General features: G+C 34.6%; 3 protein-coding genes and 1 long non-coding RNA gene across 4 annotated transcripts in view; 3 read left to right on the top strand and 1 right to left on the bottom strand.

Annotated features, from left to right (window-relative positions):
• Positions 1–24,813: 24,813 nt before the first annotated feature.
• Positions 24,814–27,345, top strand: LOC132641382 (transcription factor LHW-like). Its single transcript, XM_060358355.1, has 7 exons — positions 24,814–25,169; positions 25,481–25,534; positions 25,649–25,819; positions 25,904–26,009; positions 26,127–26,168; positions 26,270–26,326; positions 26,649–27,345. Exons 1-7 carry the CDS (start codon positions 25,033–25,035, stop codon positions 27,237–27,239), a joined length of 1,158 nt encoding a protein of 385 aa, XP_060214338.1. The 5' UTR covers positions 24,814–25,032; the 3' UTR covers positions 27,240–27,345.
• Positions 27,346–28,381: 1,036 nt separating this feature from the next.
• On the bottom strand, positions 28,382–43,618 carry LOC132641381 (threonine--tRNA ligase, mitochondrial 1-like). The gene is made up of 20 exons (XM_060358353.1): positions 43,273–43,618; positions 39,450–39,687; positions 39,260–39,319; positions 38,457–38,546; positions 37,619–37,693; positions 37,385–37,513; positions 37,207–37,296; positions 36,274–36,362; positions 36,098–36,194; positions 34,753–34,839; positions 33,370–33,454; positions 32,784–32,878; positions 32,549–32,581; positions 32,387–32,473; positions 31,999–32,091; positions 31,228–31,320; positions 30,868–31,089; positions 30,685–30,756; positions 29,792–29,863; positions 28,382–28,796 (listed from the first exon to the last, which is right to left on the bottom strand). Exons 1-20 carry the CDS (start codon positions 43,527–43,529, stop codon positions 28,701–28,703), a joined length of 2,160 nt encoding a protein of 719 aa, XP_060214336.1. The 5' UTR covers positions 43,530–43,618; the 3' UTR covers positions 28,382–28,700.
• A 20,743-nt stretch (positions 43,619–64,361) lies between these two features.
• On the top strand, positions 64,362–67,090 carry LOC132642688 (uncharacterized). Its single transcript, XR_009583302.1, has 3 exons — positions 64,362–64,489; positions 65,096–65,258; positions 66,633–67,090. It is a non-coding gene; the product is annotated as an uncharacterized LOC132642688 (long non-coding RNA).
• A 4,300-nt stretch (positions 67,091–71,390) lies between these two features.
• LOC132641380 (RING-H2 finger protein ATL46) overlaps positions 71,391–72,089 on the top strand; it is a 1,469-nt gene continuing 770 nt past the window's right edge. The window contains exon 1 of the mRNA XM_060358352.1: positions 71,391–72,089. This exon is cut by the window's right edge and continues 770 nt beyond it. Coding sequence (XP_060214335.1) covers positions 71,726–72,089 — 364 coding nt within the window. The 5' untranslated portion in view covers positions 71,391–71,725.

Genomic DNA, 72,089 nt, shown 5'->3' with positions numbered 1-72,089 from the left:
TGTAACAAACCCTATATATGTATAAGATATTATGAATGTTTTCCCCTATGAGAGATGCTTAGTGATGATGGTTAATTGTTGGTATTGATGATTCTACAAAGGAACTATGACAAAGTAATCTTGTTTAAAGAAGTGGAAATGTTACATGATTATCTATGAAATGTTACTTGTTGTTGCTGCTGATTTGGTGAGCCCACACATTCATTCGTGGGATACTCTATTTATTTAATTCCATTTATTTATTTTAGTTTCCGAGCTGCGTCCCGATGGGTTAGACATTTACTCCTTATTCTTAGAAGCTCCTTAGTATACATTCGAATGTGGGTAGAAGAAGAGTTGTCGTTTAAATCTTTCGGGCACACTATTATGTTTTAGGTGAATTATTTAAATTATAAAGACTTCTGCTGATTTAATTCATATATTCATGATTTGTTACATTTATTTTATAAACTGTTGGAGGCGAATATTGAACCTGGTGGGTTCAAGTGTTATTATTGTGTCATTGAGGTTCTTCCGATGTTGTTCATGACGCCAGATGCCGGTCACGTCTAGGGTGGGTTTTGGGGCGTGACAACAAAAAACATGGAAAAAATATAAAAAATGATGAGCTTTGAATTTTTTTTAGAAACAATTGTAAAAACTCTATAAACTAGGAACTTATATGAAATAAATCGTTAAATTTAAAATAAAAAAAAAAAAAAAAAAAAAAAAAAAGGATAAGAATCAATGTACCCGTTAATGGAAGTTATCTTATGTGACCAACTCTCTCCCTTTTCAATTTCAAAACTCCACCGTGAAAAGCGAGCATGAACAAATGTGGCAAAGTGAAAAACAACAATGAGAACCTATTTATGTTAGTTGGACCATGGTAGAAGCGCTTAATTGGACTATAGTATACCAACTTAGGAGGGGGGCATGGCGGGTAATTATTTTAAAATGGGCTAGCAATCCGCGAAATTATTTTCAGAAGGGGTATGGGCTCGTAATAAGATTGGGCTGGAGGGGAACTTCATGATGTTTTCCCTTTTATTTACCCTTTCTCTCATGAAAGACCTGCACCTTTAATTTCTATCTATATTTGCCTCTCCCTCTAAAGGTTGTGCAACTTGGCTTTGATGACTAGCCACCGTAGAGCCGCATAAACAAAATAAAGATTCAAATGTACTCCTGAATTATCAAATCAATTTATATAAATAAGCTGGAATAATTTAAAGTATGTCCCTGAATAACTGAAACAAGTCCAAATATACCTGAACTATTAAAAAGATCGGAATATACCTCTACAAGTTTTGACCTATTATTTCACATTGAAAATCTTTTGTATCAGGAGGGATATGTTTGAGATTAAAGATAATGACAACACTCCGATGAGAGAAAGATAAACAGATGGCATATATAAGACAATCACAAACACAAAAGGTATGTTTATAGCTATACCCTCATAAAAATAGCTGTCATATGAAGTAAGGAGAAAATGTATCACCTTTCATTTCAGACCTCAAAAAAAAAAAAAAAAGGAAAAAGAGCTACACCAGAAGAGAAAAAGAAAGGAAAAGACACACACATATATATACAACAACTATTGATAAATTTCTGGCCAAAGGTTAGGCTCATCAGTTGTAGCCCAAAAGAATAACAATGGATACCAAATTATTTTTTTCTTTTAGTAATATTGTACAGTACTATTTATGCACTCACCACCAACTGGACTTATTTCTTTAATCTTGTAACGATCCGCTTGTTTGTTATAGTCTTTTCGGCACTTTTTGACCTTTTCCCGAGCTTGTTAGCTCACTTTTGACTCGAGGAGATTGTTGACACGCTTCTCGAAGTGTTCGGGGTTGATTTGGGTATTTTTTGGGAAAATTGGGCTTTAAGCGAAAAAGAATTGACTTAAAATTGACTTCAGGGTAAACGGATCTTTTTCGGAAATTCGTTGATTCTGAGAGGTCCGGATGGTCATTTAGAACTTATGTGCATATCTGGTTCGGTACCTAATACACTCAGGTGCTTTTTAGGACTTGGGTTGGAAAGTTAGAATTGAGGTATCGGGGGTTAACTCGGTCAACGAGACCTCCGTTGGGAATTTTGAGGCCATGAGTGTGTTTGTAGTGTGTTTTTATGTATGTCTGCATATCCGGTATATGAGCAGATGGCCTCGGGAGTTAGTCGAAAATTCGGGTTGGAAGTGTGAAACTTGAAATTTTTCTGGAGTCCGGTGCTCGCTTTGGCAGCATCAGCACCCCGACAGCGGCACTGCCATAGCGGTCACCCTGCTGCTGGAGCGTCAAGTGCCATTTGGGCATGACCGCTGTAGCGGTCATGGGATCGCCGAAGCGGTGCCGCTGGAGCGATAATCAAGTCTCGGAAGTGGGTGTCGGGCAGTTAGTTCATTTAATGAAGTGTTAAAGCCCTAAGTCTCTCATTTATTTCTATTCTGAAATCTGAACTATTGTGAGCAATTCTAGGATATTCTTGGCGGTAAGTTTTTCTAATCCCTTTAATATTCCATTGTCCTTAATCACCTTAGGATTCCTTTATCTTGATAGTTCATTAGGTGATTGAAGATTAAAAGAGGGGAGTTCTTCTTCTAGGCTTCTAAATCATGATTTGTTTTTTGGGTTAGCTTTATTAAGCATGGAATTGATGATTAGAATCCTTTATTTCATAATTTTTTCCTAATTAGTGGCTAATTTATGAAATTGGAAGTTAGGGTTTATATCCAAATTTGGGGGTTTTTCCTAGAATTCAAATTTGAGTAAATTGTTGATTCTTCTAGCTCGATATTGATCGGAATTGATCACCTAGAGCTTTAATTTCATGTTGGAACCTTTAGATTCCTAATTTCACCCTTCAACTTCAAAAAACCCATTTCATAGGTTGGGATTTGGGTTTTGAATAGAAGTAGGTTTCGTTTGATGTTCTTCTTGATTCGAATGTGCCTAGACTTTTTTGACTTCGAGGCTCAAAGTAAATAGAAGTATAAGGAGTGATTGTTGGTGATATTGTTGTTTGGTCTTTCAGGTAGGTTACAGTTTACCCAATGGTGAGACTTCGTTTAGCGAAGCATATATTTAGACGATATTGTCGGAGAAAGCATGTAAACCTTAAGGTATAAAGTTGGGTTAGATATTGTCTTAGGTTGGGCTCTGTTGTGTGATTGGGGACCCCGTTGTGTTGTGACTCATCTTGTTATATTGTTATTGGCTTGATTCCACAGGGAGACAGTAGACATTGGAGAATATTGATATATCTTGACCATGATATTACAATATCTTCCTTCTAGACGTTTGATACGAGGATAGTGTTGTATTATGGCTTATTGTGTAGCCTTTTCATGATATTGTTGGTGTGTCCATGCGTGGTACTTGTGGTATTGATTTAATTATTGATATTGAACTCATACATTACACACATTCTCATCCTTCATGATATATTGTTGATACATTGATGATACTTGAGGAAATACTGTTACGAGTTGGGCTCAGTTGGATGAGAGTGACGTGAGGACCGATGTCCGATGTTTATCCCGAAATCGAGGTATGAGTGTAGGATTGCCGAGGTTGTTGCCGGAATTGTGAGGTAGCGATTGCTGAGGTTGTTTCTGAAATCATGAGGTATATGGACTTTGCGGGTCCCCCATGGGTTGTGCTGCCGAGATGTGATGCTCCATCATCAGAGTACATTTGTACGGTGCATATGTATTGCAGTCATATTCCATATATTATTGCATTTCATTGTACTATAGCTTCTATGGTGATATTCTTGTGATGTACTTGACATCAGGGAGGTTGTTATATAGTTCAATGTTGATGTAGCTGATAGAATGTCGTGGAAGTTTACTCCAACACAGGGAGAGTTACTTCAATGCTAAGTCCGAAGTTGTTACTCCAACACAGGGAGAGGTACTTCAATGCTAAGTCTGAAGTTGCCATAACAGAAGCAGAAGCTACTATTGTACCAGAATCTGATTTGTCTGGTGACCTTCAAATGTAAATTCATGTGAAGTACATGAATAATTCATGTACAATGACGATGAATAAAATAAGTACTGTGTAGTTTATGTAATTGGATTTTTAGAAATGAAAGTATTTATTATATTCGACTTGAGAAATTCTTTTGGCGCTAAATGATTTTTGATGTTTTAATATTGAGAGGCAATTTTTATCAATTTAAATAATTTGGCTGCCACTGATAATCTTTTAGATGTGTGGTCATTGTAGTTGAACCTTGTGACAAAGGAAAAATTAGTTTTTGACTTTTAGGAGCGACTAAGACTTGCTAGTAATGGTTTATTAAGTCTTCAGTGGCGACACGGGAGTCTCCATTTTCTATCCACGAGGTGCGCCAATCAACAGTATTTTGTTTTGAGAAAGTTAGCCCAAATAGAATTCATAGTTCTGAATCTCCACCATCTCTTCATGGCCAAAGATCACTGATATCTTTCAGTCTTCTGAAACCAAGTCCACCTTGTTCAATTGGATAACACATTTTTCCCATGAACTCCAATGATGTCTCTTCTTCTCATCACTTGAACCCCAGAAGAATCTAATCATATATCTTTCAATTTGGAGAAAAATTTCATTGGGAGGTGTCATAGCAGCTAGAAGGTAAATTGGTTGAGTATTAGGGTATGAGTTGACTTAGGCTTCTTGCGTGTCATGCGGCTCATTCTTTCGTTCTTGCTAGCTTGCGGGCTTCAATATCCCTTTAGGAGTCTGAAACGTATGCAGGATAATTATGGCAAGAAATCCTGTAGCTTATCCGCCAAGTCCTTATCTCTTAATTCAGCTGGCACACATGCTCGAAACTTCAGGAGTATGGAATTCACCTTACATTGTTGATTATTACGTGTTCCTAATATATGGGGTTTAGAGTAAGGCGTAATTTAATACCAACTATATGAAACAATATGATAACACAACATTCATATTGGATTTGAACTTTCATTATCATATACATGTAGGAAATAGCACTAGTAATGATGATGGCCTCATCTAATTTGAGACAGCATTATTAAGATATAGTTTCGTCCTGATTAATTATAAGCAGTTATAATTCAATTACTGATGAAAGGGTAACCATATAAACTTCTATCTAGAAGCTACATTTCATTTTTCAAATTATTTAGAATAAGAAAAGGAAAATGCTCAACTTTATTATAAAGATGTGGGGAAATCAAAGTGCACCATGCAATTGATCACCACATACATAGTCCCGCTGCCCATGTGCAATGCCTTCTGTGAAGAGTTTATAGATAAACAAAGTACATTAATTAATTGCAATGGCATGACATGAAAAGACGTTGTTTTGGGGGACATATAAATTAACACTTGGAATATTATGGGAAAGCCTAGGCCTAGACATTTCATGGTTGGTAGTTGGGGGGAATACACAAGAACTTCGTGACATAAGCGTATTTCTTGGTCTTTTCAGACATCATTCAAATGGCACCCTTTGTCCCTTTTCAAAAAATCATTTGAAAGTTGATTAGATACAAGAAAATATTACAAAGAAGGGAACCTAATAACTAAGAATAGAACATAATAGATCAGCAAATTGCTCCTAATTATCTCTTGACTTTATCATTAAACTTAAAAAGTAATTATCTCTTCTACCAAAAAATTTCTTGCCAAAACTTTTCATCGATCAACTAAGTTAACAAAAGAACAGCCTCAATTCCAAACAAATTTGGATTGACTATAAAAATAATTGTCATTGTCTGTAATTCTACATTTAAACCCGCCTAAGTCCAATATTACTTAAAAAAAAAAAAAAAAAAAAACTATCACGACCCAAATCTACAACACATATTGACCGCTTTAGCTCAACAGATCTCACGAATTTATCATTCGAGCAACGTCATCAAGCCCAGAAGTGTGTGAATACCATGTATATGCCTTATAAAGTTCTTTATTTTCCTATCTCATTCCAATGTAAGATTTGCCTAAGCTATCATTTGCACCCCTTGAAAAGTTTGCTAGCCTATAAAGCCTGTCAGTCCTACTCTATAACCCGCCCTCCGTCATGGACATCACATACATTCGATTGCGGACTCAACGTCCTCACTTGAGGTTTGCCCCGTACTAAGGGAGTTTTCTGTCTGTTACCCTAATTAGTTCCCTTCCCTTACATCTTCCCCCTCCCCCAACCAAGAAAAAAAAAAGGAGAAGAGAAAACCTATGTTCTTCTTTTAATAATTCATCTTGGTTGGAAGAGGAGACACTTTATGTGAGATTGATCCAACGTCTTTGTCAATTGGATGTGCCCACTTATCTGAGTCATGTCTTCAATCACAGCTAATCTTAGATGCCTATTCTATCTTTCTATGATTGTGAGAGTCGCTTTCAACATTCTGTTGCCTAAAGCCCCACTCTGTATCCTCTAAAGTCTTTCAATTATTTATAGCCCCTTTTCCACAGCAAACATCGATAACTACTACCTAAGTCCTAATTAATTTTCCAATAATTATTTGGATTGACTTTCATAATCTTAGACTTAGCTTTAATATTAATTTAATCTCTGTCTCCAAGGACAGAGAGCACTAAAACATCTCTTTTAGGAGACATTGATTGCACAATTACGAGAGAATAATTGTGCGCAGAAAGCAAGGCAAATCTAAAGGCTAATCCCAAAAATGCAAAGCATAATAGCCAATATTAATTTAGTTCCCACCAACTTAGTACTTAGGCTTATCATGTGATTTGAACTAAGCAAGCACATGTTTAAACAAAATAATTGACGTGTAGATTAATATGACTACAGTGCTTCCACTTATTAGGAAAAGATACTTCTTCATCTACGGTCCCAATGGTACTAATTAATTTCACCATAAACAACTACTTATAATTTTTTTTTATTCTATAACCATGCATTTGCTAGCTATATCTGGTATTTACTGGCCCATCTAATTGAAATTCATTTTGTATGTGTAGGGCCCATTAAAAGAGGAAGCACTTTGCCCGTGTATTTCTCCACTATCAAAACTCGAAGCCAAACCCTCTTAATAGACCAAGAGCAATTATAAGACTTGTATATAGTGCTAGCTATATATTAGATGGACTTTTAGGCCATCCATGCATATATTCATATTTGGACGGTGTGAGTTCTGAGTTAAGAGAATTTATTTTAGATTGTAGTATATCTAAGTCTATCTATATATGTTCACATTTAGCGCACCCAATATATAGAGAGCTTGATCCAAAGCACTAAGTTATGTTAAATCAAGAACTCACGGTTGGATCAATGAGTTTGTCTAAATAGTGCTACCGACAAATCCAGAAATCTATTCGATATATATAGTGATAATGAATGAAAAAAGAAATTAAAGGAGGGGATTTACTCAACGGGTTAAATAATTTAGCACGCGTTTCACACGCTAATCTTAATTTCTTACTGTATATACAGCTCAACATCATCAAGCTGCTAATTAATTTAGGCTTCTATCAAGAGACATGCATATGAAAAGGTCCAAGATTTTAATGAATTTCGACAGTGTCAAGCTAATGTAGATAAATTTTACTATATATGATGGCAATAAAGCCCGAGATTAATGCCTGAATTATACACTCTTATCATGGTTCTCTGGTGATTCAAGTTTGTATAAATTATGAGCCCATAATATTTAAAAATTACCTTTATTTTATATCGATCTTCACAAGCAATGTAATTACTAAGAAAAGATGTGGAAGACTTAGTTATAACTACTACGTAACAATGTTCATGATCACAGGCTTTTTCTCTTTTATTTTATTTTTTCAAATGTTTTCTCTTATATATATTGACCCCACGATTAGATTGAAAAACGATAGGGTACAATACTTGTTGAAACTCATGAACTTTATTGAGCAAGACATAAAGAAGTACTACTAAAACATAAAAAAGAATCGCCACTGATGGAACAATGATATGACTCCTCTTTTTTCCCCTTGAACTTTTGCATACAGTGAAAGTGAGAGTAAAACCAGGACAGAGATACACATGCTTAAATTATGTGCATGTTTAAAATAAAATTGAAATTGATCCATTCGATTTTCTCCAGTTTTGAAAAGGAAGGAAATACTTATAGGTAAACTTAATATCATCATAATTCACGTACTTTCCTTACTTATTGACCCTATAAATTAAGCAAGAATTTTGATTATTCAATGAATTTGATTTCTGATTTCTCAATGGTTACTCAACTATTGATAGTTTTCTTAGAAAGTCACGTATCTTTGTTCTATAATCAAAAAGCCACTCAACTATTGTCATTTAACATAGAAAGTCATTCAACCAATTTAGATGACTTTTTCCATTGGATTTTGCTGACATGAAAATTTTATTAAAAAATCACCCATTTTAATATACCCACACACGAGCAGGTGAAAGCAGATAATTCGCTACTTTATTAGGATATTGTTATAGATAAATATTATTTATTATGGATGTCTATCTTTAAGAGAGAAATTAGGGTTAGTAACTTTGGCACTTCTACAATAAAATAGAGATGTTCCCTTCATTGTATTTTCATTCCTCAAGAGAAATAAAGAATTCTTCTCTCTTCTCTACAATATTTTCTTCTTGCTTTATTATTTTATAATACGTTATCAGCACGAGTCCCCAACCATCATGTTCGAAATCAATAGAAGTTGATTTCTAAGAGGTTCTCTGAATTTGAGGATATGGACTCATCATAAATTTACACCTAATTACAGATGCATTCATCAGTTATGGAGAGGTATGTAGAAATCTATTTGAGCTTTAATTTTTGGGTCTTATCAAGATTAACAGGTTTCTCATGTTTTATTATTTATTGGTCTATGTATAAGTTACACATACGACCTACTATATGGAGTATTACTTTTAAACTTACAAAAGCATATTAATTTATTGAAAAGTCCTAGCTACTACCTGATTCTAATACGAGCAAACTAACAAAAGCAAATTAAAGACGATAAATTTGCTTGTAACTCTGGTAGAATTTGGAAGAAACATATGATTATCAGAAGTGGTCATATATAAATTTCAAGTAGTTGGATGTAATTAAATTTACTCTCGAAAAGCAATATCGTTAGAAAGATCCAAGTAATATTGTGATATTAATTTCATGATTTATTTTAATTCTAGCTGAGCACGACCACCAGACGTGGCAATGCTTTGTATATCTCATTGTAAACTAATTAACCACTAGAAATGGTAATAACAGTTATTTATATCCATGGCTATCAAAAGTTGTACTAATTTTTTTGCGCTTGCTACGATCAACTTGTTTATGCCTATAACCCCCAGAAGTGATAATATATTTCATGTCTTTGTTAATCACTAGAAGTGATAATATTTTTATTAGCTTATCTTATCAATAAGAGTTTCTGATATTGTATGAAAGTTTAGTCCATATTAGTACTACCGCCTTTGAGAGATTTTTGGTACCACCCGCATCTGACTAGAAATCAAGAGAAGGAGTAGAGTAATTGAGGAGATATATTGTGAATATGTATGTTTTACTTTTACTCCTGAAGTAGTAACACTTTAAACTTTAATCTTAAAGTAGTGAAATTCGAAATTTACTCCTGAAGCAGTAAGAGATTGAACTTTACTCCTGAAGTAGTAAATGTAAAATTTACTCTCAAAGTAGTACGATTAAAAAATTTACTCCCGAAGAGAAGATGGCACACAAGATTGAGATGCGAAGATTCAAGTTTTGGATTGATGTTCTCATCAGGGGAGTTAATACGCGTTGTACTCTTTTTCTCTTAACCAAGGTTTTGTCCCAGTTGAATTTTCCTGGTAAGGTTTTTAATGAGACAACCAAAATGCGTATTATTAGAAATGTGTACTCTTTTTCCTTCACTAGAATTTTTTCCACTGAGTTTTTTCTAGTATGGTTTTAATTAGGCACATTATCTATGAAATAGACATCCAAGGGGAGTGTTATAGATAAATATTGTTTATTATGGATCTCTATAGAAATTAGGGTCAGTAAATTTGGGACCAAGTCATTTTTCTATTATAAATAGAAATGTTCCCTTTATTGTATTTACATCCCCAAAGAGAAATAAAATATTCTCCTCTGCTCTCTTTTTCTATAATATTCTTGTTCTTCTGCTTTATTATTTCATAATAGATATGAGAAAGAGAAGGAAAGAAAAAAATATAGCTTACTTCAACATTATATAAATTATTTTAGTAAGATTAACTGATGTGATGCAATATTGCAATTTGCATTTGATGAAAAACGTTCAAAAGAAGCCTAGATAAACAGTAATGAGGAAAGGTTACAATTATAGTGATAGACTTGTATCAATCTTTTTACATTTTCCTTTTCACCCCTTTATCTTTCTCTTCCTTTCTGCTCATCAATTCTCATGACCAAAATCAGGGGTGGAACTATAGTAATAGGTACAAGCCAGGTAAACGAATTCAATAACTTTTACTTAGATTATGTATTTGTATTAAAAAAAAATCATTAAAATATGTACAAATATTTATTGCGAACCCGATAATTAAAATCAATTATGAATTCTTTGAAAAATTTAGAATCAATAAACTTCAATCCTGACAATAAACTTCAATCCTGACGCCGCCGCCAAAAATGTCATCATATGATGTCAGTGATTTTTTATTCTTTATTTTGGTAGAGGAAAACTACGGGTAGTGATTGATGTACATTTTGCACCATTTACCTAAATATAAAGACTTTCTTTCTCAAGTTCTCTATATATGCGCATATGTGTTTTGTAGACACAAGAAATATGTTACATAGACAGATCACCTTAAACCAGGTCGGGCCATGACTTTTGGTTTTTGTTTAGGGGAAAGAACATCGATGTTCAATGCACACAAAATAATTACCCTATTATGTCCCTTTTATTTTCATACCTCCAAAACTATTTACCTTTCCTATCCATTTTACCTTTTGTAGGTAATTGTCGCTTTTTTCTTCTTTTTCTTTTTTATTTCTCTACTTCTTATCTTCTTTTCTTCTTTACTTCTTCTTTTTTTCGATTTTTTTCTTTTTTTCCCTTTTTTGTTCATTTTATTTTTCCCAAATCATACTATTTTTATTTTCTTTCTCACCATAATTTGATTCCATATTTAATTCTAGCTCCTTTTTTTTCTCTATTTTTTTAATTTCCTGTTTCTTTTTAATTTCATCGATTCTTTTCTTTTTATTTTTTATCTCCATAATCTAATTTCATTCACCTTTTTTGTTAGTTTTATTTATTATTCTTTTTTTTTATTTCTGATGATTTTTATTTATTTTTTCTCTTTTTTTAATTTAATTTTTTTGAATTATTTTTTTATTTAGTTCCTATTTTTTTTTTCATAATCTAATTCTACCTTTTAGCTCCTTTATTTTTATGTTATTTTTTATTTTTTATATCAATAAGAAGGATAACTGATATATTATTTTTTATTTTTTTTCTATATCTCAAAAAATAACATATTTTTGCATATAGTATACCAAATCACTAGAAGTTGAAGTATACTATTGCAGTATACTATGATACCCATATGGTATATGTCATATGCTAACATGGCAAGATAGGGGACTTTCAGTTCATTCCTTTAAGAAAAACACTCAGTCCTCTATGATACCTATATGGTATATATTATATACAGATAAGGTGTCATAGAACGTTGGATCATTCCTTCAAAAAATACTACTCAGTCTTCAGTGATACCCACATGGTATATCATATACTGACATAGTATCATACAAGAGTGACAATCCAGTCCTTCAAGAACACATTGAGTTCTCTATGATACCAACCTGGTATATCATATACTAATAAGGTATTGTAGATAGCAGATTGATTCCAACACTGCTCAACCCTCTATGATGCCCACATGTTATATTCATATGCTACTAGGGTATCATAGAGGAATGGTTCATTTCTTCAAAAAAAAAAAAACACTTCTCGATCCTCTATGATACCCACACCGTATATTCCTCCATGATACTCACACGGTATATTCATATATTGTCAGGGTATCATAAAGGACTGGTTCATTTCTTCAGAAAAAAACACTCCTCGGTCCTCTATGATATCCACACGTTATATTCATAGACTGACAATGTATCATAAAGGACTGATTCATTTCTTCGGGAAAAAAACACTCCTCTATCCTCTATGATACCCACACGGTATATTCATATACTGCCAAGTATCATAGAGGACTGATTCATTTCTTCGGGAAAAAAAAACACTCATCGGTCCTCTATGATACCCATACGGCATATTCATATATTGTCAGGGTATCATAAAGGACTGATTCATTTCTTCGAAAAAAACACTCTTCGGTCCTCTATGATACCCACACAGTATATTCATATACTGACAAGGTATCATAAAGGACCGATTCATTACTTCATGTTGTGGTCTAATTTTCTTTGTTTTTTTTATATTGTTATTAATCTAAAAATAATTAGCTACTATATTTGTTTTATATTTTATTTTTATCTTTAAAAGCAAAAACAAAAAAGACAAACAAAAAGCGAAGGGAAATGACAAGAACTAGTCAACAAAGTTCAATAGAGCAGCAACAAATAACAACTAAAAATGCAAAAAATAGTATGTTAATTTAAACAATAGTACGAATAAAAAAGAAGCAAAAGAGCCACAAGTATTTATTGGCAAAATCAATAAGACATTGCAATCTGACAACGTGAGGTCGGCAGCCGATTAATTGTAATTGCTTTTACCCGGGGAGTATCGGTTTAATTAATTTTGGTAGGGGCAAAGACGGGTAATTACTTTTGGCAAAAGGGTATTTTGGGGAGAATTGGATTTTGATCCTTTACAAACTTTATTTAGTTTTATAACCTTTTTATAAGAGATTTTCATTTTGTACACATAAGAGATCTGAAAAAAAAAAAAAAAAAGAATTAAAAAAATTATTTTCTTCTATTTAAATTGTAAGAAGGCAAGAGATCCTATTTTTACGATATTTTGCGTGCTTTTCCCTTTTGTTTACCTGGGCAAGTCGGGTTGCTTGGAATTGAATTTTCGCATAGGTTCAATTTCTCACAAAGTAAATTTCTGGCTGGTGCAAGTCATTTTTCTCTTTTACTTATATAATAAAAAAAAACTGTCACAAATTAAACTTGTGTAAGATGGAAAAAACCAAAGCGGATTCAGGATTTGAAACTTATGGGTTCCCAGCTAGCAGTGTCTATTATTATTGAGTTCTCAACTCAAATTTCTTATATATTTGAAGGGTTTCACATTATAAATACAAAATTCGGATAAAAGTTGTGGGTTCCCACGAACCCACATCCAATGTTGTGGATCAGCCCCTAGAAAAAATATGGGGGTTTCCACAAAAATCATGTGTGCTTATATAATATTGCTTAAAAACACTCCCTCTTGATCAAAAAGAGTGTCCACTTAGCCTTTTTTCGTGAGTTAAAAAGAGTGTCCACTTATCAAATCAAGAAAGAATTTACCTTATTATTTTTTTCAGATTTGCCTCTATTAAGTGTTATGTGATCAAATCTCATTGTCAATTTAATTAGGAGCAGTTTAGTCAAATTACTTCTTTTTGTCTAGGAGTTAATATTTTCTTAAGAAGTGTGTAAATAGCTAAGTGAATACTCTTTTTGATCCAGAGGAGTAATGCAGAATAGACATTAATTTGCCGTAAGAAATAAACGTTAGAACTCTATCACTCCACATTCAAATTGTGTGCAAATTGAATTGCGACAATTAATTAAATTAGCACCGTTGTACAAAATCTTGCGTATGCTAGTAAAACACCACATTTGGTACCTTAGTCCTTGCATAGGTTGTTTCGTCCAAAGTGATGATTATAGAGTTAGGTGAGTACTAGAATTTAGTACCCTATGCATATAGACCTGCCCTATATAGCCTAAAAGTTGCACTTATTATTAGTCAATGGCAGTGAATTGTTTGTAGGAGTAACAAGGATATTCATCATCTCCCACTTTGCAGGTACCCTACACTTTTTCAATAATATTGGTGAGAGCTAGCTAGACTGATGATTAGAAATTATGGTGTCCAGCTCCATTGTGCACTGGCCGACAAAATTTTCTCTCACACAACCAGTTGCCTACTTGCCTTCCACTTATTTTGCCAAACTATATTGACTGAGCAAATAAATGATGTTACTCCACCTACGAAGTTAATATTCTCCAGCTTGTTTCCTTTAGATTTTCCTATATATTGGGTGCTCACAGCTAGCTAGCTAGATCCTATCTTTGTCATCCCATCAAGGTGTATTTTTAGTAGTAATCTATTTGAAGTTTGACTATTTACTTTACTATTCCTAGAAAGAAGAAAATGATAGCACCATTCAATATGCAGCATCTCCAGCTTCGCACCTTTAAGCAAAGTTGACCCGTATGCATAAATTGTATGTCTCATCATCAATGGTAGAGTCATGATCTTTATTAAGGAGAATAAAAATATAAAGAAGTAAAAACATGCGAAGATTAAGATGATTCAACATATTTAAAACAGTGTAATTTTTCAAGAAAGAGGTGATGATTAACACTCTTTAAATAAAGATAGCTCCGCAACTGCTCAATATTAGGTGTAATTTCATCAAAAGTTTTTTCTTTTTTTTTTTCTTTTTCTTTTTTTTAAATCTTTCACTCATCTACTATATACTCTTGAACTCACTCTCTCTCCGATTTTTAAAAAGAATTAAAAGAAACGAAATACTAGCTCTTACAAGGCCAACATGCAAGAATCATTTTCTTCTAGTACTGAAGTTTGAAATTAGAAGCAGTCCCTTGCTATTCTCAAGGTTGTTATGGAACAAAATTGCACAATGCCGCATTTGTACTAGCGTTAGGCCTTATTATTATTATGGATTCTTAACTTATATGCACTGATAACGTTAAATGAATTTTATACTATCATATCATATCATATAAAAACAAACTAAAGGTAGTTGTTTGTATTAACCAGAGTTAATACCCTGAAAAATAAGAAAAATAACATGTTACAATTGATAAACAGAAGTATAGCCTCATTAGCCGAGGATTAATATTTAAATATTGACATAGCTTAGGATTAGACTTTACTGCATGTTTTGTAATCCTAAGCTAATTAGTTCTACTACACTTTCTGGCTATCATCTGTTAGATTGCACGAACGGTGTTAAAACGTTTTACATTGTCACGCTCCAGCTAGCTAACAGTTGTACCATCGTGTGAAATGTGTGTAATCTGTCAACTCATGACTCACAGGGCCCTCAATTGATGATAAACTTTGAGTGAATTTTTAATTTTAAGACCTGAATATATAGATATATAATGATCCAATAAGAAATATTGGAGGCCTTGCCTGCATTGCATTAATATCCCATGCACGTTTGCATGGTGGAGATGTGAACAACGAATTGTGAAATTTAGGTTTCTGAATATGGAAGGTCCAAACAATCACAAGATCATATTGGAAATTGTAGAAACCTTAGATTTCTTAATTTTTTAATTTAACTAAGAAAGACGCCGCTCTATCAATTCAAGAATCACTGAAATTTATAATATTTGACCTCATAAGTTCGTAACAATCTTTAAATTCGACAAGTGAAGTGCTAGGCTGGCTGCTCTATTTTAATTGTCTATATCACAATGAAGTTCATTTTCTTTGTAAATTATGATAGAGTCGAACATAAAATTAATGTGCACTAATAAAGTAAACGTTTGAATTTATTAAATAATACTATCATCTAATTTAAAAACGTTAATGTCAAACATTCCGAATCTATGCCAATAAAAAGCATAATGGAATATCAAGATTTGTTTACTTTGTGCAGTGCATTATGAGATATCATGTTATAATGTCTCGTATTTTTTAATATTCTTCTTGCTTTCTAAAAGAATTTGATTGGTCTCTCAATTCAATCCTCTTCTTGATAAGAATATCGTCTTTATTCACTAAGATATTAATTTTTCTAGTTAATTCTTTACATAAAGTAACACATCCAAGTCATGTCTTAAACTTCTCGACATCAAAGATTTTATAATTTCTTGTACGATAAGTACAACTCAATGATTATATTAATTAACAAACTAAGGTCGACTAATTAAACAACATTTCCCAGAAGAAAAATTAGAATCATTAAAAAAAAAAAAGGAGGTAGAAGAAATTAGGTGGCCATGGAGTATAGAGAAATTTAACTTCCTTATGTTATTAATCACATTTCTTATGAACAATTACCTATTTTATATTCCCTCCCGTCATAATTTATGTGGCACTATTTGACTATATATACGAGTTTAAGGAAGAAAGAAATTTGAAATTTATGTTCCAAAAATAAATCTTAAACATGTGTGTGACTATAAATCATCTCATTAAGGATAAACCAATAATTTTAAGACTATAAAACAAAGTACTAAGAGGATATGGAAGAAATTAGGTGGCCATGGGGTATAGAGAAATTTAATTTCCTTAGTAGAAGTAAGCTTTTGAAGTCACTAACTTTTTTAGATACTGAAATAGTGAAAGAAAAGAGTAAAAATATCAGACATAAAACATTGGGAAGGATGGGAATAGCAGAGATTCCACTTTCCTTAATATGGAGGAAAGGGATGGGGCATTCCACACTATGTTTGTTTATCTTGACCACTCTACTCTCTCCTCTACCATACCTAAAACAATATAACTTCTTCATCTCTATTCTCCTTTAAATTTCATTTTTTTACAAGGATTTAATTTATATCCATTTCAAATAATTTTTATATTTTTAATGTCTTATATATGTTGTATTAATAGGAAATTTGTCTTATTTGTTACCCCTTTGTCCTAATTTATGTGACACTTTTCTCTTTTCGAGAGTCAATTTGACTAAACTTTGGAGCTAAATTGAATTAGGTTAACTCCATATTTTAAAGATTAAAATTTATATATTTGAAGACTACATGACAAGTACTCTAAGTTGCAACTTTTCACATATCAATTTGGTGAAAAAATACATATTGAAATATTGGTCGAAGTTCATGCAGTTTAAATCTGGAGAAGTGAAAAGTGTCACATAAATTGGGACAGAGGGAGTATATATTACTAATTGCAATTCTTATGAACAGTTACTTATACTCCCTCAGTCCCAATTTATGTGGCATGTTCGATTGGGCACAGTTAAAAAGAAAAAGATGACCTTCATAATTAGTTATCTAAAATAAATCTTAGTAACTTGTGTTGCCATAAATCATCTCATTAAAAGTAAAATGAGAATTTTAAAGATATATTTTTAAATATAAAAAGTGACATTCTTTTTAGGACAAACTAAAAAAAAAAATATGTCACATACATTGGGATAGATGAACTATTTATATTTTAGGTGACGTGATAGTTTCAAAATTGGTTAAATATCATTTACGATACTAAAACATTCGCGTCGTTTTAATTTGTTTGTCTTGTTTTGATTGACCACGGAGTTTAAGAAATTGAAGAGGATTTTTGAATCTTGTGTCTTAAACTAAAGATACATAGAATGGACCAAAATACTTTTTATTCTTGTGGCCTTAATAAACATGTAATATGAAACATTGAAACTGAAGAGTTGCCAAAAAAGAAAAGTGACATCTCTTTTAAATGGACTAAAAAAGACAAATAATTTTTTTTCTTTAAGTAATTAGACAAATAAATTAAAATGGAGAGAGTATATTTTATAAAGAGCAAATATCAATTCTCTTGACAAGTGTGTCCTCAATACAGAAGGAGCAGTGAATTTTATTTTTATTTTTTACTTTTTTAGCAAAAGAGTAGTCCAAAAGAAAATTAGTCCCCACTAAAGTAGAGCCATCACTAGCACCATCACTATCCATCAATAAATACAAAACTCATCCAATTTGTTAGAACCCAAACAAACACTCTCTTGGTTGCGTCACTTTATCAGAACTGTGTCTCCAAAACTCCACTCCCTCAATTTATACGAGGATTGATCTATTTTGAAAATCAAATAATTCTATTTTTATAACTATGATTTTTTCCAACTCTTTTCATATATTATGAATTATTTATTATGTAGATTTATAATATTTTTTATATAGTTTTCAAATATGTAAATTTTATTAGAAAATACTCGACGAATTTATGTTTGAAATTGAGTCAAAGAAAAAGTTATTTGACTCCGTAAATATGTCAGTCCTAGCATAAATTGGGACGGTAAGGAGTACTTGTTTCTTTAATTTCCTTCATTTTCGTTTTCTTTTTTCTTCTTTTTTTTTTTCTTTGGCTGCTCTATATTATTTCAGCTGTACATTCATGCACAAGCAACACAAATTTATACTCCAATAACAGAATCCTTCATTCTACAGCACCGTCCCACCCGACACCACACCTTTTAAAAATAGAGTTTTTAAATGTAGAAAGTGCCAAAGAAAAATAAATAATGAAAGATAGCAATATATGTCACTATCAAGAAAAGGATAGTCAAAAATCTTTTTATTATATTTATGTAGTGATCATTTTACTGATAGACTTGGGAAGAAAACAGACTTAGGAACGTACTTCTAGGAGAAAATTAATATTAGAAAACACGCATGTTGAATATAAGTTATACGTAAATATTTACGATGTTTACTAAAATCATGAAATAAATACCCAGCCATTTGGCCAATGCATACAAATAGTTTAGTTTGGAATTTAGCGTACGTATATGAGTGGACAATGAAAAGAATAATTAACTATCAATGTGATTTAACCTGTTGTTGCAGGTTTGATATCTTATTTATTAGGTAATTAACTTCACTTATTAAGGTTATTGCCGGTAGTTATCTTTTGGATATTTTTATATTGTTAGTGTATAAAAATTAAAATCTTCAGTTCTTGCCTTCAAAGAATTTACCAATTCTTTAAGAGGTTAAGCTTCTAGCATTTCTATGAGAGGAATCATTATGGACATCATTTGTGAAAGTTCATAGCAATAGGATCATGTGTTAAGAAAGAAAGGAACAACCCTCTTAACATACCTTATTGCTTATCTAGCCACTCAAAGTCTACCTTCCTAGCCTGAAAATCTCATACACACCTTAAACTAATAAAAAGACAATTAGGTAAAAAAAAAGAGTTTTATGACTTCAGCAAAACAACAAAAATCTAGTACTTAAAAAGTTACTGATACAACTAGCTCGAAAATGTCATAAAAATGGATCATTTTATTACTAAGACTATTTCTACTCGTATTCCTTTAATAGTGAAGGTAAGTACTAAATTTTAGTAATGAACGGTCAGGGAAAAGACTTGTCAAATTTTACTCATGTAGCTGTCAGCGCGGTAGAAATTGAAAGCAACCTATGATATACAAGTACAGTAAAATAATGAAGTTTGGATTTCTAAAGATGTCACATGTATTTGTATCTATGTACACTTTATTTATGTGTCAGTTTGTTTTTTAAAGTAAAAGCTAACAGTATAACATGTTAGCAAAGTATTTGGAGGTAGCCATGTCGAAGACGTAATTAAGTAATTAACGGTATACCCTCTTAATATAGTAGTACTGGATCAGATTTTAGTTTTACCGTCATTCATTAATAAAAAAGTTCATGTGATTGGTTTATGAAAAGAATCGGTCCATGCTCACAACTTAAACTTAAAAATGAGATGGTCATATATAATTCAATACGATTCAACAAGCCCAATTGATAATTTTGAAATATAAAACTCGACTCAATTAGATTAATTCCTCAAACTTCGTTTGAATATTTTTATGCTAATCGTCATGCAATCCTAATTTTTTATCCGCGTGTTTTGTACATCGATAATAGATGCAAGTTCGGGATTTCAAGAGAATGAGTTCACCTTAGAAATTTTTTTTAAAAAAAGAAAAAGATGAAAAAGTGCATTTAGTAGGATTCGATCCCACAACCTTGAGAGATTAAACCCAACACTTAACTAGTACTTCACTCAGTCTAGTTTGACCATGTGCTCCTTCAGTTAGTATTAGATATATTTTAAGAATTATATATATAATATACCGAGTTTAGTCGAGCGACCATGAGTTCACGTGACCCATTTTTTGTACATAGATTCGACCGAAATCGATAATCGAGCTAGTTTTAAAAAGATTATACTCCCTATTTAAGAAAAATGGAAGGAAGAAACTAGAAAGTACAGTTTGGATAATTTCGTCCAGTCCATAAATTTTTGTCACATATATATACGTACAGTTTGTATGTTCTTTGAGAGCGATGTATAAACTGTTAGGTACAAAACTGAGAAAACTACACAGTAATGTTGTGTCATACAATTATATGTAATCAATGCTAACTGCAAAACCGTTTTGAGTGTTCATTGTTTGAGTTGTACTATAATATTTCAGTTATCCAATTTAATAAATTCTCTGGGTATTCATGTCCTATGCACTAATCAGAGTGTTGGATCAGAAAAAGAGTTATCAATTTTTTTTTTTTCGTCCAATTTTCTGTGAAAGATTCAAATTCAACTCGTCATTATCTCAGTCAAGATACTAAACCATAAACAACACTAACTCGGTTCTATATTATCCGTCTCTTAAAAAATTTTAACGGAATATATTTAATAGTCTTATAACCTATTTGTCCAAGCTGATGAAATTAGCTTATTGGGAAAAATATTTTTTAAAGAACACGCACTTTGTGAGGGTAGCCGTTTTTATTGGCTAAGAGCCTAAGACCATTTGAAAAGTGGTTAGGTTAATTATTTGTTCTTGGCCAATATTTTCAAAAAGTGTTTTTATGTGTCAAATTACGAAAAAAGAAAATTATAATAATTTTAATTTGACATATATCAATTTTGATATGCACAATCTTGTGCTGCAAAAATTAAAAGCACTTATTTCTTCACCAAAACCTTGTTCAAACATCTTTATTCTTTAAAATAAGTGTTTTTTTAAGAAAAATAAGCATTTTCCCCTTTCATATGCTTGGCCAAACAGACGATTAATCATGAGTGTGTCTAAATTGCTTATTTACTACTCCTTTTACGTCTCCCTTGAATTAATAATCCACTAAATAAATAATAAATGATTCCTTATTTTTTTCGTAATGTTAAATTTTGTGAAACAAATTACTAATTAGTTTGCTAAAACGAGAGTGGAGGAAGTGCTATTTCAAAATTATAAGACCAAAATCCTAGTTTGACTGATTAAAATTATGATACATATATCTGGAAAATTTTATTCTGTGTCTCATATGCCACGTCATAGTTGTGTGAGGCATTTAGCATTTGACAAATGGACTTCTTGGGGCCAACCTGCCAAAGCAATCCCAAAATTGGAAGACCTTTTCCGTGCCTCTTATCTTTTTCTATGTTTTTTCCACTCTTCTTCTCCTCCCATGATTTCGTTCCTTCTTCTTCCTTCTATTTCTTTATAATTTATTTTTCTTCTTAACTATTTCTTTTTCTAGCTCTTTAAAAATGTGTTTTTCCTGATCCACTCTTATGTTTGAAAGAAATTGAGATATTGTGGAATAGAGAAATTTATTCAAATCTGGAAAAGGAATGTAAATTTTAGAGATAAGAGAAAAAGATAAGAAAATGATGGTGCAAAATAAAAAATTGGTTTTTTCATAAAATTTGGGATTTTATCTCTTGATAAGGGAAAATTTTGGTTCAGCTATTTTAATTTAAGATATTTATTTTGTTTTCTTCTATTTGCCATTCAAATGAAGAATGATAAAAATAACAGTGAAAATTATAATTTACTGCTAAGTACTCCATCCAGGCCATAGTAGTCCCCTTTCGGCCTCTACCACAGTCTTTAAGAAAATAGTATAACTCCTAAAAAAAATTAGGCATTTTGACTATTTTACACTTAATTAAATGGTACTCCCTCTAGTTAAAAAAGAGTGTTTAATTATAAGAATCTTAAAAAATGAACCCATATAATTTAAATTCTAAATACGCCTCCAAATATACCAAACATCAAATGGAGAAGATAAATATAAGCATGCATATAAAAAAATTTGGATGAAATCAAAAAATCCATGACCAGAAATCTGATTAGAAAACCGCCACGGTTTAGTGCTTCCATTACGTTTGAAGAATAAACCGCCATGAAATTAAATAGACGAGGAGGGACGATGAGTGAAGAGAGGCTAAGGAGAAACAATAGCACCAATAATCTTTCATGAAAAAAAAAAATACTTGTGCCAAGGAGTAAGGATGAAAGGGGTAATAGAAATGGAGCCCACACACTACTTTTTCAAAAAATAATCCCCTCACATGCCAAGTCATATTTGTGCCTCACCCACCATAAAACTTTTCCATATATCTTGTGAAAGAAAGGCTAGTATCATGTCAGAGCCGTAGAGTGTACATATATATTGGAACATGCATGTGTCTGTATTTTTGCATTTAGAATGGTTGTACATAGAAATCTGTTTGTCCTTTCTGTGTTGGACCACAACAAATACAAATACAGAGAAACAGGAAAAAATAAAGAGCTTTTATAATTGTGGATGCAAAGTAAATTGCGGCTATTAATGTAATGAACAGTCTGATAAAGAAAATAAGATTGAATTGGTCAAAGAAACAGATGCATTCATGACACACATATGTCACGAGACAATTGGATTTATTGAACTTTTTCTATGTTTTTCGGACTCGATATATCAATTTTTGTTACGAAGTATATATAGCTAGAAATGTACATCAATTGCCTCTTTTCCCCCTTTTATTTTCGTGCTTATGGATGAGTAAGTTGTTAGGCTGTTCACTTCGACTTTCTTGTTTTAGAGATTGACTTATTTGGGCAAATGCACGAGCTTCATCGTGTTAGGTTTGGTGACACTTTTGACATGTATTTCTTCCAAAATTAACTCACCACAATTGCTTGAGTTTAAATCTTATACACGGACAGTGTAGAAGAATTTTGATATTATCATATCACCTAAAAGACAACTATACATAGGCGGATTAGATTCAGGAATTAATTTGAGTTCAGGATTCATTTGATTTACTGAGTTCAAAATTAATTCTGTGTACTTATTTAGTAAACTTTTTAACAAATATATAGGGTAGTGGCCTAAACGCTAAGAAGCTCCAATCAAGCTACTTAGACCATATGCTTAGCACTTGCAAGTCGAATGTGGATGCATCTATAAGTATCTATTTTGCCCGTGTAATTAGTGTAACTGTTCATAATAATATGAATTAATATCCTAGAAAATGAGCAAGTTTATAACTTACTACGATAGATTAAAATTAAATATGCTGCTACTATAGCTATTCTTTACACAATCAGTTATATGCAAGTTAAATCTCATGCAAATCTTCTTCTCTGAAACAGTTTTATTATGATAGAGAATAGTTCTGTGGCACATGTTCAATTTTGAGTTTGTATTACACATTAGAAGGTGTTGCCATTTTATTTGGTTCTTAATTTTGACATTTATTACTTTCACAGTTGTGTGCAATATTCAAAGTCATCACGTTTAGTTTTTTCAGCAATGTGATAGGTGACTTGAACGGCCTAATTTATATGACAATCTTAACAACCCATGTTACGTTGTAAGCTTTTTTTTCAAGGATATTGATTGAGCACTTTTCTATTAATAGTGGTAAATTTTAAATCATCAGGTATAGGTGAAATTTATATAAGTACATATTTTCTTAAATAAATTTAATTACATATATAATACAATCCAAAAACAGTCATTGGAATCATATCACACGTGTTATTGAAACTAGACATCCACCGTTAATATGTAAATTACCTCCAATTACATTAAAAAAAAAAAAAAAACTATATATAGTAGGTCCATTGCATATTTACTGATAGTAGAAATAATATTGTAGTATCCAAAAAAATGGTGAACAGTATTAGTAGGTCCCAATAGGTATAAGTCTTGCGGAAAATGGTTAAACGATAAAATGTAGAAAAACCCAATAGAAGTGTCGCTTCTTTTCCACATTGGTTAATATTCAACAAATAAATGAATTCGAATCTAAGTAAGAAAAAAAATTCCAGGGATTGAAATGAGTGGCTATATAATATGCTAGAATAGTAGAGAAAATAGACTAGCACTAGACTTATTGTAACGAGATACCTGCATATGGAAAATGGGGTCTCAATTCTCAAAGTAAAATTGAAATTGGCTTCACGAAAACTCAGAGATATCTATAAAACTCATACCGATCTTGTATTGGCATTGTAAAAGATTTTTACAATATCAGTTCACTTAAAGATAAATTGTAAGTAATTATTCATAGAAATATGATTACTAATAAAAAAAATTAATACACACACATCGACAATATTTAAATATGCAAAAAAAAATGTTACTAAGACGCTAGTGGCAAAGGGTAAAAGGTTCCTCCCTGGTGTTGAGGCTTTGAACTTGATTGACGGGATTATGTTATATTTGAGTCGAGGTCTATTGGAATAGCCTCTACTCTACAAAGATAGGATAAGGTATGCGTACATCCTATCCTCTCCAGACCACTTGTGAGATTATACTGAGTATGTCGTTGTTGTTGTTGTTGACAGTATTAAAATATTTACCGGTAATTACCCTTCATAAGAGGTGGTACAAAGGTAGGTTATCTACTACAACATGTAATATGTCAAAATATATAGATAGTCAAGAGTGGGGCAATACAGATTCGGCTGAACCCAGTAATTTTGATTCAAACTCTATATTTATACTTTAAAAAAAAAAATCATTAAACATGTACAAATTATGAATTTTGAACCCAATAATTTTAAAAGATTAAATATCGAACTCAGAAACGTTAAATTCTGATTCCGCCCATTGTATGTACTTGTAAAATAAATCATTATGAGAAGAGGGTTTGAAAAAGAGAGTACTGGAAACCGGGCAGGCAAAAGCGTTGGTCCTTCTGCACTTCATTTTGGTATAATCTTGAAAAAAAACCTTCTTTCATTATCATTATCTATGAGAGAGAAAGAGGTATAAATGTGCTGATACTATTTAATTTCTTTGGGGGGTGGCCTTATATAAAGCTACTAAAGGATGTTATGTCTTTGCTTCTCTTATAAATCATAGGAGAAAATATTAAGAGAGAGAGAGAGAAAAAAAGACCACACTTCTTTCAAGTGCCAAAGGAAAAAGCAAGAAAGTTGTGTGATATTGTAATGGAAGAACAACTTAGCTCTTTAGCAGTTACTCATCTTCTTCAACACTCTCTAAGGAGTTTGTGTATTCATGAAAACTCTCAATGGGTTTATGCTGTATTTTGGAGAATCTTGCCCAGAAACTACCCTCCTCCCAAGTAACAAATTACTTTCCTTTATATTTCTTGTCCCTAACTTCCCTCATATCTTTTTTTTTAATTTTACCATCTGGTATATCAAAAATCTATATTGTTCGAACTCTTCAAAGATGTTACCTCACCTGTGTCGGATCGCCCAAAAATGTGCATACCTTTAAAGGATCCGACACGCACCTGACAACATTTTTAAAGAGTCTGAGCAACATAATCAGAAATTAACTAGTCTGACTAATCCTAATTCGTGCATACTTAATTTCATAAACAAGTTACATATGCTAATTATATTCTTTTTCTTCTATTTTTTAAATTAGATGGGATAGCCAAGGAGGAGCATATGATAGGTCAAGAGGGAATAGAAGGAACTGGTAAATACTCATATTCATGTTGTTTCTTATTCTAGTTTTGTTTTTTATTTTCTTGGAAACTTTTGTTAGATGTGTTTTTTTTTTTTTTTTTTTTTTTGGGTGTACAAATGATAGGATCTTGGTATGGGAAGATGGTTTTTGCAATTTTGCAGCATCAACGGCTGAGATGAATGCCAGTGAATGTCCAGGATCTTCTGCTAATTATGGAGAATATCAACATTATCAAGGGCTTCAACCTGAGCTCTTTTTCAAAATGTCACATGAAATTTACAACTATGGAGAAGGGTATATAACAAATGAAGAAATATAATGCAAAACTTTAGTCCTTATGAATTTGCTTTATTTTTTATATTTTGTTAACATTTGCAGTATAATTGGAAAAGTAGCAGCAGATCACAGTCATAAATGGATCTACAAAGAACCTAATGAACAAGAAATCAACTTCTTGTCTGCATGGCACAACTCTGCTGATTCTGTAAGCACATATAATTCTAAGCTTAACTATACATATAGCTTCATATTTAATTTTCAGTACTTTCTGTTATATTTACAACATGTTTTCTTATGCATTTTCTTTTTTCTTTTTTTATAGCATCCTAGAACTTGGGAAGCTCAGTTCCATTCTGGTATAAAGGTAAGTTTCTAAACAAACTATATAACCCAAAAAATTAGCATCTTCCATAATACATTACATTTCACTTAGATTCTTCGATCAATATTTTGCTTTATCTTCAGACTATAGCTTTGATTGCTGTTAGAGAAGGTGTCATTCAGTTGGGAGCTGTTCATAAGGTATAACCTTCGTTCTCCTCTCTCCAAAACCCTTAAAAACCAACACTACATCAATTGAGAGATTTTATGTTCCGTGCACTAATAATATAAAGAATTTTAACACTATCTGGTTATGTTGACCTACAACATGTGACTTTCAATATTAAGCCTGATATATAGTAACTTAGAAAATAAGGTAATAATCTGCTAAAACTGGTTTATACTGTTAGTTTATATAATTTAAATCCATAACTAATATACTTGAAACATATATGATGGATTATATAGGTTTTCTTTCGCAATTATGTATTTTCGAAGCTTATCGGCCCAACTAATTATGCAGGTTATTGAAGACCTGAGCTATGTGGTGTTGTTAAGAAAGAAGTTTAGTTACATTGAAAGCATTCCAGGAGTATTATTGCCACATCCATCTTCATCAGCATATCCTTTCAAGGTGGATGGGTACGGAGTGCCACCGGACGCGTGGCATTTCCAAGCTAATTTAGCAGCAGCAGCTCCAGCACCAGCCGAATTGTACGAACATTTCAATCAACATCAACACGTGAAGATCACGCCATCAATGAGCAGCTTGGAAGCGCTTCTTTCCAAGCTGCCCTCCGTTGTTCCAGCAGATGCTGCTGGAATGACGGGTCCAACACCCGCCTATTATGAGTACCAACCCCAATATAGGTCTAGTGTTGAAATGTTGGGGTTGGAGAAAGTGACAAAAGAGGAATATGATGAAGAGGAGGAGAACGATAATGAAGAAAAAAATAGGAATAATCATACTAGTAATGAGAAATTAGATCATCATGGTGGAGAGAGTAGTGGTTCAATGTCATCTTATAGTCATCACCATTATCATCAACAACAACATTATGGTTATCATCATGATTTGAATGTAAGTAGCAGCATGCCCAATAATGGATATTAGAGGTTATGATGGTAATTAAGGGTATTGTTTGGTATGTACTATTTAGATTGTATTAGGATTCTCCACAGCTAACAAAGTAATTGTAGTTTCTTGCTTTCTTGTTTCACTCTGTGTTGTGGTGAATTTTGGAAATATTCCCTTCCCTGGGTACTTTCTTGTGCCTACTAAAGAACTTTTCCCCTACTTTAACATCTACGTGCTTATAGGCTATAGCATCAACCTTTATCGAAGTCGAACTTTGATATAATTTTCATTCACAAGAAAAATCCATTGTTAAGAATTTATATTTGGCACTTTCAATTGATCAATACTAAAAAAAAAAAAAAAAAAAAAACGAGATTTAACAGTTTTTAGTGCTATTTGTTGCTTCATCTGTTTTGTGTCCCGCTATTTTTGTCGTATTATTAACCCTAGTTCGTATTCTTCTTTTCTATCGAGCCGAGGGTGTATCAGAAACAACCACTCTACCCGTAAGGGTAACTTTTGAGTGCATCCTACCTTCCCTAGAGCCCACCTATAAGATTTCACTGGGCATGTTGTTGGAGGGGGCAAATCAACACTCAATGGGGAGAAATAAGAAGAAGGAAATTTTCACTTTAAAAGAAAAAGGAAAAGGCAGTGAATACGTGAGTATGGTGGTTGGTAATAGAGCATCAACCGTACAAGGGGACCGTTCAAAAAGATTCACTCGGAAATGAACCTTTTGAAGGAGTTGATTGCATTGCGATGGCAAAAAGAGTTTCCATATGATATGACATAGTAGTAATCATTTCACTAAGAAAAATGAAACAATGCAACTGAGATATCACATAAAAATTGTGGTGCCTTCTTTCCCTCTTTCCTCCCATTTATTGTCACCTCAACATATAAACTCATTAACACGGCTCGCTACAGAAAGTTCTACCATTGATGCGTCAATTTGAGGACTCCCTATGATCTTTTCCCCTTTAATTTGTTTCTCCTGGAAAAAAATGGCAAGCCCCCATGGAGTGGGAACTGAGATTTTACTAGCAAGTAGAAGATTTAACGAACAATATATGATTCCTTATCAAGTTCTAATATTGAATGTACGTAATTGGTTGAACAGAAGATGCTATAGTACACGGACAAACAAAGAAATGTAGCAAGACTGAAATCCCATCTGACATAAAATCGATTGCATTAACGAAATGGAAAATAACAAAGACATTCTACATGGTGGAGAAATGCTGACCTATCTGGGGAAAAGAAAACTCACAAATCAATATGAGCTACCTACTTCAACTGTCGATCACAATTGAGACCATTTACCATCCCAATAGTGAGTAGAAAAAAAAATACGGGTACATTACAAAAATTCCCTGAATCTATATCAGTGTTGTAATACAAATGGCTTTCAGTTGCTGAAGAACAAAAAAAAATTTACTGTATTGGCATGCAGCATTTCTTCAGTGGTACAATGCAAGAGAAACAGTGACTCTCCTACTGAAATGATGCAACCACATCTTTGAAGTGAGTGAGGAGGCCATCAACTGTCATGACTTGATGTTCAGGCTTGTCTCTCACTCTAACGCTCACCTGAAATCATTTACATGCAAGCAAGATCAGATTTTTCCAGCAAGACTAAAGCAGTTGAATGTTGGCTACGTGAAATAAAATGAGAAAATGTATGGAGAATGCACGAAGGATTACACAAAAAAAAAACAAGAAAAACTCCCTGCAGCAAGAGCTATCGTACAGATAGTAAAAAGTGTAAAAGAAAACAGTTCCATGTCAATATGCAGAATATTTCGAATGAACCCCCCATCCCCACCCTTCTCCACTTAAGTACAGGGGTTTTGTCTGCCATGGTTCAAACCCGTGACGTGCGCCTAACCCACACATATCACGTTGTGCTCTTACAATTAGGCCAAAGTGCTGGGGGCAGGCAAAAATACAATTTACATTTAAGGAAATCAATCACTGTCTCAGTAGAAACATCTTGCCAGGGAACGTCAGACTTATCAAGCCAGAGGCGAGCTGATTGGCCACCAAAATATATTGAATACTTTTTATGTTCTTTACAAGCTCCTTCATTTTCAATTTGCAATTACTTTCATTGTGTAATGGCTTCTGAAGATCTTTCTAGGTGCCATCACAGAGAAAATTGTTGCTAAAAGCTTAAAACTTTCAGTCACGAGGAGTCCGTGACCACTGTATGCTCTCCTTTCTAGCCTTTACTTTCTAGATTTTCAAACGTGGTTGGATAAAGACAAAACAGTAATTTATAGAAAGTTAAGCGTAATTTATGTATTAGAAAATAATAAGAGTTTGAAGAAGAGGAACAACAAGAAAGCAAACAAGTGAACCACGTGACATCCAGATCATTACCAATGTTACATAAAGGAAATGATGGCTTTTGACCAATTTATTTATCAGTCCGAACTTTAGAGAGATCACAAATGCAATGGAGCCAGATAAAAGTGATCTAGATACTTTTTTATTTTATTTTGTTCAGTTGCACATTACAAAAAGATGTGTTACCAATGATGGTCAGGGAATATAGAAAAGCAAGTCAGGAACAATACAGATACCTCGCCACTACTGGCTTCCGCTTCTCCAACAACTAGAATATAGTTATATTGTGCAACTTGAGCCTCTCGTACCTGCATATACATTAACAGCCATAAACAGGCATTTCATTTTAACAGGCCAACAAAAAATTTTATTTGAGATTGAACTTGTATTGCTTGAAAGAAAACTTATCAGATCTTCAAGCATCTAGCTTCAAAGCTGAAAGCATTACGTCAATCCAATCGCAATCATGCATGCTTCGGAGTACAGGATTCGATACAACAAATTTCCATATTTACCTATTACTCTGTGGACGTATGTTACATCCTTTTTTCCTATTTTTCAGTCCCACTAGTAAACTTTGCTGGTAGCCTTTCTGAAGCCAGATGTAGCTTTCAAAATTCAGGAGAGTAGCAGTCTTTGCTAATCCTTAATACATCAACACAAGGACTTAAAGAAACATAATGTTCGTAGTTGGAAGGTCAAGTGAATCTCCAAAAGACTTAGCTTATGTCACACCCCATAGAAGATTTTCACATAGAAGTAGGTAGATCCACTTAAAAGAAGAGAAATCGAAGAAAACTGTCCATTATTGAATTTGACAAGAATTTGAAGGGCAGTATGACTATTTTCCATTACAAATTAGAAGATCAAGTTGACCGTCCTAATGATAAATTAGTGCTTTGCACAGACTTGTGAACGAGATCAAGTGTCATAACAGGTCGATTTTGCCAGGTCTTGTGGACTACTAAAGTAAACTCTCCCAACAAACAGGGAAAATTATTGTTACTTTGTCCTTATACCTAAATATTAATGTAAATTAATGATAAGTTCATACAAAAAGTGCTAAATGACATCGAACTAGAGCGACCCAGACATGCATTCTAGCTGATAAACTACATTATACACTAACCTTTTTCTGGATTGTCCTGTCACTGGTATCAACATCAACATAAAAACCAGCATCATGTATCCGCTCCCGGAGCTGAATAAAAGACAATCAAATTGTTAACGCAATTTCATAATGGATGAGCGACACAGGAAACAATAATTCATGAAACGATATTCGTTAGATGAAGTACGTAAATGTAACTACCTCAAGCGCATATGACTGGGATTTGTCGGAAACAGGGCAGACCATCGCTTGACGTGGACTAAGCCAGAAAGGCCATTTCCCCTTGAAATGCTCCAAAAGAATAGCGAACATGCGCTCAACTGACCCTAGTATAGCTCTATGTATCATGACTGGTCTCTCCCTCTTACTTTCATCTTCTGCTGAGTATGACAGGTTGAATCGTTGAGGAAGTTGGAAATCAAGCTGAAAAAGAAAAGCATTCAGATGATACTTCGCACTTGGTGCAAAAGATCTTGCTAAGAGCATAAAGGTAAATGAAATTTCAAAGGTGAATGATTTTGTTTGTGGAAATGAACCAAGGAATGTAAGACCAAATCTAACCTGCAATGTTGCACACTGGAATTTCCTTCTCATTGCATCAGAAACAGTGATATCAATTTTTGGACCGTAAAATGCTCCATCGCCTTCATTGATCTGATTGAACGGGATTCTTTTAGTAAAAGGGAAGATTAAAGCAATCACAAAAAGAAACAGCCAAAATTTACTGACACAACAGGGTGACTACCTCAATTATATAAACAGACCCCCACCCCCAAAGAACAATGGAAAATACAATTGTACTTGCACTTCACTTTCCGGACAAGTATGAAACAGTGAAGAATGTTCCATAAGTGCAACTATCTCTAATGATTATTATAACAATGAATGCATGTCGGCCTACATTTAGCAGAAATCGCTTGTAACGAATTTGATCAATGATGGAATACATAAAAGCTGTACCATTGATAACTTCAGGTTAAAAGTGAAACCAAATATCTTATACACATAGCTGATGAAAGCTAAGACACCCATTTTCTGTTGAGCAACCCAAAAAAGCTACTCCTTATGTTTCATTTTATATGAGACTATTCGATTGCGCAAAGAGTTCAAGATATTACTTTAAATAGGAAAAGAGTAAATATAAGACAATCAGAATACCTAGAACTAGTGAAAGCTCTGTAAACAAATTTATAGTAGAATGGTGTCAATATTAAGTGGACCGACATATACATTGGAAAGGAGCGAACACAAAAGAAGCACCAAAAAAATAAATGATGTCTAGAAATCTAAAAAAATCAATTTTTAAAAATCCTAAAAATATTGATAACAAACCTCCCAGGGCTTCCCGAACTCGTTCAATGCTTCTGCAAGAGCAGCTTCAGCCTTTTCCCAACTTTCCAAGTCTCCAAGATATTTTTCAGGCCTCTGCAAGTCAAAACTATGAGTGGGTATACATGGACACAAATGCACGCCAGAAATGTGTAAAATATGGAAACATTCATAAAATGCATCTTACATCACTTCCAGAAACATCAACTGCACTTGCACTTCACTTTCAGGACAAGTATGAAACAGTGAAGAATGTTCCAGAAGTGCAAGTACCTCCATAAGTGCAACTATCTCTAATGATTAGTATACCAATGAATGCATGTCGGACCTATATTTAGCATAAATCGCTTGTAACGAATTTGATCAATGATGGAAAAGATAAAAGTCGTACCGTTGATAACTTCAGGTCAAAAGTGAAACCAAATATCTTATACACATAGCTGATGAAATCTAAGCCACCCTTGACTTCATCCTTAATCTGCATTGTGAATAATATAGGTCAAACTAGTTTTCCAATTATGTAGGTTTACTGCACATATAAATCATAACCCACCTGTGACTCCCTGCAAAAGATGTGAGCATCATCCTGAGAAGTAATAGGGTTTTAAAAAAAGTTTGTATTAGCACAACAGAGTCAGTAATTAAAAAAAAAAAAAAATCGAGAATAGATTCTTCAGGAAGACACGAGGCAAATTTAAGCGTATGAACGGAAAAATTAAAACTCCTTAAGAAAACACTTGCATTATCTTCTATAAAAGATAAAAGGAAATAGAAAAATGTGACAATACCTGCTGGAATCTCCTGACACGTGTTAAACCAGTAAGTGCACCACTGGCCTCATTCCTGTGTAGAACTCCAAAGTCAGCCAGACGAAGTGGTAGCTCTGTATTGTTGAACTGTTGGTTAACCATAAGGTGTTGCTTGCAGTTGTAATGACATCAATCAGAAAGATAGAAGTACTATAAGGACAACAAAAAGTCACAAACTGAATTATGGTGCAGAGCTATGGGATGGAACTAACAGTGAGAACCAATGGCTTTTTATGAAAGATGATTATTTGAAGTGAGCATGTTGCACGTTTAAACAGCAATCCTTTTAGGTAACAAACTTTCATGAAATTTCACCCCTCAAGGTGCACTGTGTTGAGATTCTTTGAAATTTGACAAATATGACTTATTAGCATGAATATCATAGACAACACAACAACGCATTTGCAGTTACTAGTAGCACCAACACTTCAATCCTCGATGTTATCATGAAAACTTCAGACTAGGCATGCCTTAGTTTCAATAAGCTGCATGCCAGAACAATAATAAACCAAAAACATACAAGAAAATCAAGAAAGGAGAAAAGTAACTGTTGGAAAAAGCTCACCCCTGTAAGAACGAACTCTGTGATCAAATATCAAACAATGACCTGGGCAATTCATTGGCTTCAGCCCAAATTCTTGCTTTTCAATCTGCAGCATGAAGAAGCAGAAATATTATACGAATCATGGCTAGCAAAATCTGTTCAGCCATAGGCAGCACTTCTAACAAGACGATGAACTACAACTCTGGATAGGACCTATCCAATTTCAATATAAACAGAATCCTCCAACAAAAAGAAAGACGATAAAAACAGCAAAAATCTGGATGATTTGCCAGAACTAAATATCTCAAACAAGTTAAGTTTTACTTGTTTCTACTATACAATCTAGCATTTTCTATCCTAACAAAATAACCTTTTGATCAGTTATTATAATTAAATAACCTGCATGTCAATTGTGAGCATTGTAAGATATATGGAGACATACATGTCTCTTCAGTTATCAATTCGAGATTGTGTAAGCACGTTGACAGAACTACTTAAATTTTGTGTGGAACATTTTTATGCATGGAAGGAAATTGGAATTACTAGATAATTTGTACTTGATATATTTCTGTTTCTAAAATATTATTACTCTACCCGCAAGGGTGGCTCAGTAGGTTGAGCATGGGGCTTTCATAATGGAGGTCTCAGGTTCGAAACCCCCTACGTACGACAGCAGGGGATTTGCCTTCTGGGTCGAGCTCGTCGCATCAGGCTTGCCTAGTGCGGGTTACCTCTCCTGTGTGGTTTGCGAGCTATTGCACAGGAGCTGGGTTTACACTGTGCGCACCCGAAGGGTAGCGGCTGCGGGTTCCCATGTCATCAAAAAAAAAATCTTACTCTCTGATGTTTATTGAATTTAAACTACTTATCCTAGATAAATCTATAACTGATTTCAAAATCTTAGAAGCATGTAATATGACCATAGATCTTCAACTATCACTGTTCACTAGGGACTGATATAATGACTGTTAAGACAGAATTGAGCAAGAGGAAACTTCAAAAAGCTATGTAATATAACAATCTTTGGCTACCCAAAAAGTACTTCCTCCATTCCAATTTATATAATACTTTTCCATTTTGAAACGTTCCAAAATGTTTTATGCCATTTGTAACTTTCACCTAAGTTGCTCGGACTCAAATACAGGTGCGGATCAAAAAAGTCGGATTTTTCATCACATAAATTTTAGGATTCGAGGTTATGGATCCGAGTGCAGATACGGGTGTTGGGATACGACCAATAAATGCATATTACGACATATAAAGTATATATCTCGATTAATTAAAGCTATTGAAGTAAACCAATATGATTTAATTCTTTATAGACACCTAATATTTTTTTCATAAGATATCTCGTGTAAAAGATATATATATTAATATATATACTACATGAGGGTAGTAAGTTACCTCAAACACAAACATGTTCTCCTTGTAATTTGCAGCATGACCAGAAGTTTCCCACAATTGCATGTTGTACATATTTGGACTCCAAACCTGCATAACTCACGTATCAAGACAAGCAGTCATAAACAGAATGACACACAAATCTATAGATTGAGGTTCAACAGTCACTTCCTACTTCAAGAAGAGGGAGAAAGGAAAAAAGAGAAAAAGAGGAGGCAAATCACAGGCCAAGAGGAAAAGGAGAGAAGAAAATATCTTGTCATATGGAGCATGGATGCAAAGACGATATTGCATGGACACAGGAGCATGTCCGACACATTTTTTGTTTTAGTGCATTTATCATTTAAGGACACATGAATCCTCCAGTTACAAGTGTCCCTTTATTAAATAATGAGATCTGATTTTCAGACACCAATATGCCTTATCCCTGACAACGAAATATTGGATTTGGAGTCGGTGTAATAAAAACGTTTGAAATAAAATTATTAAGGTCAAACAGACTGCCAAAGCTTCCACATTCACCACCTTTGGAGCTCAATGATGATAGAGAACACAAAATTGAAACTCAAAGAACAACCATGATTCGTTGTAGTAGTAGTAGGAGTAGAAGAAGAAGCAAAGAACCTGCTGCAAAGAAGAAAAAGAACTTCCACCTTTACTGTACCGCTAATAGGCTAATACACTTTGTTGTTTCCCAGAGTTATAATGTCCTCCTCAAGTCTATGGCTGTTTTGCTCATTCTTTACTTTGTTCTAACATCTGCTTTTTTTCCTTTCCCTCTATTATATTTAGCTTACTACTGCACTTCTTTCCAATATATTTTATTTGTTACTTGGTGCTATTAGGATGCTCAAAGAAGAATTATGGGCATGTTTCATTTTATTTATCTTTGGAATTTTGCAGTTACTGATACTTTTTGCAATTTCCATTTAGGCGTACATACTATTATAAAATTTATCTATTAAAGGGGTTTCATTCGAGTCATGCCTCCATCTTTAAAATTGGTGTATTTGTGCAAAGGTCTGTCACTGACATCACCCACGTGTCTGCATCCTAGCTACTTTGGTCTAATCTATGGATGTATTGTAAATGAATAATTTACGAACCAGAGGATCTCTTTGTCCAGAGGGCAGAACGAATTCAGTCCACTAACAATTAGGAGTGAACTATCCCCCTCAAATGAAATTAAGAAATAAATGCAACTTTAAAAAGGAAACAGTTTCTGCAAATGTCCAGATTGAACTCCAGCCACCAATAGTCCGTGCAGTCCAAAACTAAACTTCCATTGTTCAGGTCTGAATTTCAAAACAATCCTTGCAACCAATATGAAGAAGTACAAGCAATTTACCTCCTCATAGCCTCTCTTCCAATACTGTTTCTTTATGAACTCCAGCAGTTTGTTGCAAACTCGAGCACCATGTGGAAGAAAGAAGCAACTTCCAGGGCTGAAATGCAAAAATTTCATTTAAATATTATGAAATAACTTTCATCTATATTGGGAACTACAATAATTGCATGGTTTACCTTAATGGATGAAAAAAGAAAAGCTCCTGCTTCTTAGTCAGCTCTCTGTGATCGTATTTCTTTGCTTCCTCCAGCATTTTGAGGTATTCCTATAATAAAGATTTTTTTATTAAAGCTCCTCACAGGAAGCAGCTATTATCCTTTTCTCTTTCCTCGGGACAGCAGTAATACTCAACATCTTTTGCTTTTACTGATAGATCAAATATTTGTTCATTAATTCATCAAGCTAAAAATCAAATAATGTACAATGATATGTGAGCTACTCTTGATCTCCTATCAAGAGTACTCAACTATCTCGGAAAAAGTTCAATTTTCACCAAAATATAGATGAAACAAAAAGGTTTCTTTAAATTCCTTCGATTCTTCTAAATATATTTGCCTATTATTCTCATTTCATATAATCCAAAAAAGGCATAATGTGCTTGCTTTTCATGCTTAAAGGGATGTAAAAAAAACAAGAAAAAGCATCAGAAAAAGGCTGAAAACTTGCTAAACAAGCTAGAGAAAACAAATTCTAAAGAGCTGGGCAGAACGTAACAAATTACGAGTCACAAGAGGTGACACTGATGCATTTGATGGATTCACTTTGCAACACTGGGAATTTAAATATGAGCAAAGCATTTGTCAAATATTATCACTCAAAAACAATTTTGAGATCCAAACCGTCTCACACTAAATAAGGGATTATTTCCTCTTTTTCCACCATCCATTTTCCTTTCCTTTTTTCTTTTTAAAAGGGAAGGCAGATATGGAAGGATATGAAAATTAAGTGGTCAGCAGTTTCATAAGCTTTTTATTTTATGAAGCAGGCAGAAGATCAAAGTAAGAACCAAAAACTATGCAGCCCGATTTTTCAAGTCAACTTCCAGCACCTTCTTGCTGCTGAATATCAACAAACTATCTTTAACAATCAAACTAGCCTTTAAACGTCACCTTCAACCGTTTCTGATCTGGAAAAGATATTCCATAAACTCTTTGCAAGCTTTCACGGTCCTTATCTCCTCTCCAATATGCTGATGAAGCCTAGAATAATTAGATTGATCAGAAAAGATCGAATCAACACATATAAGCTAGCTGACACTTTCTTCTATGAGGATATGCAGCAACTCACCTTTGTACAGGTAAATGCTTTAACAAAAGATGTATTTGGTATATGGGGACCACGGCAAAGATCGACCAAGGGTCCACATCTATATACTGTGATTGTTTTATCTTCAGGTAAATCGTTGATGATTTCAACCTAATAAAAAGATGGGGAAAATAAATTAAGATGTGAGCTTCCATAAAAATGGTACAAACAGGAAAAGCCTGGGAGGATCAAGACTGCAGATTGTAGCAATTCAACCTTAAACCTATTATCAGAGAATATATCGAGAGCTTGTTGCCGTGAAACTTCGATGCGTTCAAAAGGTTGTTTCTCCTGAGATATAAGGAAAAAGTTAGCTCCATGTTGAATATAATGCAGGAAAATCAAACAAAATACTGCATCAACTGGAAAGAGCACCTTAGTAATTGCTTGGAAGCAGATTAGAGAAGATCAACTCTTTAGGTGCTCACTAAGTGATGACAAAGATCTCCAACAGCCCCTATCAGGCTTACATCACTATATCCTACAATTTGCTATAACCTTATGGTTCCATCCTTGATTAGGTATGTAAGAAGGATCATAAAGGAAAGAAGATTTCATTTAAGGTAGGGCTACAATCAAGACCAATTAAATAATTTACTGTGTCTAGCTGTGTCCACCACATGTATAGATACTTAGACAATGGTCTTGCTTTGGTGAATATTATTAAACTGGGTCAGACAGACTTCAATGACTATCTTAACTAAAGAGTTCCTCTTAAAAAATTCAGCTATTAGCAAAGCCTGTTCTTACATGAATTTATTTGAAAAGAGACATGCACAAATCATTTAGATCTGTTGAATGTATTTTCCTTTTTACCAACTTCCTAACCATACAGCTGGAAAAAGTAACTTTTTACTGAGTTAACAATCACATAGCAATCAACAGAAACGTGATACTCAACGATAAAAAGTTTAATCCCTTTTTAGAAACACCAGAAAGAGAAACTCCAAAAGAAAAAAAACACAAGTGGAAATATAAAATCCAAGCGGAAACAAGTATTTGCACTATATGCTCATCAGATCAAAGGGGAATTTGACAGATAAAAGAGTACTACCGAAACAGCTCTTGCTGCCTCCTGATTAATCCGTTTAAAATGATCCTCATTTAATCCCAGATCACCATAAAAGGCATCATAGTAGAAACCCTGCAGTGGAAGTTTTGACATGTCATAACAGGTTAGAAGAAATATTACTGACTATAGAATAAGCTACAATGATAGTGAGCCCTGCCAGCAATCTGTGGTCCACGAGGAGGGAAGGTAGTGAAACACTGTTAATCTAATTTTGCTTCATTCAGGGAATATCGCTTCCTTGAGAAGTCAGTCCACCAGAAAGATTTCAGGCTAAAATGATAGTACAGAGGTTAAAGCTTCATGGGCTTTTTCTTCTGATGGCTTCTTTCATCTGGAAAATCAACATATGTTTTGGCTGCATGGAAGCAATACGAAAGGTGGGATGTAGAACTGTCCAAAGTTCTGACCAGGATATCAACTATCAAATAAAATGGTCAGGCAATAAATACCAACTGACGTTAAATTACTTTTGGGGAACTACTTTGTACCATTAGCTAGCTAGCTGATGTTTTCACTTTTAATCAATCCACAAGGAAGAAATCGATAACTTTGCCAAGCCAAAAGCCATGTAACTAAAAAGTTCATGCCACGACTTAGACCGCAGAACTTATCAATCAACCGGCAACTATGCTTCTAAGCAATCGACTACGTTGATCCCGCCATATTGACCCCGCCCTGTTCAGGATCATTCTTTCCAATACTAAATATTTTTCTCGCATTTCAGAGCACATCTAAACTTCCAAAAAATAAACTCAATATTTAACGATTAGGCAAACATAATATACCTCTCCTCTTGTTGTACACGGTCCAATACACAATTTGCATCCATATGTCCTCTCCACCGACTAAGAAAACCACAAAATAGAACATAAACAAAAGCAAAAATGAGCATAGCAAGAATTCTGCAGTAAAAAATTCTGAAAATCATAACTTGATGAAGACAGAACCACAATGTGGTAGACAAAAGATTAAAACCTCGCCAAGAATGTGAGCACTCGAGTGCCAAAACGTGTCGCGACCCTCATCACTGTCAAAGGTGAAGAGCTCTAGCCTACAATCACCTTCCAACGGCCTCAACAAATCCCAAAGCACCCCGTTCACCTTTGCGATCAACGCATTTGAAGCCAAGCTTTTCGATATCTCCTTTGCTATATCCAATGGCGTGGTATTCCATTTCTTCCCCACCTTAATTGTCCCATTCGGTAACTCAATCCTAAGTGAACACCATTGTAACCCAAGTTCAAATTTTTTGATAAAGTACACCCAAAATTTTAACTTGAAAGAAAAAATTTATTATCAAATTATTGTTCCCTTTGTCCAGAAAAGGGGTCAATTCAAAGTACTAATTTGCAGCGTAAATTCAAACATCATTCCTAAAATCTTTATTAAAAAAAATATAGAAAATTTAAAAATTACTCCCTCTGTTCCTTATTGCTTGTCCTTTATATGAAAAATAGATTTCCTCTTTACTTGTTCATCTTAGCAAATCAAGAGAGATTTATTATTTTCTTCTACTATTACCCTTATCATTAAATAACTATGGTACTAGTAGTCAAACTTAGATTTCCAAAGCATAGTTAATAAGGTTAATTTACTAAAGTAGACCGCTAATAAATACTCCCTCCGGTCCATTTTACTTGTCATGGTTACTATAAATATTTGGTCCAAGATACTTGTCATTTAGAAAATCAAGCTAAAATTAATTATCTTTTTCCACCTTTACCCCTACTTTAATGAATGTGGAGAGGATCAATGTAGTGAAATGAAGAGTAGTACTCCCTCCGTCTCAAATTATATGTCGCTTTTTTGTTGTACACGCCCCTTAAGAAATAATAATTTAGAGGAGTATTTGACCTACTTTACCCTCATTTATATCTAAGTTATAATCTATCTCTATTAAATGTTTACTCTCTATTAAATGTTTACTCTATTTATGTGTCATCTCCGTTAATGACAAAATTCTACTAAGGGTAAAATGGAGAAAAAATAATTAATCATGCCTTGAACTTCTAAAACTACAAATCATTTGAGACAACTATTTTTAGTAATCACGACAGATAATTTGAGACGGAGTATTAACTTGGCATCAAGAAATAAATATGGATGGTTTAGTCAAATTATCCTTTTAGTTAATGTTTTGTTAATGGGTGTGCAAAAGGAAAATACGACAAGTAAATGGACCGTAGGGAGTACTTTTTTCAGGGGAGTTACAAGTCAACATGGGCCAATTAGAAAGGAACGACCGAGGGAGTACATAACTATACAAATAGCGATAAATCATTCTTTTTTCAATTAAATTTTGGGGTGAACTAACATCAACTTAACTTTTTTAACCACCTAAAAAGGTACTATAAAATGCAAACTTTTACAATAGAAGATGTTTGACAAATACGCAATTATATAAAGTTAAGCGACTTTCCAAACAGTGGTAAATGGTACTCCCTCCGTACTATTTCCTTTTTAGTCCAACGCAAAAAGAATGGCACATTCCTACATTTAATAACAATTTTAACTTTAACCAAAAAAACCATTTTACCCTTAATGAAGTTATTTATAGCCACACAAATATGTATGACTTATTTTAAACCACAAATTTCAAAAGTCTTCCTTTCTTTCTTAGACTCTTTTGGATCATTGTTACCATCGTTTCATAGGTTACTGTAATGTATTGTATTGTACTATACTCCCTCTAGATCAAAAAGAGTGTCCATTATTGTTTACTAAAATGCCCTAAACTATTGTAAATACTAAATTTATCAATAATTACTGATAAAATAATTTAAGACAACTTCTTTCTGCTAATTTGTCACAAATTATGAATTGTCAAATATATTAAGCTGTTACATTCATGCAAATTCTAACAAAATTAATGACAACAGGTTATTAATATTAAAAATAATAATGAGTACACTTTTTTTCATTAGAAGTTGAAGAGAAAAAAAAAACTCAAGCCAAAATCAAACACAATTAAATTCATGCAACTGAGTGTATGAACATAATCTATTAACAAATGCTACTAGAATATTATCTGCTCCACTTTTTCTTTTCTTTTTTTAAATGCAACTGAAACACAATTATCTTCAAAAAATATTTCTAAAAAGTTTATTTTCTTTTAAAATAAAAAACATGGTACAGAACTGGATAAGCATATGTAAACGTCCATTAAGGAGACAATGACTGAATTGTGCAAGGACAATGCTGCCTGCAGTTTCTTCTAGTAAAAGTTCAGCAAATCTATATTCGACTCACAAAGACAAGGTTAAAATACTCAGTGTCACAAAATGACAAGTGTACAAGAAGTTAACGATGCAGAAGAAGGAAGACATAGGGTAGGTTATTTGGGTGGAGTTAAATAATATAGGGTAAAGGGTAAAATAAGATTATGAAATATTAAGTAAGGGCATAATTGGAACGAGAAATTAGATAACGGTGGGATAACACCAAATCGGTTGTTACATAAATGGGCCTTTCCGTTGTGACGTAACGACGGATTTAACAATACGATACAATACATTTTAAATAACAATCAAAACAAACATTGTATTTTTAATAACGATACAATATGATACAATGGGTAACAACGATCGAAACATAGTGTTAACCTCTGTACACCTTCACATTAATTGAGACATAGGGAGCAATGCATAACATAAAACAATTAAGGAACAAAAATATGCAGAATGTATCAAAATGCTGGTCTTAAACAAGCTAGGTGGAAAGTTGGAATTAAAGAGATGCGAAAAAAGGAAAGAAACATTCTTTTTCAAACGGATTAAAAAGGAAAGTAAGACAAACAAACTAAAACGCACAGAGTACTATAAATGGCAATCTTTTACAATAAAAGATATTTAACAAATACGCAAAAAAAAAAAAAAAAAAAAGTCAAGCGACTAGTGGTAAATGGTCATGCATAAGATAAAACAATTTAGGAAGGAATAGAGGTGTTACTTGATAGGATCAGGAGAGAGTGAAGGGCATCGAACGCATTGGTGATTTCTATATTTAATACGCCATCCGTTTCAATTTATGTGAACCTATTTGCTTATTAGTCTGTGTCAAAAAGAATGACCTCTTTCTATATTTGAAAACAATTTACCTTTATTTAATGATGTATAGTCACACAAAATATATGTGCCCAGTCAAATGGGTTCACATAAATTGAAACAAAGGGAGTAACAATTTAACTTTAAAATGCTCATTGTACCCTTAATAATGATATGATTTATAACCACACAAATATATCTGACTTATTTTAAACCGCAAGTTTCAAAAGTAACTACGTGCCCAAACATGTATAAGATAAAACAATATAAGAAAAATATAGAATGGTTACTTGATAGGATCAGGAGAGAGTGAAGGGCATTGAACTCATTGTTTCCATATTTAATAACAATTTAACTTTAAGATGCCCATTCTGCCCTTAATAATAAGGTGATTTATAGTCACACAAATATCTAATAACTTATTTTAGAGCACAAGTTTCAAAAGCAACTACGTTCGCCCAGACTAACACGTTCACATAAAATTGTGGTATAACTAATCCTGAAATTGTAGTGTTATTATATCCCTGTGAGAGGGGAGGAATAAATAATCCCGGAATAACTAATCCTGAATAACTTGTTTCCAACCAACGCCCCTTAATGAGGTGATTTATAGTCACACAAATATCTAATAACTTATTTCAAAGCACAAGTTTCAAAAATAACTACGTGGCGGTAGACTAACACGTTCACATAAATTGGTACACAGGGAGTAATGTACATAAGATAAAAGAAAAAAAAAAGATAAGAGCGGTTACTGGATAGGATCAGGAGAGAGTGAAAGGCGTTGAAGGCGTTGTTGATTCTGTATAGATTCGAATAGTGCTATACGTCTAGGTATCACATTCTGTAAATAACTTTCGTCTATTGGGTAGTTGGCCGCCATACTAACTGTTGCCGGCGGATATGACAAATAACGGCGGCGGAGGTGGAGGAAAGAGTGATTACACGGCGGAGGACGGCGGCGGCGGAGAGATTGAGTGAAGAGGAGGCGCCAATAAGAAGACAGCAGCATATAGAGGGAAAGAGTTTTAAGGGGGGGACTTGTTTCAGGGTTTTATTACTTGTTCTTAACGTCGTCGTTTTGAATGTGGATCGTGGATTGTAGCGTGGGGAGCAAGCAATGGCCCGATTTAGTTGGGGTTTCATACGGGGAATTCGCAGGAATCTCCCTTATTCGGGTGGTTTTTAACTTTTGTCCCTCAAATTGTCTGTCTTTAATTTTTATCCTTTGCCTATAATACCTTGAGTTTGAATCACAGCTTAGGTAATAAAAAATTAAAAAAAATTGCAAGATAAGTCTTTTGAAAAAGTCTGTCTTATGCGGCATAGGGTGCCCTAAGGCATAACTAAAGTTTTATCGGATCCGACAGAGGTTGCCTTGTAAGAGAGGCTTTTAGTTATGCGCTAAGGAAACATATGCCGCATAAAGCAGACTTTTCCCAAAGCCTTGCGTTGTGAATTTTTTTTTTTATTGAGCAGGAGTTCGAATCCAAACCTCGAGTTTTGACACTTTTTTAAGCGAAAGATAAAAATTAAAGACCAGCAATTTGAGGGCCAAAAGTTAAAAGACCGTCCCAAAAGAACGACAATCCGTGCAAAAAAAATGGTTTGATACTATATAGTTTGGGCTCAGGATAAAATGGGTTTGCATTGGTCTCTGTTCATTTTGGACGACTTCGATGAAAGTCCCTTTCAAATAGTTTTGCACTAATAACACGTCCCTTTTGTAATTGAAATATAGTTACTGTCATGGTGTTTTAAGAGTTTTAAATTTTATAGATGAATTTTATGATAATTTCCTACTGCTTGACTAATGACAGCATGTGACAGTAACTATTTTCTAGTTACAAGACTAAAAAAATTTAGCTAGTTGTAAATTTTATCCAATATTTTTGTTCATTTCATTGTTGCAAGTTATGTCCTTGCGTTGTCTCCGATTAGAATTATTTGAATGTTACTATTATTTCTCCCCTAAACCTAAGTTTTATCTCTGTTTAGAACAAAATTGAAGTAGGTGCTAGATGTAGGGATCTAGTAGCTCAATTGATTGGCTACCTGAAATTTTACCTTATCGGTAAAGGTTTAAATCCCCACATTGTAAAAAAAAAAAAAAAAAAGGTACGTGCTTGATAGTTAATTTTGTATTAAAATATAATCCTTAAGTGTTTCTTTCTTCTTTATTTGCATGGTGAAGAGAGTAACTTATAGACGGAAGAGTTCTAATGTGGGGTTATGGGACTTCTTGTTTCAGAGTTTTATTTTATTTATTGTTCTTTGACGGCGTCGTTTGAGGAGTTTGTGTTGTTGGGTCAAAATATTACGTCAGAAAGTGGAACGTAGGGAGCTAAGTAGTGGGCCGATAGTTGGGCTCATGATAAACGGTTTTCTATTGGACTATGTTCATTTTTGGTTGATTTGATGAAGTTCATTACAAATATTTTTTGCTCATTTTTCATCTTTTTTTTTGCACGGATTGGCCTTCATTTGGGGTGGTCTTTAATTTTTTGTCCTTCAAATTGATGGTCTTTAAGTTTTGCCCCTCAAATTAGTGGTATTTAACTTTTTCTCTCTGCCTTTGCAAATTCTGCCTTAAGATAGATTTGCATTCTGCCCATTCAAATTCTGCCTTAAGGCCCAAATTTTGCCTCAGAATTTACAAAGGCAGAGGGCAAAAATTAAAGACCACCAATTTGAGAGGCAAAAATTGAAAACCACCCCAGCAAAGGACAATCCTGCAAATTGCCCATTTTTCATTGAGACATTTCAGAAATGACTATAGTTTTTGTAGCTCATTTCAGGTCGTAGCTATACTTTCAGCATTTACTATTCGTAGCTAGTTTTTTATTGTCCGGGTATATTCAATGTATTCATGATAGCAAATTTCATGTCAGTGTATTCATGATAGCAAATTTCATGACAGTAATTCGGCTTATCCAGGTCAAAGGCAAAATACAAAAAGGAATGAAAGGGATTAAGTTTATCAAAATTAAAATCTAAAATCAAGGGATTAACGTGTATTAATCTGTGTCAGATGTATTGACCAATGTCAATTTTTTTAGGCTTAATACATAGGTAGCCCCTTAAATCCAATTAAACACTTGAATCAAGCCCTATTCCAATTGAACGAATCAACTCCTAATAAAGTATTTTAATTAGACAGTTTCGATTCGAATTTTAAATTTCTTTTTACGTGTGTTTTCATTTGTCTATAAGGTAGTTATGTTAACTACATAAAATTTGTCATCTCCTTTAATTATATGCATTCGCCTCAATAAGCCGTAAACTCCCCAAGCATTTTCCACTTGAGGTTGATGCGTATGGTTAAAGGAGATGACATATTTTATGTGGTTAACTCGACTACCTAATAGATGTATTCAGTTGAAAAACTAGTTCGAGTATCTAAATGAAGTATCTAAGCAAGTTTAAGGAGCCGGCTATGTATTAAGCCTTATCATTGTACGTACAATGACATACATATGACAAGATGTGACACACAAGTGATACTTATATGCATCACTGTACATACAATTACATACACTGACACGACATACAAGTACATAAAATGTTAACGACATTCAATTATGTATATCACTGTATATTTTTGTGTGTGTCTTGTGCATGTCAATGTATGTCAAGCATATTTCAAATATGTATGACAGTTGTATGTTGTCCGTATGATAGCTAGGATATGTATATATGAAAACTAGGGTCAGTCTGTATTTATGTAGGCCAAATACATATGCGGTCCTTAAACTTACCAAGAATTTTTCATGCAGACACCTGAACTAAAAACTGTACCTATTGAACACTTGAATACGAGCCAAACTGTACCTATTAGACATACAATTAACAATCTCTCATAAGAAATATAGTGTGATTCACACACACTATGACATGAAAAAAAAAAAGCGTATCAGAAAATGACACTTGACAATTACTATTAAAATGTTCTCTAAATTATATAATTGTTTCTTCCCCTCCCTTTGTCTTCTTCGCTTCACCCTCCAGCATCTTGTTCATTTACTAGGCATTATTATCACCTGTGCATTTCACTTTCTCTTTCATTTACCATTACCACAAGTCCACAATCGTCACCTTAAAGGTGTTGTGTTTGATAAAATTGATGGTTCACCACTAAAGTCTGTGTAGACAAACTTATCAAAACGAGAAAAAATGTTCATGCATGAAATCAAAAAAACAAGCATCAAGAAAAAGATTAGTTGAATTTTTTTTACCATAGGCGTATAGCTTGATCAAATATGGTTGCAAAGCTAATTAAAGAATTAGTGCAGTAATTTATAGTTGAATCTAAATATTGCATTTCGGAGTTTCTTCTAATTTATTGCTTTTATTTTGTATGTGATGAAAAGAAACAAGGAAAGAGAAAGGAAGGGGAAGATGGCTGATGAGATCATGGCTGAACATCGATGCCCTTTTCCTTTCTTTTGATCTCTTTCTTTCTCTATGCGGGTGATACTTTTTTGCCTCATTGATTTCTGGAAATAATTGATAGTGGCAGAAAGTTCAGCGGCTACGGGTGAGGCAAGTGGTGGAATTGAGAGTGACGAGATGTTTGTTTGGGTTGATTTGCACTATGTTGGTGCATGCATCGGCTATGGTGCCGGAGGTGGTGGGTAAAAAGAAAGAAAGAAAGAAAGAAGGAGATAGGAGGAATTTTTTTGGGTCTTCCTGTTACGTCCCAAAACCCACCCTAGACGTGATCGGCATCCAACGTCATGAATAACATCGGAAGAACATAAACGACACAATAATAACACTTGAACCCGCCAGGTTCAATATTCGCCTCCAACAATTTATAAAATAAATGTAACATCAAGTTCCTTTTTAATAATCTTTCCTTATTAAATTAAACAAAGTTATAAGTAACTGCATATATCAGGATCACAATTATGAAATAAAATCAGCGGAAGTCTAATATAAGTAAATAGTCATAAACGTGGCAAACGCCCATTAAGTCGTACGAGACTTTGACAATCTACCCACAATTCTGACAACTATCTATGGAGCTTCTAAGAGACACAACAATCATCTAACTTCGGGATGCAGCCCGGAAATCTAGAATAATAAATGAAATAGGAAGTGTCCCACGAACAAGGATGTGGGCTCACCAAATCAACAGCAGCAGCAAGTTCTCCTAAGTGTTGAGAGTATCACGAACCTGTTCTTCTCCGTTACCTAACATACCATAAAAAAAACAATGGTATGCCTGAGTACTTTCGTACTCAGTGAGTGTCTCGGGGACAACAAGTAATATAAAAATAAAGTACAATAATACATAAAGAAATCAGTTCTGAAAAGATAGTATAAAAATAGTCATTCCACTTTATGATTCTTAATATCATTTGTTAAACAGTTTACAAAGCCATTAATCAATATAAAAACAGTTATTCAGCTTGTGTATCAAAACCGATTATAAAGCCTTTTGTCAAGTTACAACTTTCAATTATGCCTTTCAAATTGATCATGATTGTCAACAACAGTTCCATGAGAGAATAAGAATATCACACATGCCAATACAGGCCTAAGAATCAATCACATCGAAGGGATGACCGTAGAGGTTCCCTAAACACAACGCACCACACCGGAACATATAATTCTCGGTGGTTATCCTTCCTCCCGAATAGCTAGGCATAAATCACACCCCGGGTAGCGAACCCAGCGGTGGCCACTCTTCCTCCCGAATGGCTAGGCAATTACCACACTAGGATCCATAGTGGCTACCCTTCCTCCCGAGTAGCTAGGCCAAACACAACAACAAAGTTCATAGCATAGAAGCCGATTCACAATTTCACTACTAAAAAAACGAAATTTCCCGACCTCGAAAAACCGACCTCATAAGGTCGGTAAAGGCATAATATATATATTTTTTTTAAAAAAAATAAACCGACCTAATGAGGTCAGTTGTAGACACGTGATTTTTGACCCTCCCCGTGTGTTTCACCTTATAGTGTTTAAATATTTCTTTTAATTTTAATTTTTGACGTGTCGATTGTATTCTATTTTTATTTAGTAGGCTTATTTGCGAAAATCAAAAAGAACAAAAAATATTTGCTATTTTTATAATATAAGTTATGTTTTAATTTGCAACAAAAGAAAGAAAATTTCCCAAAAAATATGTTTTCTTAGTTTCTAAAGTTCTCACAACTTTTGAGTTCTATAAAATAGTTTTAAGCTACTGTAATAGTGTTATTTAGTTGGGAGAATTATTTTCTTGCATTTTGATTTCGTTTCAATATTTTGGGTGATATTTTATTTCATTAAATTAGTTAGTATATTTTATTTTAGTTTAAGTTTTCTTTTAGATAATTCAAGAAATATCTCATTACTTTTGTCTTTTTCCCTAACCAACTCACACATGATACCACTCCCATTTTAACACCTCACCTAGAATAATTCTTGCTCACCACTCCACTCTTCCACAAAAATATACCACCTCAACACAAAATGACAAAAGTTATAACAAACCTTATCACAAAAAGGGGAGGGTTTCACGTTTTTAGGGAAATATTATTGTTAGGGGTGGGGACCACGAAAACACACAATAAAAAATCAGCCACACCTAAGCCCCTTCACGAGAGAAAAAGAAACCCATTAGCCGCAACATCCACGAAAATACTCATCTTCCTCGTCACTCATCACCTAAGAGCTACCATTGGAACCTCATCTTTACCATGTAGACCACCCTTCAAAACCGACCCTCTCTTTTGCCTAAAAGTATCCACCATAACATCGCTTATACACCGCCATTCTCGTTGATTTCTTCTGGTTCGATTGAGGTCTCGTTTGAGGTCGGTCGTCGGCGAATTTTCCGGGCAAAGGTTCTTGATTTTTCTCTATTCGAATGTAGTTGCTGTCCATTTCAGCTTTTGTACACAACGTTGGATGTTTCTTATCAATATTGCGAAGGTTTAATTCGTTTAAGTTTTGGTCCCTTGGCTCTCTTTCCATCATATTTCCTTTTAACTTTGTCTTGTATTTATGGTGTAATGATTCTGTGATTTATATTAAAAATGATTTTTTGTGGTTCGTTATACCACAGAAATAAAAAGATCATACTAAAATGGCTAACGTGTTGACCCTTGATCAGCCTATTTTAATACTAATGTGATTAGAGAGATGAAGATGTTTATGCATTTTAAATGCCTTGTTTCAGTGATTTGCATGCAGACTAAATATATAAAATCATATGTATAGCATCAGTTAAGTAGCTTGCGTGGATATCAATTATATTTGTTTGGTTGTTTATTTCTTCTTTGTTCTCAAATATGAGAGGTGGCCCTTTGTTTGGTTTGATGTTGATTAACTTACACTTAATTCTATTTTCTGTTTTTGAAACGTAAGAATGCAGCTTTTGGTGATTTAATCAGGTTTTGTTCTTTTAAGCATGTTTCTCTATAGTAAAATTGACTAAGTTTGAAAAAATATTTAAAAAAATATCTTATTGTAAGTGTGGTTTCTTCTCTATATGTGCATTTTCATAGCATAATGTTTAATCCTTTCACTGTTGCGTTGTAATTTTGATGATCGCTCACAAACTCTGAGTATTCAAGTAACGTAACTATTCTGCCGATGTCCGGAAGAGAGAATTGTATTGGCTCAGACGTGGCGGTCGTTTGGTTAAGAATAAAATCCGGGGGGGGGGGGGGGGGGGGGGGCAATTCAAGCGTTTAAGGACTTATTAACTAATTGTGAGATGAGCGAGACGAGATATGAATTATTTCAAATCTCGTTGTCAAAGGAAAAGAAAAGAGCGCAAAAAACAAATTGTAAGGGAGCGAGATGGATTGCGAATTTATTCAAACCCGTTGTTAAAGAGTGAAAAATGACTAAAAAATATGAACAAATAATTTTAAGTCTCGGATTTTAGAGACAAATAATTGCCCTTAACGCTAGACGAGCTTTAGGCATGTTTTAAGATGTTTGTTTCGATTAAGAATGCGGTTACGCATCTTATTTCGAGACGTTTATAAATAACTCAAGGATACGATTACGCACCTTGGCCGAACTCATTTTTAACAATTAATTTTGTTTCGAGTAAGAATGCAGTTATGCATCTTATTTTGAGACGCTTAAAAGATTCGGAATGCGGTTACCTATCCGGTTTAAGACCAATGCAGTGTTCAACAATAAAAGTACGAGCAAATCGAGGCTCAGATACATAATATATTCATAGATTAATTTAAGCTAAATATAAGTCGATAAAGCGACCGTGCTAGAACCACGGGACTCGGGGAATGCCTAACACCTTCTCCCCGGTCAATAGAATTCCTTACCCGGTCTTCTGTTTTCGCGGTCCATAATAAAAGAGTCATTTTGTTACACCTCGAAAAATTTTCCGTTGGTACGCAAGTGGATAAACTAGTGATGAATATGAGTGCATGATGTCTATGAGCAAGAAACGACGTTGATAACCTTAGGCGAGATTTCGAAGGTATCCGATGTGAGACGAAGAAGTTGGTTAAGTTAAGATGAGATACAAGGTGAGCAATGCATGTGCATGGACGGGGGTGATTAAAAATGAGAAGTCTAAGAAATATGGGAAGTTGCAGAATTGCAACTACCCAGTGGTCGTATATTGCAAAATACGGACTGTAAAGTGCAATACGGTCTGTAAACTGGCAGTCGTAAACTGCCATGCAAGGCTTCGACTTTCTGCCAGCCGAGGAAATGGTTAAATACGACCTGGTGGACGGACCGTAAAGTGATTTACGGCCCATAAACCATGGTCGTAAACCACCATGAAGGCAGCCCAGCTTCTGGTTCTGGAAATGGCTAAATACGCCCATGGAGGACGAGCCGTATAGTGGAATACGGTCCGTAAACCTCCATGGACGACCACTGTTCACCCAGCACAGATTTTCCAATTCATTAAATATGAGGATCAAGACTTATTTTATTTCATTACAACATTACATCACTTCTCTCCAAAACTTCTCTCTACATTTATTATATGAGTTTTCAAGGATTATAAGCCATCAATAACATTAAGACAAGTGAATCAAGTGTAAGCAAGCCATTAAATACCATTCAAGTCAAGAAATGCAAATGGAGAAAAATTAGGGTTCTGCTCAAAGAGGAGTATTATCAACCAAAGCTTGTTCCTACAACTTCTAAGGTAAGATTCATAATTTTTACAAGATGTTTAAGGTATTGGAGAATTAAGATACATGGATTGTAGAAAATGTGGTCAACTAGGTCATGAATGATGAATAGTGACATTTTGAGAAATAGTTTGAGTTGATTTATAAATGTTGTTGTGTTGTGATATGAATATGTTATAAATGGTATTAAGATCATGAACTAAACACTTTAGACGAATGGACGAAGATGGGTGTTATGACCATGAATGTGGGTGAATTAGAGGCAAATTGAGGAATATAGGTAATGTGGATAATGTGAATGACTAATGGCCATTGTTATGATATTAATGAAGGTATAAACGCTAGCATTGGAAGGGAACGTGCAAGTGTAGAATAGTTCGACGGAAAGGTATGTAAGGCTAACCCTTCTTTCATAAGGCATAGTTCTTGGCCAAATTCCTAATTCCTCTATATGAGTATGCTGTCTTCAAATGGTTGACATTCCGAGCTCATAAGCTCACGACCCTTGATATGTACTATGATTATACTATGTTCCTCGTATGACGAGTAAGTCCATAATGTAGATGTAACGATAATGATGAGGATAGTAATGATGATGAGAGTAAAATGAGATTAGAGATGCTTACGAGCTATGATATATGTATATGTATTCCTATGAAGGGCTATGATAAGACCCCGAGCTTATGATGCCGGGTAAGACTATATGTATATGACTATGTATAAAGTATGTATACGATTACGAAATGCGCGCACACCTCTGCAGATGGTACGGATATCCCTGACGCCTTGGTAGGGCCAGGTATGTATGATCTTGAGCCTTGGTTGGCCAAGTATGTATGACACACCGATCCTACGAGGTTGGGTATGCTATGTAAATACTATGTATATGATATGACCATGTATATAATATGAATATGAGTGTGATAAGACTTAGTAAGGGCATGTATACGAATATGAACACAAAGTGGTATGGCTATTATTATGGGATATGAACGACGATGTATGCAAGTAAGCGACATGATGATGATGATATTACTGTCTCCCCTCCTATGCTATTTCATATGATATCTATTATGCTTCTATATTGATGATGATCATGCTTTACATACTCAGTACATTCTTCGTACTGACGTCCTTTTGTTTGTGGACGCTGCGTCATGCCCGCAGATGCACAGGGAGACAGACTTGATCCATAGCTGCTTATTCAGAGATTGCATAGCAGAGCTCCATTTCTTTCGGAGCCGTAGCTTTTGGGTACTTATTCTTTTGTGTATATAATTATGGGCATAGCGGGGTCCTGTCCCGCTCATACGATATGTCATACTCTTAGAGGCTCGTAGTCATGTGTATGTGGGTAGAGATGTTCGGCCATGTCGGCCCAGGTTTTGTATATCTTTTGTTAGCCACGTCAGCCTTGTACTTATGATGTGGCACAGATGCCTATGAGATGTTAAATGATGATGGTCGTCTAATGGGATCAATATGATTAACGATAAGAAAAACACGAATTGACTTATGGTTCACCTAGATGTTATGTTATGTACGATAAGGGGGTGCTCGGGTGGGGTAGCACCGGGTGCTCGTCGCGGCCCCCTAGCCGGGTCGTGACACATTTCCTTTTGATTAGGGATTCATAAGGTGGCTTGGAACACCAAAACTCAATTCCAAGTGGCGACTCTGTAAATAAGATAATCCCTTTTCAAAACCGTCACTTCAAATGGAAAAACCCTTTAATAATAAAAACCTGCGCGTTTATATCGCGGGGGGGGGGGGGGGGGGAGGGGAGGCGCAAAAAGGGGTGTGACAGCTCTGGCGACTCTGCTGGGGAATAACCAGAATTCGAGCTTTGTGATATTGCCTTATATTGGCTATTATTATTATTATTATTATTTGGATTTATTATGTGTTGTTGAGCCTAATGTGCTAATTGTCGCTCATTTATCGCTTCGATATTGTTGAACTATATCATAAATTGCCTTCTCTCGCGCACCCCTCTGAATCTCTGAAACACTTCACACACAGTCACAGGAATGCAGTTATGCATCCTACTTCTGTCAAGATAAAGCCGGAGCGTCTTGGCGCCCGGTGAAGGATTTTAGTCACACATGTTAGGCCGGGCTGGATAAGCAATAAAGTCGGAATAGCACTGCTACCGACAGTATTGCCCCTCCCCGGCTCGAGTTGTCCGCTCGGGTTAGCCAGTCTATACACCGTTTTCCATTAGGTTTTAAACCTAGCAAAACTGAAACGCAGACATGATTATCCCTAGTAGGATCCGCTTATATGCATCACTTGCATTTGACTTAGTGGGACTCGGCACAGGGGTCGGGTCCGTCTAGGACAGGTATCCTTTTTCTGACCGACCTGTGCATCTCATGTGCTATTTGCAATATTATTGCTTGCTTGATTGTTGATCGGCTTTAGGCTAACTAGTGAAATAGAAGAGAGAGAAGCATTCATTTGACTTTTTACGCACCCATTTTCCTTAAACCTCTAATTTGTCTGGCTCTTGATAAAAATAAGAAAAGAAGAGTTCAATTCGAGACGAGTTTATTAATTAATTAATTTATTAAAAAAATAACTTAGCAGTCCAATCTGGACGAACTACGCACACCTGATTCCCGTCCCTCGGGGCGACGATACGTAGGCAGCCTATATCGGGTTCGGTGATCCTTATTCAAAAAATTCAAAAAAAAGTGTTTTTATTTGGTATTAGAAAATCCGAAAAAAAAAAAGAGATAATTTTATTTTTAAAAAAAGAAGATAATAATAATAATAATAAAAGGGGGGAGATTCCTTTTAATGCTCTATCCAAAAGGAAAAGGAAAACGCAAAAAGATTTTACTTCGAGTAGTATTTTTAGCGGGGTTTCTTTGGAGGAAATTTTACAATCAAAATCCAAAAAGTTTTTTTTTTTTCAAGTTTTTGTTGTTTTTTGTTTCTCTTCCTAAATTTCAAAAAAAAAAAAAGAGAAGAAAAAATTCGAAACAATTTTGTTGATTAATTTTTGCCGAAACTTCCCGAACTACGCAAAGATCTGATTCATGTCCCAGCATGATACGTAGGCAACCCAAGTTGGGTTCGATCGAATTATTTTCAAAAATCAAAAGGAGTAGTGAAAGAGGGGAGAAGAAAGGAAAAAAGAGTGGAAAGAAAAAGAGAGATAATCGTAAAAAAGAAAAGAAAGGAAAGAGAGCGAGTGAATCGAGAGGGGTGGAAATGAAAAATGAAAGAGAGAGGATGGCCAAATCGAGCGGGAATTGGGATGATGCCAAAATGACATTATTACCCTTAGAGTCATTCTAGAATTGATAATTGTGAATATGTGCATTGCAAGCAATTCCCTAACCCATATATTTTTTTATGATGTTCGATTTAAGAAAGTGGTTGGTTTGTGGTACACTGGCAACACACATCCACTTCGCTAGATCAAAAGGAAGTGTGCGAATGTCGAGCGAAAATGAACTCCCAATAGTCAATACTGAGGAAAGACAAGGACATGGTCAACATGAATCAACCGTTGTTGAGGAAAATAGGTTATTGAGGCAACGTATGGTGGGGATGTTACAAGAATGGTCGAATGGTAGGCAACCGCCCCAGGCAATCCCTAGTTTTTCTGACATCACGCCTATGGAACATGCAAATACTCAGGCCTCACTCTCCATGTCAGAAGATCTAGTGTACCTTTCTGGGTTTGCTCATGGTCTGGGTGACTATACCAATTTGCCTAACATCACTGAAACCTCCACAAGTCGTTTTCCAAGGGTGCAAATCAGGACTGATATTCAGGGTATCGCAACAGCGCCGCCCGTTTATACGTTCTCGCAGCCTAATCCTATGGTTGTGACAACTACTATGCCAGTTGATATGATTCCCCAACCCACTATGGTGCAAAGACAAAATCATGTGTCACAATTTGTTACCCGTCAAGATCAGTACTACCCTTCGGATTTCACATTCATGGGCCCAGATCCTCATCACTCTATTTCACAGTTTAATTCTCTTATTGACATTGAGAGACCGGCGAAAAATGCTGAACATGAGGACATGGCTGGAAATATGAAAAGCATGGAACAAGCTATGAAGAACTTACAAGGATTGGGAGGTTATAAAAGTGTCTCATTTGGAGATTTGTGCATGTTTCCTGACGTTCATCTACCCCTCGGATTCAAGGTCCCAAAGTTTGACAAATACGATGGACATGGTGATCCTATGGCCCACTTGAAGAGGTATTGTAATCAATTGAGAGGAGTTGGGGGTAAGCAAGAGTTGCTTATGGCCTACTTCGGTGAGAGTTTGACGGGTTTAGCCTCAGAATGGTTCATTTGATCAAGACTTCACTAAGTGGCATATTTGGGACGACGTGGCTCAAGAATTTGTGCAGCAATTCCAATACAATATAGACTTAGTTCCTGACAAGAAGTCTCTGATCAATTTGAAGAAGAAAACTACAGAAAATATTAGGGAATTTGCCATCAGGTGGCGGGAGCAGGCTGCAAGGGTGAGACCCGCTGAAAGAAAGCGAGGTTATGGAGACTTTTATCCAAGCACAAGATGAAGAATATTATCAGCACATGCTCCTTACCTTAGGCAAATCATTTGTTGAAGCCATCAAAATGGGGGAGATGATAGAAGATGGGATTAGAACAGGACGTATTATGAGTTTTGCTACCTTTAAATCCACCACACATGCAAGTGAAAGTCGGTCAAGAAATCTTGGGATAGAGAGAGATGGAAATTCTGATGTTGCAATGATTAGATCTGGAAAACGTTAAGGTCCGAGGGGCCGCCATCGTCAATATACTCAGCCTCAACGTCGATCACCGAATTACACACAATGGCGAGCAGCAACACCACAAAACCCTCATCCGTCTCCACAAAATTTTCAAGCATCATATAATCCCCATTCGAGGCAGGAGTACGGCAAGAAACAGAGGCCAAGGGATAATTTCACACCCATTGGAGAATCTTATACGAGCTTGTTCCAGAAATTGAGACATTTGGGCATGATCACTCCTCTACTCGGGTATACTCCTGACCTGCATTCGAAAAGTTTTGATCCCACCGTACGATGTGCTTATCATTCTGATATTCAGGGACACAGTATTGAAGATTGTCGCACTTTAAAAAGAGAAATAGAAAGAATGATTCATGAAAAACTGATTGTGGCACAGGACAGTGACACTCCAAGCGTCGCAGAGAATTCTTTAATGGCATGGGATGATGCACACTTCGTAGCAATGAGCGCGTTGGCCAAAGGACCCAGAACCTATTTGTTGAGGATAATGTATTCGACATTGGTGAAGGTTCTAGTAGTGTTGATATGCAACTTAGTGGCTAAGGTGTCAAGCTCAGCAATTGGGGAAGTCACTCCTTTTTCCACTTGGAAGGGGTATTGGTAGTTTGTTTTGACGCTCTTTCTGTTATTCAGATTATTCAGGGTTGTAATCTGGATTTTACCTTGCTTGTTTTGATGTTCGAACCCTTCTATCCTTTTTGTTTAATGAAAAAAAAGTTTTTGTTTTTGTTAAATTTTTAATTCATTTTGTTTCGATTTCTTTTGTACAGTTTGTTTTAGGCTGGTTCTAGTAACATGGCATGCATGCGGATTTTTGGTCAAATCTTAAAACCTAATCTAGCCAGGGGACAAATGCACCAAAACTCGAAAATTGTGAAAAAGAACATTTGAGGAAACAAGCAGAGACAAGTATGAAGGAAAAGTGAGAGACAATATCCAACAATGCATTTGTTGTGAAGAGATACCATGTGATTTTCCTTTCTCATTCTCAAATCGCATGTTTTGTACTTGACATTTTTAAGGATTGGTATGACGAAGGCATTACATTCTGCTAACTAAATGTTGTGTCACCGTTTGCTACCCCTGTTGAACCTTAGTTTTATTTTCTTTCATACCCCTCTTTTGGAATCAAAACAGAATCAGAAAAAAAAAAGGACAACGAAAAGAAAAAGAAAGAAGGAAACAAAATCACACAAACCAAAAATAAAATAAAATAAAATAATTTAAAAAAAAGAAGAAGAAGAAGAAGAGAGAAAACACAAGAAATGAGCTGCCGGAACTACGTCTGACCTGATTCTTGTCTCGACAGGATACGTAGGCAACCCTATTCTGGGGTTCGGTCCAACCCAAATAAGATTCGAAATTTCCCGTTTCAAAGAAACTGGGACAAAAGTTATTTTTCCTTTTGAGTCGATTCCAAAAGTTGTAAGTCTCACCCCTATTATTTGTGTGTTGTCTTCGAGCCTCCACGTCATCCTTTCTTTTCAACCCTATCCAAAGCCACGTTACAACCAAAGAAAAGACCTTCAGATCAATCATTGAGAATGTCAAGGCTAAGCACGCTATGAGTACAAAATATTTGCTAACGAGCATCACCTGTCTGCGTAAGCATAAGGGAAGTGGAAGAAGAGAATGAAAATGAGAGAGTCTTACCGGTGAAAACATTCACAGGCGCCATAAGGCAATGAAGATTTGAGAGAAATGAAAATGAGAGTCTCTCACTGGTGAAAACCTTCACAGGCACCATAAGTCGACGGTGAGTGGAGAGAATGAAAATGAGAGAGTCTTACCGGTGAAAACCTTCACAGGCACCATAAGGCGACGGTGAGTTGAGGGAATGAAAATGAGAGAGTCTTATTGGTGAAAACCCTCATGGGCACCGTAAGGCGATGGTAAGATGAGAGACAAATAAAGAGAGAGGTTTAGTGATGAAAACTCTTCGGAGCACCACTAGCCGAATGAGAGTCTTGAGCCTGTTGAATAGGTTGGGATATGAAGCCTTGATTTCAAAACAAGTTGTGAGAGCACAACAGGAGTTAAATAATAGATTGGTTGAACAGATTAGGCCGCTCAATCCAAAATGCATGTCATGACCATTGGAGCCAGCGACCACATTCAGATAAGTGTCTTCTTTCCTTTTCTCCTAATAAGGGACATTTCACTTCTACATCTTTTTACTTCTTTTGTTTTGTTTCGTTGAGTCGTCCATGTAGAACGGGTGGAGAAAGGATTTCAAAACTTGCTACCAGCTTTTCCAATTGCGAAGCAAAACATCTGGCTAGCACACGAAGGTAGCATGATTCAAAGTAGGTAGAGTACCGAATGAGTTATCGTTCATTGATAGATTATGGATTCATGAAAATATATGGGATCAGTAGAGTTTGAATTAATAGGCACCATGAAACAGAGGTATTGGTATTGGTTTTGATTTAAAGTCACCGAAAGTCACTCCGATAGCCAGAATTTGGGTCAGTGGTCCAACGAGCCGACAACGAGCACAGACTATTTGAAATCACAGCTAAGTAGAACAAGTGCATGAGCAAGCACCTTCAGAACCAAGGCCACAAACCAACCACCACATTTTAAAACTCACAATATTTCTTTGTTTGAAACGGGAATGGATATTATCCTCAAATCAAAGGGTCAAAGCTTCAAATGTACAATGTCTTATTTTTGCCGATGCAAAAGGCAGTGTCACAACATATGTTTTCAAGCAACAAAAATTGATCGAATTTTCAATTATGAATACTGTCACCCCTAGGAGATGCACTTCCTAGTCCAGGTTGTAGGAGACGCACTTCCTAACCCAAAGCCCTACTCCTAGGAAACACACTTCCTAGTCGAGTCTTTCTGTTTAACCCCTAAGAGACGCACTTCTTAGTCAGGGTCTTTCAGGTTTTGCTTTTAGGAGACACATTTCCTAATTTAAACATTTACTCCTAGGAGACGCATTTCCTAGTCGAGTCTTTTAGTTTAACCCCTAAGAGACGCACGTCTTAGTCTGGGTCTTCCTGGTTTTTGACGTTTAGGAGACGCACTTCCTAATGCAAATCTCTACTCCTAAGAGACGCACTTCCTAGTCGAGTCTTTCAGTTTAACCCCTAAGAGACGCACTTCTTAGTCTGGGTCTTCCTGGTTTTTGACGTTTAGGAGACGCACTTCCTAATGCAAACCTTTACTCCTAGGAGACGCACTTCCTAGTCGAGTCTTTCAGTTTAACCCCTAAGAGACGCACTTCTTAGTCTGGGTCTTCCTGGTTTTTGACGTTTAGGAGACGCATTTCCTAATTTGAACCTTTACTCCTAGGAGACGCACTTCCTAGTCGAGTCTTTTTATCTAACCCCTAAGAGACGCACTTCTTAGTTTGGGTCTTCCTGGTTTTTGACGTTTAGGAGACGCACTTCCTAATGCAAACTTCTACTCCTAGGAGACGCACTTCCTAGTCGAGTCTTTTTGTCTAACCCCTAAGAGACGCACTTCTTAGTTTAGGTCTTCCTGGTTTTTGACGTTTAGGAGACGCACTTCCTAATGCAAACTTCTACTCCTAGGAGACGCACTTCCTAGTCGAGTCTTTCAGTTTAACCCCTAAGAGACGCACTTCTTAGTCTGGGTCTTCCTGGTTTTTCACTTTAGGAGACGCACTTCCTAATGCAAACCTCTACTCCTAGGAGATGCACTTTCTAGTCGAGTCTTTCAGTTTAACCCCTAAGAGACGCACTTCTTAGTCAGGGTTTTTTAGTTTTTACATTTAGGAGACGCACTTCCTAGTAAGAGTCTTTCGATTTTAACCCCTAAGAGACACACTTCTTATTTTGGGTCTTTCAGGTTTTTCTTTTAGGAGACGCACTTCCTAAATTGAGCCATTACTCCTAGGAGACGCACTTCCTAGTTAGAATTTTCAGTTTTACCTCTAGGAGACGCACTTCCTAGTTAGAGCGTTTGATTTTACTTACATCATTGAATTATCTTACAAAGAGTTTATGATTTTGCTAACACTCACAAAAATTTTCCTAGTGCAAACTGGGGCAGAAAATGTTGTTCGTGTTGTTTGTCTTTGATGATTTGCAGGACTCGCCTGAAGAATGGGAACAAGTCAGGACCCGCCTGAAGAGTGGGAACAAGTTAGGACCCGCCTAAAAAATGGAAACAAGTCAGGACCCGCCTGAAGCATGGGAAGAAAGTCAGGACCCGCCTGAAGAATGAGAAACAAGTCAGGACCCGCCTGAAGAATGAGAGAAAGTCAGGACCCTCCTGAAGAATGGGAAGAAAGTCAGGACCCGCCTGAAGAATGAGAGCAAGTTAGGACCCGCCTGAAAAATGGGAAACAAGTCAGGACCCGCCTGAAAATGGGAGCAAGTCAGGACCCGCCTGAAGAATGGGATGATCAGGAACCCGCCTGGAGAATAGGGCCACCTTTCAATTTCAAGTTCAGGAACCCGCCTGGATAATAGGGACATCTTTCAATTTCATGTTCAGGAGCCCGCCTGAAGAATAGGGTGTACTTTCAGTTAGAAGTTGCAAGAACCCGCCTGAATAATAGGGTCAACATTCAACTGCTTTTCAATTTCAAGATCAGGACCCCGCCTGAAGCGTGGAGTTTACTTTCAAGTTCAATTCGAGATCGAAGTGTTTATCTCACACTTGGGAAAACATGAAGATTCGGGTCAAGATTCAAGAGAAGCTCCATAGCTAGGATCCTATGCTTGTATTTTCTTTTTTACTTTTGTCTTTCATTTGATGTAACAATAGGACCGCGGACCGGAGCCTCGACAGGACCTCACTCAACTATTCACCTCAATATGTTTCATCTGCCTTCTTACTTTTGAACTACACGTGACCTGATTCCCTTACAACCCGGGATATGTAGGATGCCCAAAACCAGGGCTCGGTTGCATCATCTTCTTTCTTTCCCTTCCTTTTAGAACAACGGTAGGGTCAAACTAGTCTCTTTGTCTACTTGTTTGTTTGAAAACTCTTCGTGTTCTCAATCAAACAGGGGCAGCTGTAGACACGTGATTTTTGACCCTCCCCGTGTGTTTCACCTTATAGTGTTTAAATATTTCTTTTAATTTTAATTTTTGACGTGTCGATTGTATTCTATTTTTATTTAGTAGGCTTATTTGCAAAAATCAAAAAGAACAAAAAGTATTTGCTATTTTTAGAATATAAGTTATGTTTTAATTTGCAACAAAAGAAAGAAAATTTCCTAAAAAATATGTTTTCTTAGTTTCTAAAGTTCTCACAACTTTTGAGTCCTATAAAATAGTTTTAAGCTACTGTAATAGTGTTATTTAGTTGGGAGAATTATTTTCTTGTCATTTTGATTTCGTTTCAATATTTTGGGTGATATTTTATTTCATTAAATTAGTTAGTATATTTTATTTTGGTTTAAGTTTTCTTTTAGATAATTCAAGAAATATCCCATTACTTTTGTCTTTTTCCCTAACCAACTCACACATGATACCACTCCCATTTTGACACCTCACCTAGAATAATTCTTGCTCACCACTCCACTCTTCCACAAAAATATACCACCTCAACACAAAATGACAAAAGTTATAACAAACCTTATCACAAAAAGGGGAGGGGTTCACGTTTTTAGGGAAATATTATTGTTAGGGGTGGGGACCACGAAAACACACAATAAAAAATCAGCCACACCTCAGCCCCTTCACGGGAGAAAAAGAAACCCATTAGCCGCAACATCCACGAAAATACTCATCTTCCTCGTCATTCATCACCTAAGAGCTACCATTGGAACCTCATCTTTACCATGTAGACCACCCTTCAAAACCGACCCTCTCCTTTGCCTAAAAGTATCCACCATAACATCGCTTAAACACCGCCATTCTCGTTGGTTTCTTCTGGTTCGATTGAGGTCTCGTTTGAGGTCGGTCGTCGGCGAATTTTCCGGGCAAAGGTTCTTGCTTTTTCTCTATTCGAATGTAGTTGCTGTCCATTTCAGCTTTTGTACACAAAGTTGGATGTTTCTTATCAATATTGCGAAGGTTTAATTCGTTTAAGTTTTGGTCCCTTGGCTCTCTTTCCATTATATTTCCTTTTAACTTTGTCTTGTATTTATGGTGTAATGATTCTATGATTTATATTAAAAATGATTTTTTGTGGTTCGTTATACCACAGAAATAAAAAGATCATACTAAAATGGCTAACGTGTTGACCCTTGATCAACCTATTTTAATACTAATGTGATTAGAGAGATGAAGATGTTTATGCATTTTAAATGCCTTGTTTCAGTGATTTGCATGCAGACTAAATATATAAAATCATATGTATAGCATCAGTTAAGTAGCTTGCGTGGATATCAATTATATTTGTTTGGTTGTTTATTTCTTCTTTGTTCTCAAATATGAGAGGTGGCCCTTTGTTTGGTTTGATGTTGATTAACTTACACTTAATTCTATTTTCTGTTTTTGAAACGTAAGAATGCAGCTTTTGGTGATTTAATCAGGTTTTGTTCTTTTAAGCATGTTTCTCTATAGTAAAATTGACTAAGTTTGAAAAAATATTTAAAAAAATATCTTATTGTAAGTGTGGTTTCTTCTCTATATGTGCATTTTCATAGCATAATGTTTAATCCTTTCACTGTTGCGTTGTAATTTTGATGATCGCTCACAAACTCTGAGTATTCAAGTAACGTAACTATTCTGCCGATGTCCGGAAGAGAGAATTGTATTGGCTCAGACGTGGCGGTCGTTTGGTTAAGAAGAAAATCCGGGGGGGGGGGGGGGGATTCAAGCGTTTAAGGACTTATTAACTAATTGTGAGATGAGCGAGACGAGATATGAATTATTTCAAATCTCGTTGTCAAAGGAAAAGAAAAGAGCGGAAAAAACAAATTGTAAGGGAGCGAGATGGGTTGCGAATTTATTCAAACCCGTTGTTAAAGAGTGAAAAATGACTAAAAAATATGAACAAATAATTTTAAGTCTCGGATTTTAGAGACAAATAATTGCCGTTAACGCTAGATGAGCTTTAGGCATGTTTTAAGATGTTTGTTTCGATTAAGAATGCGGTTACGCATCTTATTTCGAGACGTTTATAAATAACTCAAGGATGCGGTTACGCACCTTGGCCGAACTCATTTTTAACAATTAATTTTGTTTCGAGTAAGAATGCAGTTATGCATCTTATTTTGAGACGCTTAAAAGATTCGGAATGCGGTTACCTATCCGGTTTAAGACCAATACGATGTTCAACAATAAAAGTACGAGCAAATCGAGGCTCAGATACATAATATATTCAAAGATTAATTTAAGCTAAATATAAGTCGATAAAGCGACCGTGCTAGAACCACGGGACTCGGGAAATGCCTAACACCTTCTCCCCGGTCAATACAATTCCTTACCCGGTCTTCTGTTTTCGCGGACCATAATAAAAGAGTCATTTCCTTTTGATTAGGGATTCATAAGGTGGCTTGGATCACCAAAACTCAATTCCAAGTGGCGACTCTGTAAATAAGATAATCCCTTTTCAAAACTGTCACTTCAAATGGAAAACCCTTTAATAATAAAAACCTGCGCGTTTATAGCGCCGGGGGGGGGGGGGGGGGGGCAAAAAGGGGTGTGACAAGTAATATTGTACAAAATTTGAAAAAATAATGTACCGACCTCATTAGGTCGGAAATTTATTTGATAGTAAGTATTATAAATTATTTTTAATAAACCGACCTCACGAGGTCGGTATTCTTTTAAATTAAAAATCAAATAATTAAATTAACCGACTTCATGAGTTCAGTTTGTTTAATTAAAAATATTATAAATTATTATTAATAAACCGACCTCGTAAGGTCGATATTCTTTTAAGTTAAATAATTAAAGATACCGACCTCATGAGGTCGGAATCTTAGTCAAATAAAATTAAAATCAGACCCAAACCTTTTTTTCACATTTCTCTATATCTCTTCCTCTCACGTTCTCTCCCTCTCTCTAACCCTAATCACGCCGCCACCATCACCGTTCCTGTCAGTCACGTTCGCTGCCGTCCCTGCCCAGTAATGCCATCTCCGTCGCCGTCCACGGCCAACCATTTGAGGTATGCTTTCTTTCTTTTTCTAGCTAAGAAATTTGCTCACCATGTAAAGTTGTGTCGTTGCCTTAAGCAAAATAATTGGGTTTTGTTTTTCTCTTCTTTATACGGGTCACGTGAGTTGTTGCAATTTTGAATTGCTTTCTATGGGATATTTGGTTTCACCATTTTTTAGTGCAAAATTATAGAAATATGAATTAGTGGGTAAAGGGGTGGGAACAAGCTGGCTAGAGAAGTAATTTGATGGATTAGCCAAGACTAAAGATTTTGCTTTTGGAAAGACAAATCAGTGGTTGTTTGAATTTTCATCTGTGTGAAAGAACCCTTTTTAGTTCGGATTTTGCCATGGATGGTGTTTGAGTGTGAAGTTAACTGAGCATTGTAACCATGGACTAAAATGGAAAATGTGTAAAGTAGTAAAAGGAGCACCATACTTTTTTTTTCTGGCTACAAAAACAGGGACAATACATTTTCTGATAACTTTCTCTTATTTCAGCTTCTTAATTTCAGTTCTACTTCCATTCATAGATATATAATGTGCTAAGGGCAAATGGTAATTTGGCTTTTCATAAAAATGTGAAATTGACATGCCCATGTTCCTTTCATGATCAGTAATGTCTGCAAACTGAGTTAGTGGCTGAATAAGGATATAAATTCCGAAGAATAAATTACACCAGTGCCTCAAGATGAGGCATTCATGATCACTAACGTGAAGAAGAAGAAAAACACTGATGATCCAGACGAATGGTGTGAGGAACGGGCTGAGCAGACCTATGTAAGCATCCTTTTATTTTTCATATTTTACAAGTTGAAAGTTTTGGATGAGAAACAGTTGTGAAATTTGGTTGCCGCCTCCTCTTCCATCGACCGAGTTCCGATCTAAATTAACCAATAAATTATGTCTCAATCCCAAACTAGGTAGTTTGTTCAATATCCATTCCACTTTATTTGGCTCCAGAATATTTTAATGTGTAGTCGTTTTGTTGCAGTATGCAATAAACTGCATTTAGTTGTAGGTTTTATTTAATCTAAAAACCTTCATAAATCACTTTCATTAATGTCTCCAAAAAGGGGACATTGTTTAGTTAAATAGAAACAAAAACACAAACAAGAACAAATAAGAAATATGGTTGGTTTTTAGCTAAGGGACATCCTATGAGGACATAAAGCATCACAACACGAAAGAGGAGCATTAGATGCTTCTAAACGTGAATTTTCATAATGGCAACAGCTCAAGTAAGCATACGTTTTGGTGTGCAGTAAGCTAAAGCAACATAGAAATGGAATCATAGTTCTGTACTATTACTATGTTTGTTGAATATGTTTCGTCAGAAATTTTATTTAAATTAGGACCAATTTTCACTCAACAAAAGAAGCCAGATGAGTTCTTTTAATTACCTAAATTGATGTTTAAGTTAGATATTATAGACTAGAGACATGGAATTTGTTAGGAAAGAGCTACAAATTGATTTGGTTCATAATTGGCTATGAATTTTGGCATGGCACAATTGCCATCGACTCACAGAGAACCAAGTGAAATGTAACAAAATAGAAGGCAAATCCAAGAAAGGGAAGGCAAGAGATATGTTACTCTCTTTCTTAGTGACAACTTCTGAAAAATGTACACTCCTCCAATATCCTTGGCCTTATTGGAACATGTCATACTTTAGTTTGTTGCATTTTTTAAGAAACAAATGTTATATTTACATGTTTGCAGCACATTCTATTTACATGTTTGATATGCCCTCTCTATTCCACCCCCTGAGTTCTTGCTTTGGCATTTTGAATCCCTTGAGTGGCTGACAGTTTGTTGAATGTGTTTTTTAACTGTAAAATGCACACACTGCTGTTACTGAGTACTTTCATATTGGTTTCCATTTCTTTTGAGTTATTTCCCTCAAGTTCCAGTATAGGGATTTTCTTTTACCTTTTCTGTTGAGAGCTTGTAGATGTTAAGTATACATTGCAGTTGTATTTAAGTCCTTTGTATCAATTTTCTTTTAGCAGTATTTGTTGTAGCAGTTCAACCGATCTGTATGGTTTTCTTTTATGAAATTTTGATTACACTTGGTTGTTTACTTAATGTTTGATAGTTTTTCTGTTGAATTTGAGATTTATGTTGTATGCTAATTTTACCTTTTAAATTCAGAATCAATATCAACAATCAAAGGCGGAGTTTCTTCGTACTCAGCCACCCAACACGCAGCTTACACAATACCAAGTCGTTCGATAGAGTGAGTGTTATGGCCATGGAGAAAAAGATTGCTGAGCTATCTAGCCAGCTAGTGGTGTGGAAGATGATGGGACTCACGTGTCAAATACACAGAGGCATGTTTGAATGTAATGTTGTACTGTTTTTTTAATTGTATAAGTGTTTTGTGGATGTTTGCGATGGGTGAATTAGTCTAATGTTATAGACTAACTTAGTGTAGACTAGTTTAGTGTTTTGTGGATGTTTGCGAGGGTTGAAGTAGTTTAGTGTTGTGTGGATGTTTGTGAAAGTTGAAGTAGTTTGATGTCTCTTGTGAATGTTTGAATGACGTTTTGATTCAACTTTGAAGAGTTTCAAAATGAATTTGATGCAGTGCGGGTTGTAATATATGTGTTTGTTGAAGTGATTTAATGTTTTATGTATTTGTAGTAGTTTGGTGAATTGTTGGCAGCTATTTGAGCTTGTTTTAGTTGAGAATAAAATTGTTTTCATCTTGACAAAGGATAACTACAAAAGTAGCTAGATCCTGTTAATTTGTTTTTGCAAATACCGACCTAATGAGGTTGGTTTTCTGCAAAATTTTCCTAGAAATTGCAAAATACCGACCTCATGAAGTCGGTTTTCTGCCAAATATTTTTACAAATTGCAAAATGCCGACCTCATGAGGTCAGTTTTCTGTAAACATTTTCCAGAAGTTGCGAATTACCGATCTCACGAGGTGGGTAATCAAAAACAATATTATTTATTCATATAAATAACCGACCTCAGAAGGTTGGTAAACTCATATAATTATATTATTCATATGATATACTGACCTCATGAGGTCGGTATAATTAAATAAATAAAAAAATATTTGTGTAAACCTACCTCATGAGATCGAAAAGTTTTAAAATAAAATAAAAAATAAGTTAATATAACGACCTCGTGAGGTCGGTAATGGTTTTTTTTGAAAAATAATATATTATTATACCGACTTCATGAGATCGGTACTTTGACAAATTAATATCCGACTTAAAAAAATTACCGACCTCATGAGGTCGGTAATATTTTCGACCCACTATTTTCCGACCTACTCCAAAACCGACCTCATGAGGTCGGAAATAGCCATTTTTTGAGGTCGAAAAATCCTGTTTTTTTAGTAGTGTTTGTCCCCTCACGCACATTAATCATTAATCAAAACATGTAATAGATTTTCAGAGTGTAAAACCAATTCATCATATCGTTCAAAACATGCTTTTATAGAGAATCAATCTCTCACGAGAGTTTGCAAAAGAGACATATAAATTACCTTTATATTCAAAAAGGATTTTATTTTTAAAGAGACATACATTAATAGTTAAACAAAGTTTAACAATTCACTTTCCTAATGAAAAACATACAAAATACTTAAAAATTATATGAAAATCAATATATTTATATATAAAATTATAAAAAAAATTGTAAATTGTCTTGGTTACTTTTTTTCTAAATTTATTTTTAATAAAATCAATCAAACCAAATATTATGGATTTTTAAAAATTTAAAGGGAACCACACCCAAAACATACAATAAGTTTATTTAATGAATTTGGTTGGATTTTCAGATTGGATGGATCTGAGCATTGCATTTAACAAGAGTGGCCTCTAATTGCATTTAACAAGAGTGACCTCTAATTGAGGCATTTATGTCACAGCCATATTTACAAGATCAATTAAAAATCACAAAAAAGGTCAAAAATATATATGTGTGTTCGTGCAGGTCTGTCTGTACATGTGGTGAGCAAATTCTTAAATCCCTTCACTGTAATGCCATTGATTCTGCAATCCTTATTGGGCCCCTGCAGATTGAAGCAAGTTTTCAATCTCAATTGTCAAAACATTCATTTACAAGACCAACCTAATAAAGAGGAGGGTAAAATAGTATTTTCAGAAAGGATATAATAAATCTTTTGCTTGTCTGCATTTTTTATTTAAAGTAATGACTAAATGCCCTCAAAGGTCTAGTGTGTTCTTTTGAGAGTCCGGAACCAAAATGCCCCCAAAAAATCATGTTGAACCAAAATATCCCAACAAAAAAAAAAAGTGACAAAAGTACTTTTAGCGCAGTAAAGCAGTTCACGGAGAGGGAGCCGTTAACTACTTTAGCGCAGTATTTTACTGCGTTATAGAAGCAGTTAAAAAAAAAATCTATAACGTAGTATTTTACTGCGTTATAGAAACAGTAAAAAAAAAAAAAAAAAAATTGGCCAACTTTATTTTTTGCAACACTTAGTGTTTTTTTTTTCATACTTTGACCAATGATTAGTCGTGTGTCGAGACTCCGAAACGTCAATATTTTATATAGAACCTGATATATTTTTTTTGCGTACAATAATGTATGCTCAATACATTAAGGATACGTAAACGTTCGGATCGTCATTTTAGGGGTTGAAAAGGTGCCCGAAGTAAGTTTTGTTTGTAAACTTTAGGTTTAAGTGTTCTATATACATAGCCGTTCATTTTTGTTTGAAGACTTGTTGTCATTAGCTTAAAGTTTTTTATTTTTAGGGTTTAGATTTAAGTGTGTTATTTTTTCCATGAAAAGATCGCAACATCTTATTTTAATAAATCTTTTCTTTGCAGCACTTAGTGTTTTTTCCATACTTTGACCAACGATTAGTCGTGTGTCAAGACTCCGAAACGTCAATATTTTATATAGAACTTGATATTTTTTTCTGCGTACTATAATGTAGGCTCAATACATCAAGGATACGTAAACGTTCGGATCGTCGTTTTAGGGGTTGAAAAGGTACCCGAAATAAGTTTTGTTTAAGGTTTAAGTGTTTTATTTTTTAAAGTTTTGATTTAAGCGTGTTATTTTTTAATCAAGACATAATTTTATTTTGAATATAAATATAATTCTAAAAAATATAGGGAGAAAAACTAGTTGTAAAGTGATCAAACTTTAGATGGTCATAACTTTGTACTCGGACGTTCGTTTTACGTGTTTTTTTTTTTTTAAAACTTGCGTATTTTTTCGAGATCTATCCGGACAAACAGCCACAAGGCAATTTGGCCAAGCCGATTTTTAAAAAAACACCTTTTATCCCATTCAATTTCAATTTTCCCCCAAATTGGCGTGAAATTTTCAGTTTTATTTACTTATAAGATGATGATACACAATAGATTTCACCGTAAAAATCCCGGGGTAATGTAGTTGTGAATGTCAATTTCACTTCTGCGGTTTCAATTTTTGAAAATAAAGCTGACTAATTTTCTCGACATATAAAGTTGACTAAAATAATCTTACAGTCAAACACTAAGTTTTTTCAAACAAAACTTACTTCGGGCACCTTTTCAACCCCTAAAATGATGATCCGAACGTATACGTATCCTTGATGTATTGAGCCTACATTATTGTACGCAGAAAAAAATATCAGGTTCTATATAAAATATTGACGTTTCGGAGTCTTGACACACGACTAATCGTTGGTCAAAGTATGCAAAAACACACTAAGTGTTGCAAAAAAAAAAAAGTTTGCCAATTTTTTTTTTAGTACTCAGCTATTTTACTGCGCTATACAAATAAAAAAAAATCTTTAGCGCAGTAAAATACTGCGCTAAAGCAATTAAAAACCTTTTGGCAACGACTTTATTTTCAATAAATCTAAACCCTAAAAATAAAAAACCTTAAGCTAATGACAACAAGTCTTCAAACAAAAACGGACGTCTATGTATATAGAACACTTAAACCTAAAGTTTACAAATAAAACTTACTTCGGGCACCTTTTCAACCCCTAAAATGATGATCCGAACGTTTACGTATCCTTGATGTATTGAGCCTACATTATTGTACGCAGAAAAAAATATCAGGTTCTAAATAAAATATTGACGTTTCGGAGTCTTGACACACGACTAATTGTTGGCCAAAGTATGCAAAAACACACTAAGTGTTGCAAAAAAAAAAAAAAGTTTGCCAATTTTTTTTTTATAGTGCTCGCTATTTTACTGCGCTATACAAACAAACAAAAAAATCTTTAGCGCAGTAAAATACTGCGCTAAAGCAATTAAAAACCTTTTGGCAACGACTTTATTTTCAATAAATCTAAATCCTAAAAATAAAAAACCTTAAGCTAATGACAACAAGTCTTCAAACAAAAATGGACGTCTATGTATATAGAACACTTAAACCTAAAATTTACAAATAAAACTTACTTCGGGCACCTTTTCAACCCCTAAAATGAAGATCCGAACGTTTACGTATCCTTGATGTATTGAGCATACATTATTGTACGCAGAAAAAAATATCAGGTTCTATATAAAATATTGACGTTTCGGAGTCTTGACACACGACTAATCATTGGTCAAAGTATGAAAAAAAACACTAAGTGTTGCAAAAAATAAAGTTGGCCAATTTTTTTTTTTTTTTTGGTACTGTTTCTATAACGCAATATTTTACTGCGTTATAGATTTTTTTTTTTTTAAGTGCTTCTATAACGCAATAAAATACTGCGCTAAAGTAGTTAACGGCTCCGACTCCGTGAACTGCTTTAGTGTAGTAAATTATTGCGCTAAAGATACTTTTGTCATTTGTTTTTTATTGGGGTATTTTGGTTCCACATAATTTTTTTGGGGGCATTTTGGTTCCGGACTCTTCTTTTGTCCTATTTTTAGAAACTACATTAGTGCTTCCAAGTATCCCTTTATAACAGTTAATTACTCCAAATTTTTTGCAGCATTCATTTGACAAAGTTAAAGGTAAAAATACCAAGTTCTCTTTCCCTTCAATTTCCTACCAAAAGTATCCTGTTTTCTAACAAATCCAGTTCAAGATTTTGTCATTTTCATTCTTTCTTGAGCATTAGTGAATTTGGGTTTCTCGTAAATGTAGAGAAATGTGAGTCTATTTCTTGTACACCTCAATATATATGAGCTGGCTTTGTCCTTGTGCCACCAGCAAGAAGTAGTACCATATGCTTTTCTTTCAAGTGATGAAAATGATATTACTGTCTGATTCTTGAAAAAAGGTATGAGCAAAATATTGTCTTTTTAGTATGCGTACAAGTGCCAATAATGCCTTGGGAAAAATATGTTCTTTTGAACCACCATATTCATTTATCCCATAAAGAATCCTCTACACCACCGCCATCATCATCAACTGGAAATAAAATTAGTCCAGCTGTTCTTGTTATCATAGTAATATTAGCTATCATATTCTTTATTTCTGGTGTCTTGCATTTGTTAGTTAGGTATTTGATGAAAAATAGGTCCACTTCATCAATCTCTCAAACTAATAGAGACCCTCAAAGGCAATTACAACAGCTTTTTAATCTTCATGATTCAGGTTTAGATCAAACCTTAATTGATTCTCTTCCAGTGTTTCTCTACAAAGATTTAGTTGGTTTAAAAGAGCCATTTGATTGTGCTGTTTGTTTAT

The sequence above is a fragment of the Lycium barbarum genome, chromosome 5 (assembly GCF_019175385.1).
Source record: "Lycium barbarum isolate Lr01 chromosome 5, ASM1917538v2, whole genome shotgun sequence".
NCBI classification, from domain to species: Eukaryota; Viridiplantae; Streptophyta; class Magnoliopsida; order Solanales; family Solanaceae; genus Lycium; species Lycium barbarum.
The sequence above is the reverse complement of the archived record's forward strand: the minus strand, read 5'-3'. Positions and strand labels throughout refer to the sequence as shown.

Bases quoted from the DNA above. Each gene is read 5' to 3' on its own strand.
- LOC132641382 (XM_060358355.1), top strand. From the start codon at position 25,033: ATGGAAGAACAACTTAGCTCTTTAGCAGTTACTCATCTTCTTCAACAC. The intron at 26,169-26,269 runs GTAAGTTTCTAA...CTTTATCTTCAG, and splicing joins AGTTCCATTCTGGTATAAAG to ACTATAGCTTTGATTGCTGT. The intron at 26,327-26,648 runs GTATAACCTTCG...CTAATTATGCAG, and splicing joins AGTTGGGAGCTGTTCATAAG to GTTATTGAAGACCTGAGCTA.
- LOC132641381 (XM_060358353.1), bottom strand. From the start codon at position 43,529: ATGCTGCTGTCTTCTTATTGGCGCCTCCTCTTCACTCAATCTCTCCGC. The intron at 36,363-37,206 runs GTGACGTTTAAA...TCTTTATTATAG, and splicing joins CAGATCAGAAACGGTTGAAG to GAATACCTCAAAATGCTGGA. The intron at 32,092-32,386 runs GTACGACTTTTA...TTTGACTTGCAG, and splicing joins TTGACCTGAAGTTATCAACG to AGGCCTGAAAAATATCTTGG.